We start from the raw sequence: 69,853 nt of genomic DNA on the forward strand, positions 1-69,853 counted from the left end.
AGTCGTCGGAGCTGGTCTCAGAGCCCAGGCTTTCAGTGCAGATCTTGAGGCTTCTCTCGGTCAAAGAGCTAGTCGTTATTCTCTTCATGAGAGGATGAACATAAAGGGGAGGAAGCTTAAAAGAATCCTTAGTGTTTTGAGACACCATAATTGAGCTCCAAGACTCGTATGACCTAATTAATGCTGGTTTTACACCATCATTATGAGGAAGCTGCTTCTGTGCGGCTTGGATTGCTCTCTAAACCTCATCTTGCCTTGGCCTGCTGAGGTCATCTTCTTCATGGCCGGAGAAAAGGGTGGTGATCGTCAACGAAATCACCGGAGTAACCAACCTTCATTATGGCCGCCGGGAAGGTCGAGAAGCTAGTCTGCCATGGAGATGAAGGTACGGAGCTGTTGCCGTCGACCAAGAGGGGGAGAACTCAGGTCCGCCGTTGCTCACCGCCGGAGGAAGGGAATGAAGGCCGCTGCTTGCTGTTGTTGTCCAACTGCCGCCACCCACAGCTCATGCTGGTTCACGGATACGCCGAGGAAGATGGAGGCCGGAGACAAAGACCATCACTGCCCGCCAGATGATGTTTTTCTTTTATTTATTTATTTATTTATTTATTTTAGTTTAGTTTATTTTAATTAATTAATGTTAAAAAATATTTTAAATTTGGATGACCTGTTACTAAGAGGGAAAACCTGCAAATTAGACAAATTGCTTGAAATGAGTTAGTTTAAGGACTCAATTGTAGCTTTGTTGAGTTCAGTGACCTAATTGCATTATCGTGTGTAGTTTAATGACCTATTTGACCCTTATTCTAGAAGATGTGAGGAAAGAGAGGGAAAAAAAAACAAGTTTGACAATAACAAAAAAAAGTATATCTTTCCGGCCCACTCAACGTGCTAGTTGCGTTAAATGTGCGGGTGTTGTATAATTTTTTTCTCTACCCGAACTTTACATTTTCAGACAAATCACTCCTCATGTAAGTATCTCATTTTTTTCTCTCTCTTTATTCGCTGTCCTTCATATCATTATTGTTTTTTAAAAAACTACCTAAAAATCACTATTCGAGATGACATGATGTAGAGAGGTTAAATAAAAAAGAAGTTTTACGGAGGTAGGTAGGTAGCTATAAGTTAGATTTTGACTGCAACAGTTAACAGTGTTGAATCAATATTGCATATGGTACAACTACTTTGGCTAAAGACTAAAATATCTTGCTTTATTTACTTTCTTTCCCTTTTATAATTCTAGTTTGGTTTTCTTCTTATTATTATTATTTTTATTTCCATGTGAAATATTATATCTGAAGGTCCGTACTCTGACAACGACCACTGAAGGATGGTGGCACATGCCTCCTGTCAAATCTGACGCCATTCAACGGCTGTGATCATCCGTACGGCTTCATCGACGCCTCAGGTTCCCCTCTTCCACAACACCTCTGTACTCTCCTCCTTCTCTCTCATCGCTCATCGTATTCTCTCTCTCTACTGCTCTCTGCTCGACCTTGGTCGGGTGGGCTATAAAGAAAAGAGAGACCCCTTTCTTTCTTTCTCTCTCTCTATCTTTCTCTCTCCTCAAACGTCAGTGAGGACAGCGATTGCCCACGAAAAAGCTGTGAGTTTCAGCTGAGTTTAGCTCAGCTGAGCTAAGCGAAGCCTCCGCCATTCAACAAAAGCCAAAGGGCATCGCCAGGATTTTCTCTTTTTTAAACTCTTTTTTTAAATTTTATTTTTAATTTTTTGTTTTTCTTTGTCCATGGAGGTTTTGGAAAAGGAAAAGTGGGCTGAGCTGGGTTGATCTTCGGGTTGGGGTTTAAACGGTGCTGATTGCGAGCTGAGATTGGGGATTTCCGGCCCGGGTTTTTGGATTAATGCATGTCTGTCTAGATTCGGGTTTGAAGTGAGGATGGGGATGAAATGTGGGGCTGGGATGAGGGTGTTGAATTGGGTAGAGGGTTTAGGGTTTGACGAGTTGGACTTGCGAGTGGATAATTATAATTAAGGTTTTAAGTATAATACTTATATATATTTTATAGAGATAAAGGTGGATAAAATATGAAGCTTTCAACATCAGGGATGGGTCAGCAGGCTCATGAAGGTATCTACTATCTACTATCTACTATTACTTCTGTAGTCTTTCAGTCTTTCTGCACTTTTTTTATTTTATATTTTTAAAAAAATTTTCTTTTGAGCTTAATCTTTTTAAATTATAAATTATAGTATTTGTTTACACCATCATATTTGTGCTTTGACTTGATCAAATTGATTGTTAGTAAGAAGATATTGTTTTGAATTTTTTAAATTATATATGGTGCTGATTGGATCTTTCTTGGTCTTCAATGATGAAAGGAGAAAATAATAAGTGCTTGAATTCAGAGCTATGGCATGCTTGTGCTGGTCCTCTGGTGTGCCTTCCAATAGTGGGGAGCCGGGTGGTTTATTTCCCTCAGGGTCATAGTGAGCAGGTCCCATTTTGTCTAACCATTGCTTTCTTGTTCACAATAATGTAGGGAATAGATGATACAAGTTCTTATATTAATTTATATAACTGGATGGTCCTGTGCTGAATTGACTGGCAGGTTGCAGCCACTACTAATAAAGAAGTTGATGCTCACATACCCAATTACCCAAACCTGCCTCCACAGTTAATCTGCCAACTTCATAATGTTACAATGCATGTAGGTTTTATTATATTCCTTCAATGATGCCTCTCTTAGCTCCTTATAAATGAATGTACTTTGCTCGGTTTGCTGTTGATGTTCTATTTAGCCTAATAAAGAGTTGTTAATTTGTGGACTTTCAGGCAGATGTTGAAACAGATGAAGTGTATGCTCAAATGACATTGCAGCCCCTCACTCCAGTACTTTTCATTCATCTTAATTAAAACTCTTTCAATTCTTAGCTACCAGGAGGCTTCTTTCTCTAGAGTGGGTGGCTAAAGTTGGTGTTTTTTATTTCTGTTTTTCAGCAAGAACAAAAAGATGCATATCTTCCTGTTGAGTTGGGAATTCCAAGCAGGCAACCTACTAATTACTTTTGCAAGACACTTACTGCAAGTGATACTAGCACACATGGTGGCTTCTCAGTTCCTCGCCGTGCTGCAGAGAAAGTTTTCCCACCCCTGGTAATAACTGCTTTAGTACCCTATTCTCACAGCATTATTTTTTTTTTCCCAACAGCGCGATGGCATTTTCATTTTTGTATTGCTTCCTTCAGGATTTCACACAGACACCACCTGCACAAGAACTCATTGCAAGGGATCTGCATGATGTTGAATGGAAGTTTAGGCATATTTTCCGAGGTAACTTGTGTTGGGAGGAGGTGTACCTAGAATTTATGTCACTTATAGCATGATTTGTTCACGGAATAGGATGAATATATATATATATATATATATATATATACACACATATATATGGAAACAAGATCCTTAGTGTATATTTGGAAATTTTTTGCTACACCATATATGAGGAAAATAAGATGCAGCCCTAGTTACTATCCTTGCAGCTTAGGAATTCTCAAGATGGTAGTCCAGTTTACTTGTTATGGATTGCCTAGTCTACTATAATTGATTAATTGGAATCTTTGCAACTTCCTTTAAAAAAATATCAGTAATATTCAGAAATCATTTATTTTAATTTTAATTTTTTTATAAGTAAAAATTCAGATTTCACTATGTGCTATTTCTCCCTGGTTCTTCATTTACTTCATAGTGATTGTTTGGTGGTGGCTATTAGCCACCTGTTGGACTGTTGTCTTATTGTTTCTAAAAAATTGTCTTTCTAATATAATTAAATATGATAGGAAAGAGTATTCCTTTTCCTTTACCATCTAGTGCTGTGTCATTTGCAGTTTTGGGTATTACACTTATCTTATAATGTCCATTATGTCAAGCAAATAAAGGAATCACTCCTGCATGTATTTGAAAGAATACATTAATATAAGAAAACTGACAAATTTACTTGTACTTTCTAAACTTTCTTTCTCTCACGCCATGGTCTACTCTTGTTTGTGTAATTATGCAGGGCAGCCAAAGCGGCATCTTCTGACTACTGGCTGGAGTGTGTTTGTAAGTGCCAAAAGGCTTGTTGCTGGAGATTCTGTTCTTTTCATCTGGTATTCATTTCTATTGTCATTGTTTGATTTTAATGTTTTACAATTTTGCATATACTGTGTCTGAACTTTGGGTCTGTTCTGTTTTCTATTGGATACATGGTCTTTCATTGATTTTGTGACAGGAATGAGAAAAATCAGCTGCTTTTGGGGATTCGCCGTGCCATTAGACCACAAACTGTAATGCCATCATCGGTGCTGTCAAGTGACAGTATGCACATTGGACTGCTTGCTGCAGCCGCCCACGCTGCTGCTACTAATAGCTGTTTTACTGTCTTCTATAACCCACGGTAGTGAAATTTACTTTATGTTATTTCTATGCATTTATTTGTTGTTTGTATTCACACAATGATCATGTCAGGGCTAGCCCATCTGAGTTTGTCATACCACTTTCGAAATACATTAAAGCCATATGCCACACTCATGTTTCTGTTGGAATGCGCTTCCGGATGCTATTCGAAACAGAAGAATCAAGCGTTCGTAGGTACTTTACTTGTTTGGTACTTGTTGTTTTCTATCTAAAATATTGGTTGTTTTCTTTCCTCTCTTGATTGTTCACTATTACTATCTGCAATTAAGTATGGGCAGAATTGGTTTATGCTTATTGAGTTCTTATTAGTTGTGCTGTAGGCATTGCTTGATAGTTGGCAATCGTTATATCGTGGACTAGGATCAACAGTGCACTGTGGACCCTGGTCCAATACACAGAATTCATGTTCATAATACACATACACATAAACACAATATAATGAACATGAATTCTGTGCATTATGAACATGAATTCTGTGCATTATATAGCTGAGGACACATAAACACTTAAACATAATACACAAAATTCATGTTCATAATGCACATAATTCATGTTCCTTATATCGTGTTTACGTGTATGTGTATTATGAACATAAATTCTGTGCATTATGAACATGAATTTTGTACCTTATGAAGTCAAATTTTGTGTATTGGACCAGGGTCCACGATATAAATTGCTGATAGTTGGTGGCCTCTGGCCAGTTAGCGGATTTGCATCTTACTACAAAAGCAATAAAAACCATGCATATTATTGGAAATTTGGAATAGATTTAATTTCTTTCAGATGATACATTCCAAAGATTTGGGGGTTGGAATTTTCTGCAGTCTTAAGCCATACATATAAGCTTCTCTGCTTGCATTTTGAGTCCCATATCATGGTTGATGTGCTAGTTGCTTTTGATTGCAAAAACTATAGAATAAAAATACTATTTATATGTTTGGCTACTGTTATAATTGAAGCCATTTCTTTTCAGATTCATATTTCAAGGCTATCATTTAAAAATGCTTCTACAGTGAATATTTTCCAAAAAACTCCATCTTACATGTAGATGCTTACATTGCTCAGATACATGGGTACTATTACTGGCATTGGGGACTTGGATCCAGCTCGCTGGCCAAATTCTCACTGGCGGTCTGTCAAGGTAAAGAAGTTTAATTTGACGTCATTTTCTTTTTATTTGACTATTTAGCTTTCTTTTCGTATTTATGTTTTATGCATAGCAATTTAAGGGTTACACTACTTACTTCAATGTTACATAAAACTATTTTCCAGGACAAGTTTTATTTGCTGTTCATTTTCCCTTTCCCCACGCTCTCCACCCAACTTCAGGAAATTGTGTTAAATTTCTGAACTTCACATGATAAAGAAAGACTTGAAATTTTTACTTTCTTTTTGACTGAATGCTACCATTCCTTATTTTAATCTTTCTCACGCTTCAGAAACTTTATTGATTTCTTATGATCCAAAATCATAAATGTATATGGCCTGATTATACCTGACTTTTGCATTCTTAGGTTGGTTGGGATGAGTCGACTGCAGGTGAAAGGCAACCAAGAGTATCATTATGGGAAATCGAGCCGTTGACTACTTTTCCCATGTACCCGTCCTTATTTTCCCTTAGGCAAAAACGGCCTTGGTATCCAGGAGCCTCATCTTTTCAAGGTACATTATGTTACTAAAGGTTCGCGCACCCCTTTTACCTTCTTGACAAGATGAATCAGCGAATCCTAATTTCTCTTCTTACAGCACAGTGATAAATACACATTATAAAATATTAGATAGTGGAGAAGCTAAATTTAGATCGTCTAAATTTTGCCAACCCTCCAATAAAAGGAGGACTATTTTCTTTTTTCTTTTTTTGGTCAGACCACGAGGTGTCCTGAGCAGGCCCTAACTGTAGGAGGCACCTTTAAGCTCATACCATACTCAGACTAATCCCCGTTTTCACCGGGCCGGCCCAATTAAGGGGCAAAGTGTTGGCCAGATTGATTTTTCCATACGAGAGGGGGTTCGAAAGAGGACTATTTTCTAATTATATGTATATCTGTTAACCGATGAAATCATTGGTCAAACTTTTTGTTTCAAAGTTTTTCTTTAGATATGGTTATCGTTTCAGTATGATGTTATTGCAGACAGCAATAATGAAATGATTAATGGAATGGCATGGCTGAGAGGGGGAGGTGGTGAGCCAGGACCCCGTTCCTTGAACCTTAATTCTTTTGGTATGTTTCCCTGGATGGCACAGAGAGTTGATCCATCGATGCTCCAAAGTGATCTTAATCAGCAGTATCAAGCTATGCTGGCTGCGGGTCTGCAAAATCTCGGAGGTGAAGATTTGTTGAAACAACAACTTATGCAATTTCAGCAGCCGGTCCAATATCTTCAGCCTTCGGGTAGCCATAATCCATTGCTACAGCAGCAGCAGCAGCAGCAGCAAGTAATCCAACAAACTATGTCTTCACATATGCTACCTGCACAGATGCGAATTTTATCGGATGGCCTACAAAGGCAACCACCACAGCAAACCAACAATCAGACCGAGCAACAGGCCCAGCAGCATAATTACCAGGAAGCTTTCCCCATCACAAATGACCACCTTCAACACAGACCACTTTCAAATATTCCTTCCCCGTCATTTGCTAAACCAGATCTTGCAGAGACAAACTCGAAATTTGTCTCACCGGTTTCCCCTTCCAATATGCAAAGTATGATGGGTTCCCTATGCCCTGAAGGGAGTGGTAATCTTATGAATTTCAATAGGACGACTAGTCAGTCTATGCTCAATGAACAGCCACCTCAAAGATCCTGGATGCTTTCTCCGAAAGCTCATGGACAAATGAGTGCTTGTTCCAACTCAACGTCGTCACCAACTTATCCTGGGAAAGATGTGTCTATTCAGCAGGAAAGTAGTGGTTTTGATACCCGAAATCAAGTTATTTTCGGTGCTAATGTAGACTCTCTTGGGCTCCTCCTTCCCACCACTTTGTCAAGTGCTACTAGTGCTTCAGTTGATGCAGATGCAGACATGTCCTCGGTGCAATTAGGGGCTTCTGGGTTTCAGAATTCTCTGTATGATTACATGCAAGACTCTTCCGAGTTGATGCATAGTGCAGGACCAGTTGACCCACTTACCCCAACTAGTGCATTTGTCAAGGTGTCAAGTCTTTACCCTTGAATTCAAAAATCTTTATTACAACGGACTACATTTTTCTCATCATTTTAGTTTGGGGTTGAGTATTGCTGTTTGTTTATTCAGGTTTACAAATCGGGATCTGTTGGGAGGTCACTGGACATCACCCGGTTCAACAGCTATCATGAGCTTCGTCAAGAACTGGGTCAGATGTATGGGATCGAAGGGTTGCTTGAAGACCCTCAAAGATCAGGCTGGCAGCTTGTATTCGTCGACAGGGAGAATGATATTCTTCTTCTTGGAGACGACCCATGGGAGTAAGTAGTTTCTGGACACTTATTTATACAGCTTTATGAGATATCTTCCTTGTTTTCACCTTTTGGTAAATGCCGTTTTAGAACTTGTACTACTACCCATGTCGAGTTCTGACTGAAATATTTTCAGGGCTTTTGTGAATAATGTGTGGTACATCAAAATCCTTTCACCCGAGGATGTGCAAACACTGGGGAAGCAAGAAGCTGAGTCCCTTAGCCGGAATGTGGTGGAAAGGATGAACACTAGCGGTGCTGATGGTCGGGACTTTCTCTCTGGACTTCCATCTCTAGGATCGCTCGAGTACTGAGATTCACCTTTACCTTTGGTATCTTCCAAAGATCTGCCTCATATCATATCCCCACCAGACTTCATTAGCTTTGGTCTGTCTGTCACAGTCTCCCATTTGTATCCTGTAGTTTTCTTTTGCAATGGTGTTGTAGGAGTTAAGTCTCCTTTTACTGAAGAGGTTAAGTCTCCACGATCAGACATCTTTTAGATTGCGAATCTGAACCTCCTGAAATTTCTTGCTGTTTCTTCAAAACCTTAAATATAAATTGCTTATCTTGCATTGTCTCTTTTTCTTTTAGCTTTCAAGAACATATTCATGTTTCTCCTTGCATTAGGGTTTGTTTTGGCACAAGTAATAAATGTCTACATTTCAATTCCCAGTTATTACCCTTCTTATATTGTCTTCAATATCCAATAACCACAATTAATTTTGGTCGTCACGTCACGGGAAAAAGTGACCGGTGTCGCCTCTTTCTCAAAAAGGAAAAAAGGCGATTGGTATTACCTTCTTCTTGAGGAAGGAGTTGTTGGAACCCTAATTACTGGGATATTACTGGTGGATAACTCGGTTATTGGATCTAAATGCACAAAAATGACAAGTTAATACATTTAATTATAATTTTTTAAAATTTAACGACTTAATTGATTTACCGTATAAAATTCAAAAATATCTTTCACCCAATTATAAATGATGCCAAGCATAACATATTTTTAGGGTATGCCTAAAAGTGTATCTTTGGCAAAAGCCCAAGGCAACTTTATAGAATTAGAGATGAGATTCTACTTTTAAGGAATGAGAGTGACTGCAACTACTACTATTGGATCTGTCAAGCCATTTGGAATTCAATTTAAAGTAATCTGATCTGAGCAATAACTATTGAGTGTACACTGCAGAGCTATCCAGAGAACCTGTAAAGGTTGAGGTTTCAGTTATACTAGAATCTAAGCTGGTTGGAGCCATGGAAGGCCACACAAATGAAGGCTTGAAGGGTGGAACATGTGGCACAGGTAAAAATCCTAGTATCATTTGAACTATGGCCGATGTTTGTGGCCTCTGGTTGGCAATAGGATGTGAGCAAACCAGCCCAAGGAGCAGCAGCCTCTCAGCTTCCTCTGACAGAATACTCGTCTCCCAGTGTCCCATCAACTGCATCTACAATCCGTCCATCACGGTGTAAGTGCCAAACCCAATCTACCAAGTATTGAAAACCGCCAATCGAGGCTCCAGCCCGCTTGCCACACACTACTTCCAGCACGACCGCCCCAAACGCGTAGACATCAGATTGTTGAGTGGCCTTTCCGGTGTGGAAACACTCGGGCGCAATGTAGCCTATTGTGCCCGTCACTCCCGCGGTCTCAGAGTAGGAGGATCTCTCGTTCTCTAGCGCCCGTGCCAGGCCAAAGTCGCCGAGGCGGGCGTTGAAGCTGGAGTCGAGCATGATGTTGCTTGGCTTGAGGTCGCGGTGCACCACTTTCTGCTCGTACTCGTTGTGCAGATAGTGCAAGGCCGAGGCGACCCCGGATACAATCTTGTATCTGAGGTTCCAGCTGAGAGGATCTCTCCCTGACTTTGAGAACAGATGCTTATCCAAACTCCCATTAGGCAAGTACTCATACACCAGAAGCAACTTCCCATGCTTATTGTGGCACCATCCTGTCACAAACATACATACATTATATACTCACATGTTTACTTTATTATTGCTTCACAATCCTCCTTGTACACACACACCAAACTATGCAAGCATGGCTAGAAAAGCACACATTTCTTTCACTACAATTGGATTGGATTCTCTCTATTGAATTCTTCTGCTAGTTTTCAGGATTGTTCATTTTGAGATTAACAAGAACAAAAAAGCAACAACAATGACAGAAAGTAAAGAAAACAAGATTTATGTAGTCTGACAAGATTGTGACCCTAAATATGTACTTGTACAAAAATACCCTTGTACTATACTACAGATGCCGATCGGCTCTGCTCTGTTCCGTACATATGAGACATACTCAACAATTCACTATATATATATATATATATATATATATATATATATGTGTGTGTGTGTGTGTGTGTGTGTGTGTGAGAACCAACCTTAACTTGCGAATTGTAAATTTGTGAAGGATTGCACTATAATTACTACATGATTGCATTGCTACGGACTTTCGGGTGCAGTGCAATCATGTTGTAAGTGCGATGCAATCCTACACAAGTTTGAAGTTCACAGGTTAAGATTAGTTCTCATCTGATTATATATATATATATATATATATATATATATATATATATATATATATAGTCACGTGAGAACCAAACCTTAACCTGCGAATTACGAATTTGTGAAGGATTGCATTACTATAGACCTTGGGGTGCAATCGTATCCGGGTGCAGTGCAATCATAGAGTAAGTGCGGTGCAATCTTCACAAGTTTACAGTTTGCAGGTTAAGGTTGTTGTAATTTGATTATGGATACATATATATACACACAACAATGATCACTTTGCACTAGCAAGAAACAGAATCATCAAAACAGGTGTAATTCAAGCTATAATAACAAGGGGATTTGATGATTGTTAAATGAAGATGATGATGAGGAGAGGGAATTTAACATGAGTGAAAGAAAATGTACCAAGAAGCTTGACAAGATGCTTATGGCGGAGGCGATTAATGATGGTAAGCTCAGCCAAGAAATCATCCTCTTGTTTGATGCTATCTCTTGAGAAAAACTTCACTGCAACCTCCAAACTCTCTCCAGCCAAAACCCCTTTATAAACCACCCCAAATCCCCCTTCTCCAAGCTTGTTCTTCTCATCAAAATTATTAGTAGCCTTCTTCAAATCCTTGAACTCAAACCCTCTTGCTGTTCCAGGCAAGGACTGGAGTGCACCCAATATTGCTGATTTAGATCTCAGCCTCCTTTTCTTCCACAAAACCCAGCCTCTCCCTATTAGAATCAGCACAACGACGGCGGCCACCACGGCGGCCGCCGTCGCCGCCGCAATCTTCCACAAAGAGCCCTTCCTGTCCGGGAAATAATCAATTGTGAAGTTCCATCTCAGCACACAGTTTAGCTGGTACTTGGTCCCAGTAGAAGCGGAGAACCCGAAATAGGATTCTTGATTCAGATGCTCCCGGAGGTTTATTTCCGATCTTAGTACCGGCGACGGTGGCCGCGGCGGCGTTGGGTCGTGTCTAGCCTGCTGGGCAAAGTAGACTTCTATAACCTTAGCCACCCCATCATAACACACCCAGATATTATAGTACCTCGCTATTTTACTGATGGGGGCGAGAACTATCCCATGATTCTCCAAAGATTCAACCTTTTCAGATCTAACCCCGTTTATATCAAGCCCTACATGATTCCCGTCCGGGTCGTAATCTTGCTTGAAAGTATCAAATTCAACGGCGACGATACGGTTACCGGATTTCCCATCAGTGGTGGCGTTTGTGAGGCCTAAGTACTCCCCGTAGCTGTTCACCGGCGGCGGGTCCTTGCTCGGAGAAATCAAGAACGTGACCCCCTCGGCGGCGAAGCCATTCTTGGGGAAAATGTTCATGAGAAAAGAAGAGTTGAAAGATGCAACTCTGGTTTTTACGTCGCTGCCATCCCAGAGTCTGAAGGACTGGCTGAGGAAGATTCTACCGGACTGGTTCAGCATATATGATTCCTCTTGGGTAGTGTCCGGGGTGATCTGCAGGGCGTGATTGCTGATTGTTGCGTTTTTGACATCCAAAATGTTGTAGAAACTTTGATTGAAGTCTCGATACTCGACCTGGAAAGTTTCGAGCTTTGCAGCTTGAGATAGGGACTCGAACTGGAAGCAGCAAAGAAAGACGACGGCGGCCACGGCGCCGGAAACCTTTGCTCTCGAATATCCCATTTTAATGGGTTTGTGAGAATTGAGAAAGGAGGATCCCGGAGAAGAATGGGAATTAAGGACTGAGCTACTGAAGAAGAGTGGATAAATATCCTCAATTACTTTATCAGATGTTTTTTGACTGGTAAATCAGTCCGGTCAACCCAGTCAACTTCATCACATTTGGTAGATTTATAAAGTTATAAATTTATACTCTTAATAGACGGTTAATTTATCTCATTTAAATGCATATCGCCATATCAGGTGACTATCAATTTTTTTGGTCACTCGCCCACACAAATTTAATTTAATGGTTAAATAGGCCGTATTTAGAAAAAAAAAAATGATCCTAATATAATATTCGAATCTCAACGACCATAATATAGAGATTATATCTAAAGTAAACAAATCTCTTATATATACCGACATTTGACATGTGTTCTCCTGAGCTGAGATATGAGGACCCTTGAAGTTTTGGAGAATAATTTTTCTGATCACTCAAAAAAATATATACTCCGTATATCTTTTATACGGAGTACTTAATATAATTATATATACTCTAGATAATATAAAGTATAAATCTTTCTTTTCATTCTTTTTTTTTTTCTTGGAAAGTAGAGTATAATTTTTATATTAAAAGATTTCAAATTTTAATTTTACTAATATGATTTTTAGTATGATTGCTACTTTAAAATTTTTAATGTATATTATTCAATTTAATTTTCACAACTAAAACGTATATATTTAAAGTACATTAAGATAATATAAAATAAATGAAAAGAAATATTTAGTATTTAAAAAGTAAACATGACATACATAAAAAACGAGTAAAGGGAACATATATGGTTCACGAATTCAATTATTATCAATACTTTTTTTTTTTTTGTTGAGTTCGTTGTATAAGATCTTTCTAATACAGTTTACTTTTTATGTGTGATTTATAAATTATTACACATAGTAATTTACTAAATACATACTTTAAAGTAGTGACTATGAGTTTCATTCATCACAGTGAAATGCTATTTGCATCCTAAAAAATGCAAAAAAGTTTAATGGAGTACGAAGTGTATCTGTAGGGTTCATATATTTATATACTTGTGAATATTAAGTCCATTTGAATTGATTGTATAGTTTTAGTTTATAATTATTATCATTTTAGTTAAACAAGTATTCTAAAATAACACTCATTTTTATATTTAGTTGCTAAAAAAACAAAAAAAAAAAAAAAAGAAGAAGAAGAAAAACCATGTTAATTAATAAAGTATTGAACGATCTGGATGGGTAGCATTCCTAAGAGTAATATAGACGTGGATAACATCATTAACATGGAACAAACGTGAGGTTAATAGCCAGCTTGCATGTCTTTTTGTCATGTGGTCCTGTTCTCGTGTTGCTTACGTTTTTTTAATGACAAGCAAAATTTGAAGTCATTTAAAAAGACAAAATGTACATTAAATAAATTCAATTATTGTATACTAATTTATAAATTATATAGAAAAAGTAATTCGTATGAAGAAAAAATTATATGAACTCTGTAAAAGTTAATTCTATTGTCATATAATTATATTTATTTATAATTTACTTATTATTTTATCCATATTCCATCAATTTTAAGCCACCTTCAAAATATAATATTGTATAATAATAACAACAATATTTTTTAAGAAAACAATCATTTTCACTTATTATTTTTTCCATGTTCTAGTCCTTTGTGTAAAAGGCAACAATTTTTGGTCACCTTACCTTGAAGAAGGCGATCAATCTGTTTGCCTTCTCCTGAAAAAGGCAACCAATTTTGTTCACCTTTTCATAGAGAAGGTGAACAGTTTTCGTTGCCATCTTTAGGAGAAGGCCGATAAATTCTAGTCGCCTGCTCTAAGAGAATGCAACTTATACTAGTCGAAAGGGGGTTCGTCGTTAGGAAAAAGAAAATGCCGGTCAATGACATGAAATGTTATCGGTAACCTATTGGTTACTGAAAAATTAAGCTTATTTAATAGATTTCAATAAATTTAAAAAATAATTACACTTTTTAAAAGTTTAATCTAATTATTTTATCGTGTAAAGTTCAATAATCTATTTCACATTATTTTTTCAATTTTTACCCCTAAATATTTGGCAATTATTTTTCTTGCAACATGTACAAAAATCGTAACCAACATAGATATTTAAAAAATAATGACATGACACAAGTCATTCTTTCATATGTATGAGAATACTCCAAAAATATTCGCTCCCAAAATGGGTGCAGATTTTATATATATTTAATTCTACGTAGGCTTTTGTCAGTTGCAAACTTGCATGTAATTAATGGTCCTCACCTTGCCACTTGACAAGCTGGGACCTATTTATCATTATTCTTTTAATCACAAGTAAAATCAAAGATAACAAGAAAGTAAAATAGTTTAAATTGCCTATAATTTATTAGTTCATATGAATAAAGTTGATATGTTTCTTTTTAAATAAGAAAATTTATTAATCATAAAAATAAAGCTCGATAGAATGGTAAATCATTTTTTACCGTCAAACATAGAAACAACTTTAATATATTAAAAAAAAACAACTCTAATATATTATTCTCACTGGAATTTAAATTTAAAACTTTATATATGATTACCAAATTAAATTATAAATTTGATTAGAGTTGCTCATAATTATTATTTTGTAGCATTCTTAGAGTAATAGGGGTGGATAACTGGGGGGGACTTGGTTTTCGAAATCTTAGAGACTTCAACATTGCCATGTTATGCAAGCAAGCTTGGAGGCTAATCAAGTATCCTAATTCTCTAGTGGCAAAGATTTACAGTGCTAGATACTACCCCACTTCAACTTTTCTTGACGCAAAAAAATGTTCTAACCAATCCTATATTTGGAGTAGTTTATTAGAAACTCAGGAGGTCCTCAGAAAACACAGCAGGTGGAGAGTGGGTAAAGGAGATCAGATCAAGATTTGGGGTGACAATTGGCTGCCTGATACCGATAATCCACAGATTGTTTCTTTCCCGTACCCTTTTCTGGACAATGCAACTGTGGACGTCCTAAAAACCTCTGATAGTTGCTACTGGGACATGGAAACTATTAGAGAGATCTTTGATACAAGAGATGCAGATCTTATTCAAAAAATTCCGCTGGGAAAACACCAGACAGAGGACAAGCTAATCTGGAATCCGAATGATGATGGGGTTTTTACTGTGAGAAGCTGCTACAAAGTTTTGAATGGTGAATTAAGGGCAGAAGATAGAATGAAGTGGACTCTTATTTGGACTCTCAAAATTCCACCCAAAATTAAAATCTTCATTTGGCAGTTATGCACTAACTGTCTACCAACCAAGGATCTTCTAATATCCAAGAGAGTTAATTGTGGAGAGTGCTGCCTTTTATGTGACCAAGAGACGGAATCTGCATGGCATTTGTTTGTGGATTGTATTCATGCTCGACAATGCTGGAGTATTCTTGGGTGCCAACCGAACTCTGCTCATTTCTCATCTGTCCAGGAATGGTTCATCTTTCTATCATCATCTTTGCCTAGGGATCAATTATGCACAGTGATCGTGTGTTGCTGGGAAATTTGGAGGCAAAGAAACGACAAGATCTGGAACAACAAGAGGATTCAAAGTGCAGAGACCATTGTCTTTAAAGCTTCGAAGTATCTGCAGGATTGGAGAGAAGCAGCCTTACCATCCTTACCAGTTAATGAGGAGTCGACTACTGTGCAACCTAAATGGTCAAAACCACAGGAAGGTTTTCACAAACTAAATGTCGATGCAGCGATAGACTCAATCAACGGCAAGATGGGCTTTGGGTGCGTCATCAGAGACGAACACGGCACTTTTGTAGCAGCTAGAGGAATTCAATGGGATGGTGTTTTCTCACCCAGGGAAGCTGAAGCTACTGCGATCAGGGAAGCACTGAGCTGGATTAAAGAACTAAACTTGAATAAAGTCAGCGTTGAGACGGATTCTCTTCAAGTGGTCAACAGTCTCAAATCGAGTATAGGAGAATCCTCTTTCCATGTAATCCTTAGTGATATTAAAAACGTATTGTGCGACTTTTCGCATGTGTTTTTATCCTTTGTAAAGCGATCAACGAACGGTGTAGCTCATGCTATAGCTAGATATGCCGTTTCTAGTTCTGGTTGCTCCGAGTGGCTTTCTATTCCGCCACCTTTCCTTTGTAATGCTTTGTCTACGGACTTGATGAATTAATGTTATGACTTTCTTTCAAAAAAAAAAAAAAACAGGGAACAAATGTGGGGTTGATGCACGTCCCCACATAATAGCCAGCTTGCATGTCTTTTTTGTCCGGTATCCAGTTCTCGTAATCTCGTGTTGGTTACGTTTTGTTTTGTTTTGTTTTTTGTTTTGTTTTGTTTTGTTTTTTTTTTGTTTTTTTTTTGTTTTTTTTTTTGTAATGACAAGCAAAACTCAAAATCAATTTTCGTGCATTGAAGCCCACCAACTAATTATAGACCTATCGTAGCCGATCACTATTGTTATGTGCAAAATTTTGACAAACTCCAGTAATCTAAAATCAACGATCGTAGTTCCCGCAACCATTTATGGTCGTATTCTTCAGGATCTGGTTGCCTTCTCTGGATAAGGTCAACAGTTTTGATCGCCTTCTCCCAAAAAAAGCGACCAGTCTATATGCCTTCTTCGAGTGTTTGGTCGCCTTCTCCTGGAGAAGGCAATCGATTCTGTTCGCCTTCTTCAGGAAAAGACGAATAGTTCTGGTCATGTTGGTCAATAGCAATCAACGGTAGTCAACAACATACTTTTACCGGAGATTATCAGTAAATTATATTTATTAGACGGGGCTTAATAATTTTGAGGGTTTAATTTCACTTTTTAAAAGTTGAGGGGCCTAATTATTCTATTGTGTAAAGTTTAAGAGATTATTTGACAATTTTTTCAAAACTTACCACTAAAAGTTCGATTATCATTTTTCTTGCAATATGTACAAAAATCACAACCCACATAGATATTTTTAAAATAAGTAATGTCATAATCATTCTTTCATGAAAAATGTTATGTATACTCTTATTTTCTACTCCTACACATAAAACCTTGATGTAAACTACTTGTATTGAGACTCACATAAAAAAAAAAACTAGCTTATCAGAGTCTGTTATACTAAAAAATAAAATTGATGGAGTAAGATTTAAAAGTTTCTTCTCCCATATGAGCATAATCCGAAGATATTCACACCCAGGGGTGCAGATTTTATATACATTTAATTCTACTTAGGCTTTTGTCAGTTGAAACTTGCAAGTCTACTTGCAAAAGTCCATTTCTTTTTTGTCATGCATAATGGTCCTCACCTTGCTACTTGACAAGCTGAGACCTAATTATTTTATTTTTTAAGTCATGAGAAAAATCAAATGACCACATAATTTTTTAAAGAGAAAGTCTTAATTCAATATTATCCGACTTTTTAAAAAAAAATTAATTAAATATTGTCTGAATTTTAAAAATTATAAAAGTCTTTAAAAATTTATAAAAGTATGATTGATCTTTTTAATGTGATAATGAAAAATAAAACAAGTAAATAATTACGGAGTAATAATTTTAAATACAAAGGTCCTGTTTGGTAAAATGGTTGTTAGCTGTTAGCTGATTGTGTTAATTAGAGAGTATAAAATAGTTGATAACATTAGCTGATTGTGGAAAAGTATTTGGTAAATTAGCTATTAGTTGATAGCTGTTTGATATAATTTCTTTTCTCAAAAAGCTAATTGAAAAAGTTGCTTGGTGTAGCTTTTTGAATTTTAGCCTTTTGGAATTGTAAAAAACTAATTAATCAAACATTTATATTGATATTTTAACTAAATTAAACAATTAATAGTGGTCAAATAAGCCAAAATTGACCTATAGGACAATTTTTTACCAAACAAGGCCAGAACCTTTTTTAATATAATTTTTAAAATCCTACTAAATCTGTTATAGTGCGTTCATAATTACTTTCTCAATCTAGTGAAATATAAAGAGTCAATACGGCCACACCAGAATGATTTAGACAAATACCCCAATTACGTGGGTGTTTAATGAGTAATGACAGTCTATGTAGTCGATTTATCTCCACTAGATTTTGCGAGTGAGCCAACATCAGCCATTGGTTCCTTTAGGGCCAAAACTCAAAAGCAATAGCCATGGCGACGCTAGCCACACTATCTCTCTGCTGCCCGACCTCACATTCACCACTCCATTGTTCTTCAACCAAACCCAATTCTCTCCATTTCACCACACCCAAGAAGAGAAGCTCTTCCCACAGTCAAAGGAGGTTTAGAGTTTTGGCCGTCACAGAGGGCTCTGCTAAGAACACAAGCAAAGAAGGAGAAGAAGACCCTTCAGTTCCCTCTTGGGCCAAACCCGGGTCAGAAGAGCCGCCCCCGTGGGCCAGAAATGAGTCCCAGAAAGATTCTTCCAGCTTTGAGGTTCCCTTCTATGTGTATCTTCTGGCCTCAGCTATCACTGCCATTGCTGCTGTAAGCCTTCTTCTTGAATCAATTCTCTGTGTATTTGATGAATTTCGCAAAAAGATTGCGCCTTGATGGATTCTTGAATTGGTTTTTTGTGCAGATCGGTTCGATTTTTGAGTATGTGAATCAAAAACCCGTTTTTGGAGTTGTGAGCCCCGATAGTGCATTTTATGCTCCTCTACTTGGGTTCTTTGTTTTCACAGGCATTCCCACTTCTGTAAGTCTTTCATTTTCTCTAGTTATCCTTGTGACCTTGCTAATGGGTTTCTGCAAAATTTTTGTGTTCCTAGTTTTGCCTTTTAGTTTAGTTGGTTCTGTTAATCTTTCAAATGATCAAATTTTAAAAAGTTGGAATGTATGAATGGTATGATAAATGTCTGGAAAGTTGTATCCCTTTTCCCATGTCAATCCATGAAAAAACAAATGTGACAATCTAGCTTAGGTTTTATTGAAGCTACATGAGCACAAATGCATAGATAATTTGGTTGAAAAGAATGTTAAATCCAGGGATTTCTTTGGTTCAAATCGGTTCAAGCCGCTAACAAGGAGGCAGATGAGCAAGACAAGAGGGATGGGTATCTTTAGATTCTTTGTTACTCACTTGTACAATGTACTTGGTTCGAGTTGTATCTACTTGTAAAGATTTTTGCACAGCGGCTCTGGGATTATTTCGTTGTGCAAGCTAGCTATGCTAATATATCATCATTGTCATCACAATCTGAAACCTCATAATGTAACTCATACATGAATACTGTTTTGCCTCCTTTCTTGTTCTTTTTTCATGTTACTAATAACAAAGGTGAAAACTCAACCCTCTCTTTAGCTTCTCTGGGCATTTGTTGCTGGTGTGCATAATAGCATCTTGTTCCATACTTCGATCTCTACAAGTGTATGATGCCTCTTCGTTCTAATCTTCTAACGTTTTACTTGCCAATGCTTATATGTAGCTGTTCTTTCTTGATGGTGAATTCCCTGGCATTTATATCTAACCATTGATCTTTACCCAGTTTGGTACGTTGCCTTGTTTATAATATATTCTTCCAAAAGGTTGAACCCCAACCTTAAGGGCCTCCCACACCCGGCCCGACAGAGCATCTGGGAGGATGTAAATTATGATAACTCAACTGAACATGAACCACAGAGGCTAGACATTTGCTTACTGCGCACCAGGAGCCCCCTCACTTTGAGAGGTTGCTCCCACACTGCCACTGGTGAAACTTGATCCCTGGTCATTCTTTCAAACTTTCACCTCTATGACCAGTTGAGTTGCCCATGCGGGCACCTTGTTTATAATATATTGAAAGAACAATAGCAGGATGTTGGGTCTGGGCAGCTTGGTCTGTGTTTCTTGGACACCTTCTAGACCGTTGATCTTGAGAGCTTATTCTATTGGCGTGGTTGGGCCATGTTACCTGTAGTTTTGTTGTTCTTTTCCCAAATGTCTAAACATTATATTAAAGAAGAATAGACAGTTTTGAATAATAATGGTGGGTAAGTGAGTTTATAGGATGAGTGAAACTGGGGACTAAAGATCTGCTGAGTGGATTTGATTTAAGGTGGTTGATATGCATGGAGCTTCAAGTGGACAGATTCCTCAGTTTCTTACAAGGTTGTTTTCTGGTAAGAATAAATGGACAGGGCATTTGAGTTGCAGATAATGGTACATTATATTGGAGTGTATTCTTACTTGCAAGCAACCTCAAGATTTGCTAACTGTTCAATGCCGTGTTTGACGCCTTTGGGTTGCAATCACACGTGGTGCAGAACCAAAAAAAGAACAAAGAATCTTTGGATCCTTTCATGGGATTGGATATCTTCCATGAGAAATTTAGTAAATCTTAGAAAATGTGATATTTTTCATTATGCAGAAATGAAATAATGGAAATGAAAAAGAGAAGTCATAGCCACATGCCCACATCACTCTTTTTCGCTGGCAAACTTCTAAAAGAAGAGAGAGTCCAGCCCCTAGACGCAAGCACGGGACTGCATTATTGACCACAATAAACAAGACAAACCATTATTTTTGGTAAATGGCGGATCTGCCAATTTTTTGGCGGATCCTTCATTTTTTACGTGGTCAAAACGTCAAAAGATATGTTTGGTAAAGTAGCGGTTTGCTCCAAACCGCTGCATTGTCTGTTCTTAAGGCTGTGACAAAAAAATATATTTACTAGCCAAGTCGATCAAATTTTTGACATGGTAATCACAAATTTAAAAATTAGACTTCAAATGAGAGCAAGAATAATGTAGGAAAAAAGTGGGAGTTTAATGGTTTGTAGGAATAAAATTATTGGGAATTTCAATTATAATGTTTGGTATACATGAGAATTGAGAGAGAATAAATAGTATAAAGTCCAAAATGCCTATTGTTATTGCAATTATAAAATTGACACCACTCATAATGCAAATTATAGTTGTACATAAAATTATAAACAATGCAAATTTTCATTCACTATTGCATAGATTCAAACACAAGTAAAATTAAAATTAACAAACACACAACTGACGTCATTCACTATTGCATAGATTCATTCGCTATTATAAACAAACACACCACCCACACTATATACACATCAAATTTAAATACTTGAGAGTTCTGAGAAAACATACTTGATTAAGGTTGACCTAGAATGGTTATTCCTCAGGAACAACGTCCTCTCTGTTGATCGAAGAATAATACATGGCTATCATCTAGAAGTGAAGGTCAAACATCAATTTTGAGTAAAAAAATTAGGAAATTTTGTCTCATGATTATCTTTTTTTTTTTTTTTTCTTCCTAAAATTCATTGAATTAAAACTTCAGGAAGCCATGAGATTCTAATTCCATGAAATTGAGGGAATTGCAATTCCTTTCAGCCAAACTAAAAAATTTAGTGATATTTGAAATTATATGGGAATTAAGTAAGAATAAAATTTAAATTTCCTCCATTACTTATCAATTAGACCAATGTATACGTAAATGCGGATTTCTCTAGCCAAGAAAATGAGTTACAAAATCATTTTCAAGATTCTCAATTAAAAAACTAAAATGTTATTTATTATATATATATTTTTTCTTTTGAATACCTTATTATATTTATTTATGATGCTTAACAGTTAACAATAAATGAGTTTTCCAGAATCTTTAGTTAAAGATTATGGTAATTATGACTATAATAATTATTTCGTGGCACGAACGAATTGAAAGGGATTGGATCCAGAGAAATAACAGAAAAGTTAGTTGAACAGTGAAAACAGCTTTTTCGGATCTGACCCTGAATAAAACGGAGCATACACTTTCCATCCGGGTCAGTTTAGATTAAAAAAATAAAAAAATCCTTGCTGAGTTGCTTTGCTTGTTAATTGTTATAGAATCGGTGGCCCGGCCCGGCCCGGAGCCTCCGCTCTCAGAGTTGGACTGCTGGAGGTTGGAGGTTGACAGGCTGTTAGGGAGACGCCGATACGATGTGTTCAAAGCGTAGTTACTAGAAGAAGCAGAGTTCTAGATTTCACTTTCTCACCTATATTTATATACATACAGATATATATATATTTGTATGCATATACAGGTGAACGCATAGAGGACGTGAGAGATTGTTGATTTGTTTGGATTTGTCTTGCAATGGAGGAAAAGAGCGGGATTGATCACCAGGAGTCGCCGCCGCCGCCGCCAACTCCGGCGGAATTTAAGGGGACGGGGGACGGCTCCTTGTTTCACACCATACTGGCGATGTCGCTGTGGCTTGGCTCTATCCACTTCAATATCATCATCGTGTTGCTTTCCTTCTTCTTCCTCCCCTTCTCTAAAGCCATTGCGTATTGCTCTTTACTTCCTCCCTAGCTTTATACATAGGTGCCGCCTTCATTTTGTATGAGAGTTTAATTTTTTTTGTTTGATTTGATCCAGGGTATTAGGAGTGTTGTTGATATTTGCGGTGATTCCGATTGACGAGAAAAATAAATCGGGCCGAAGATTAGCTAGGTTTGATTTCTATTATGTTGCAATTTTATCTATTCAATTGTCTGATTCCGATTGACGAGAAAAATAAATGGGGCTGAATTTTATTTTATTTTTTTTTTTGCAAATATTTCGATTTCACTGTGCTGTGCTATTGAAAATTTGGCCAATTTCAGGTACATATGTAAGCATGCTTGTGGCTACTTTCCAGTGCACCTGCATGTGGAGGATATTAAAGCATTCGATCCCAATCAAGCATACAGTAAGTTCTCTGTTCTCCAACAAAAAAGGGAAAGCAAAGGAGTTTATTTTTAATTCTTTACTATTCTGGCGATCAAGCAATCACTATCTTCTTCTTGAAATTTGTTATGCTTGTTATATTCTCCCTTTCGTGATTTGTTTTTTTTGGTAACATTTTATGTGATTGTTCTGGGAAATTGTAATTGACGTTAAGAACGCAGAATGTTTTCCTTCTGCTGTGGTAAGAACAGAAAAAGTTTTCCATCTTTTTGGTTCCTGAACCATCGACTTACTATGTTATTGTTCTTCTCGCAGTTTTTGGCTATGAACCACATTCGGTTTGGCCAATTGGAGTTATTTCACTCGCTGACCTTACAGGCTTCATGCCTTTGCCAAGAATCAAAGTACTTGCTAGTACTGCTGTAAGACTTGCTGCCTCCTGCTTAGCAAGAAGTCTTGATGTTGGTCGTTTTCTTGTTGAGTTCTATTTGACTGTTCAAACTCTTTACAGGTATTTTTTACACCATTTTTGAGGCATATATGGACTTGGTTGGGACTATCGCCTGCAACAAGGAAAAATTTCCAGTCCCTTCTGTCGTCTGGCTATAGCTGCATCATAGTGCCTGGTGGAGTTCAAGAAGCATTTTATATGGATCATAGTTCTGAGGTTTAATATCAAACATCTAGCTATCTTAGTATATACTTGATAAAAAAGTGATAAAATCACCAGTGACATAGCCTGTTGTCCTGTCCTATTAGTAGTAGATTTAGATATTAAAAGGTGACAAGACTTTATGCCAACATGCATCTTTTGTGAAATGGTGCTCCACAATCTTGTATTGTTCTATGTACATTAAGCACATGGTTGAGGGGGTCTAACCTTTTTATTAACAAGTCCCATTTCAGCATTTGTTATAAAAGTAAAAGGGAACTTGCAAGTTCTAGTTTATTTTGACACTCTTTTAACAACCATGTTCTCAAGAAAGTTAAACTTACTCTATTCTAGATGCTGAAAGATGTATTGATATTCTAATTTTACTATTCTCTTTCCTTGTAATGTTGATTTCTGCTTGGAATTAACTCTTATGGGGACCTGTTATCTATTATGTAGATTGCTTTCCTTAAAGCAAGAAAAGGATTTGTACGAATCGCTATAGAAACGGGCAAGCCTTTGGTTCCTGTATTTTGCTTTGGCCAGGTGATTTTTGGCTTTTTTCATTGTTGCCTTGCATTTCTTGTAACTACTTCCTGTCCACAAATTTGGGAGTTTCTGAGGATTAGTACAGTTTACATTCCTACTGCAATAAGTACGCTGATGTATTGTGTAAGCATAAATTCATTTACTACGAGTCTATTATATGAAATTTCCAGGTACATAATAACCTGTCCAATAGGTCATTGGATATGTTTGCTTGCTTCATAGTAAATTTTATCTGTTCACTGCTCTGCCAATCATTCTGTGTCACACACTTGATATTGATGCTTCTGTGAAAAAGCAAGGCTACTTACCCTACCATTTTTGTGTGAAATTTGCAGTCAGGTGTCTACAAGTGGTGGAAGCCGAACAACAAACTGTTTTTGGAATTTTCCAGAGCTATAAAGTTCACCCCGCTTATTTTCTGGGGAATCCTGGGGTAAGCCATTCACCTTACAAACCATTTCTATTCAAGTTTCTAAATTCTAATCAGTCTCATAGTGTACCCTGGACCTTCTCTTGCAGATCTCCTATACCCTTTAGACAACCCTTGCATGTTGTGGTTGGGAAACCCATTGAAGTCAAGAGAAATCCACAACCCACAATGGAAGAGGTATCTTTCCATACATCTATTTCACTATTCTTAATCTACTATGCACATTCTTTTCTGTCCTAATTGACTATCCTCTTGAATTTATTGAAAAGGTTGTGGCAGTGCATGATCGATTCGTTGAAGCACTGCAAGATCTCTTTGAAAAGCATAAAAAGAAGTCTGGGCATGGTGATCGTGAGCTAAGAATTCTTTAATGTATTAAGCTGCAATTTGTTTTAATGTTGTACTAAATTACAAAGCATAAATAAATAAAAAGAAATTGAGGGTATAGTGAAGGCATTCAAATTGAATGAATCAATCTAAACCAAAGTTGAAAATGAAATATTGAAATCAAATCAAGTAAACAGTTTGCTGAGACCCTAATCAAGAATACAGTTTTGTTGTCCATTAGCCATTGATTCAGTAGGCCCTATATAATCCTAGTCGGTTCAGGGAAATCTTATCCTTTACAGTACTTAATTTCTCCATCACCTTTTTAAGGGATCTTAAATCTTAAATTAAATTATAAATTATATTGCTTTTTAGGAAATTAGAAATATGTAGTATAGTTTCAAAATTTTAATGTGATTTGGGTTTATTGATTTCTTAACATGGATATTCATTACTGTGGTTGACTCAAATTGAAATATAAATATTTAATTGTAAAATCAAAATAAAATATTTAATTTGTTCGATTTAGGGTTAAATCCACTACAAACAGAGAAGATGAAAATATAATAATTTGTAACAAAATTACCTAATTCACAAAGTCAACAAATATTGTCAAATTATTATTTTATTAATGAAAGGTGCACACTCTAATATTATATATTAAGATACATAACCCCATTTTCATTTGTACCCATATGTCTAATTGGAATATTACTGAGCTCAGTTTTGCTTCATGTCTAGTTGAAAAAACAAAAAAATACTTACAAAGAATGCTATCAATTACTTAAGCAGCTAAAAAGTAGTATAAAACCAAACACCATTTTGTAACAACTTACAAAGTCATTCCTATCTTAGTCTTTCAACCCAAACTTGATATTTTGAACTTTAACCACTAATTGTAGCTTCTGCTGCTCAATATCTTTCAAGATTGACAGTAAGCTGGCCCGATATGCTTCACATTTTTGTTCTGCATGCTCAAGCTGCCACGATAGGCTCTGTATCTTTCTGTCCTGTTCATCCTACAAAGGAATTGGATATGTTAGTCAAAAAGTAATGAGACATTAAACATTCTCGTGATGAAATTGATCATATACCATTGTAGAATGAAACAAAAACAGATGGCCTAAATTCATAACATTGATACTATACCAGAAATCTTATAATTTAACATAGCTAAACAAACAGGACTTTTCATGATCCAATAATCTCTGAATTCGATACAATGCTCTGGACAAAGCTCAAAGTACTACAGTAGGTTGCAAGCTACAATCAAACATTAAAAGCGTATCTAATGAGTAATGATGCCTGCAACTTTGGAGGCAAATACCTGATCTTTCCAGCTTATAAGTAAGAAAGAATGGTAAAAACTCTAAACAAAGACTATATTCTTAGTGAAATTGCCAGGCTCTTAAATTATACACAAGTCTACACAGTTAGAAGCCTAGAAAAGGAGCTCACTCCTAATGCTTGTGAAGTTAAATTTAAAAAAAAAAAGAAGGTAAAATCTCAACTTACTAGGGGTAATGGTTTCCCGGGATCCAATTGATGATCCTGACTTCTGGTATTTGCATGGCTTAAAAGAATGGTGCATTCTTGTATGTCCCCAGGTCCATTGACAATAGACAGTTTGTCACTGTTCCTTTTAGCAATGGCAACTTTGTTTGCAGCCTCTCGTAAAGCATCCAATGCCACATTGCAAATTTCCTCATCTCCGGCACTTTCATCTACATATCTTAGGGCTTCATTCTGAAGATTGTTATACCTTTGAGTAAGAGATTCTCGACAGCTATTTAATAAATTGTTGGTTCCTTCATCCAACACGACACTACTTTTTGCATTCTTAGTCCACCTTTTCAGGATATATTGAGAAGGTAGAGTAAGAAGATTTGTGATTCTAAAGACTGTCAATATATGCCTACAGAGAAGACCACAGAATTCAAACATCTGGCAGCTACACGATGCTTTCATATCCCCGACATTATACCTCACCAAGTATGATTTATGACTTTCCCCAAATTTGGAAACCTGATACGTAGTTATTAGCTCCTGATCCTCAACTTTCGTGGCAAAAAATCCTAGTGTTTCAACCAACTCTCCTTGAAACTTTGCAAACAGTTTTCTAGTATAAACCTCACTAGCCTGTTTCTCCATGGGTGATGGAGTCTTAAGAACAGGGGCAGTGTTTATGGAGTCATAATCTGCTTTGACTTCCTTCTCATACCGACTCTCCAGAGCTTTTTCATATTGTTTGACAAATTGCTGAAGAGTTGTTGATGCATTGATGTATCCATCGAAATATGAATTCAAGCTATCACTATGTTGAGTCATAGACATTTCAGCAAAAAACGTGTTCCTCAAGTAGACTGGCACCCATTGCCCACGGTCAGCAAATATTGTTTTAAGCCATTCATTTTCCCGGAGATCATATCGATCAATTAGGGATAACCAACAAGATTCAAACTCTTCAATGGACTCAGTCACGCTCACACATTTGTAAAACTCTGCTTCAAAGTTTGGATGCTTGGAGAGCACATCCGAAAGCTTTTCTTGACATTCTTTAAAGATATGCCACATGCAGAACCTATGACGTGTCTCGGGGAAAACCTGTGTAACAGCCAACCTGATCAGTCTATCATGATCAGTTGTAATTGAAACAGGTGGTTTCCCTTTCCCAGACATTGCTGTGAGCCAAGTCTTAAACAACCAAACGAATGATGCCTCGGACTCATTTGGTAGGAAGGCACAACCGAATAACACTGGCTGTCTGTGATGATTCACCCCTGTGAACATGGCAAAAGGTAAGCGATACCGATTTGACCTGTAAGTAGTGTCAAATGTTACAGTATCACCAAAATAAGTATAGCTGTTCCTGGCATTAAGATCAGCCCAGAAAACATTACTCATGCACTGATCCTCATCTCCCTGAACAGCATAGAAAAATGCTGGATTTTCAGCATGCTTTTGTTTCAAATAATCCAGGAGGATCTTGGGATCACCCCCAAGTGTCCTCTGCTTACTACTCTTCATGTAATTCCTGCAATCGCGTTCTGTAAACCCGATGTTGTTAATCCCGCCATACTCTTTGATCAATGCAGACATGATCCCGCTGGCGCCAATACCAGCTCCCTGTAAGGTATCAATCAAAGCTTTAGCCGCCCCGGAAACATGTCGATGAGAGCGCAGACAATGCACCTTGTCAGGCGGGACGAGCTCGTGGTTATGCTCTCTGATAAACCCAGCAACTACCCATTTCCCTGACTCCTCCTGAATCTTAACCAACAGCATTGCCTTGCAACCAACCCTAGTCTCCACCCTGGGCCGCTTAACTCGTCCTCCGCCATCGTCATGGCAGCTCGTCGGCTTCGCCTTGTCAACTCGGAAGCCCTGTTTAGCACAAACGAACGATCTCTGGATAATCGCTCCATCTCGCCTAGACCTCCTTGACATGCTCACACGCGTACTAAACCCTACCCTTCGCGCATAGCCATTGTAGAAGGCTTTCGCAGCTTCCTCCGACTCAAATTCCATCCCCTCGTAAGGTTCAAGGTTCATATCGCCTCCTGCACCGCGACTACCGCCGCCGCGATTATCGTCGTCATCATCATCATCCATCGGGTGTTCAATGTCAATGGCGCCATCCACAATCCCAATCATATCAAATTCGATCACATCATTCCCCATACTCATTGGTTCGAACTCCATTTTTCTTCAAGCTGAATATATAATCATACACGCATGCATCAAAACGATAATCATACACGCGATCGTGTGTGTGTGTGTATATATAGATGTAAAATTAATATGAAATTGACGAGTATATAAGACTGCGGGCTTATGAACTGACCGCTGATTATGTTTTACGTGATTCAAAACATATCAAAGTTGTAGTAATTTTAATCCGTGAAAGACGTGGATTTATGAGCTGGTGATTTCTGGCGATGCTGAAATTTGTTTTTGAGTCGGTGGAAATTTAGGGTTGGGGGTTTTAGGTTTGCAGTGAAGATTAAGTTAAGTTGACGATTTGCAGTGCGGAATTTCGAGCAGATGGGGATGAATCGGATTCACGGAAATCATCATGCCTTACCATAATTTTAATTTTAATTTTTTTTAAGGAAATAAATTTCATTAATTCAAGTCTAATACGGAGTACATAAAATGAGGTGGAATGATTCAAATTGAAGCATGTGCTCCATCTCAACTAAAAGTCTAAATTAATAGTTGGATTGCACATTAATGGTTACATGCTCAAAGCATAGGATCAGATAAAAAAAAAAATTCCCAATTCTAAGTGTTCCTACATACCGACCCGACAGAGCATCTGATAACCAGTTGAGCTGCTCATGCCGATTTTAGGGCTAATTTTTTAAACTTCAAATGATGATGAACAAATGAGATAATAGTCAAGAAAATGAAGAACTAGTAAATGAAGAACTAGTAAATAGGCTAAGCAGATCTCTTGTATGTACCTGACATTTAGTCTTGTCTGTTGAACTACTGAATTACCGTGATTTATATTCTCATAAATGCTCTGTCCAATTGGAGTTGGGGATTCAACCATTTTGGAGAAATAAATAGGGTGCAGGCAATACACAGAAGAAGAAGAAGAAGAAGAGTCAGGATAGAAACCACATGAAGTATGTTGACCAGAGTGTCAATGCAACTGATGCCACCCCATAATTCCAAAACATTATCACAGAGCATTCAGTCTCCCCAATCTCAAACAGCTGTGTGATCGTTCCTGCCAATTTTCACAAGTTTTTAGGGTACATATATATTGATCATGTAAGACCCCAGATTGAAAAACCATATCCTATTACCTATGGCCATTGCTGGAGGAACAGAATACTGAAGAAGAAGAACGAAGTGATACAACGGGTCTGATCCCACCATTCCTAGATCTCGTGCAGCTTTAATCACAACGATGCCTACAACAGGCAAGGCGATGAAACGGACTATAATGATCCCCACGAGAAGCCATAGACCAACTCCCGATCTTTTGAATCCTGAACCAAAACGACGTTACATGCATAAATGTTAAGAAATTGAAAAGAATGATGATGAAGAGCTGCAGTCGTGGTGCTACTAAAGTTACCTCGTAAAAGATTTGCCCCCATTATCAGTGTCATTGAAGGGATTGCTGCATCCCTGTAAAAGGTCAATCCAGGCAATAAAATGGTCACTTTTGAAAAGTATACAAATACAAGTATAGAACTAAGAACAATATATTCACAATTAGGAGTCATACCCTAGCAAAACAACAGAACTCTCAACGAAACGTAGTGGAGCACTCTCGCCAACCATGATGTTCCTTATTGGAGATATAACGCCAATAATGATTCCAAGAATCTACACAAGAAGTAACACTCGTTAATTAATAGGAAGTACCATCTTGGACCGACTGCTCTGAGATATTGTAAGATTAGCCATCAACCACGTACTGTTGCTATAGTAGGAGGTCTGAATATCATCTTCAGCTCAATATTTCCCATCCACGTTTTCACTTGCTGTTTAATTTTCCCGAGTACTGGCACCTGATACATACCGAAGAAGCGAAGGTTAATATTATCTGTTATGATTCGCAAAAACTTAAGATCAATTAGAAAGCTAGAGTATACATATAGTTTCTCATCTGGATTCATTGAAGCTATGAGATAATTGGACACACATACATTTGTTTTTTGAGTTGAGATAGTGATATTTTAACACAATGTTCTCTCAAATAATAATGCATCTTTTCGAAATAGAGAAGCACGGAATTTACTTGGACTTCTCGTGTTGATCTTTCGAGATCTTCATTTCCTCCCGAGCTCAAGTAATTGTTTGACAATAATAATGCTTCTGTGCAGTTGTTGTCTAAGGTTATTCCTAATGTTTCATCGTGTTGCTTCTCGCTTATTCTGGAGTCCACTTTGGCATCGGTGGGGATATTATTATTCCCACACGCTCTTACGATATTATATACATAAGACCAGACAAAAACAGCTCCTATCTGAACAAAGAAACGAGCAAGAATGAGTATATACTACTGCTGAAAACAAGTTTATTTGTTCGGTCCGGTCCAAGCAGACCAAAGTTAAAGAAGCATTAAATAATCATTACCCCCATAGATAGTGCCACATAACTCATTCCATTCTTTGAACAGGTTGAAGAATCCCCAAATGGATTATTTTTCTCGGCACAGATTGCCGGGATTATAATGACAGGTAAGTTCCCCATATTTCCTGCAAAGGAAAGGAATTGAAATCCCTCAAAAAGCTGTGTTTGACACTTGAAAATAATTTTATCCAATTAAGCTCAGTTAGTTTCTCAGAATATAAGGGTGCCATTCATCTATGTACCTGCTGCACAGCAGCCAATAACGAGGCCATGCAACTCTCGAGGAGCTCTTGTGATCTTAACTAGTATCCACCCAAGTGCTGATCCAATGATAAACGTAATAAGAATGCTCACAGGAATGAACCACCTGGACTTAGAAACTGAATTTTAGCACAAGTAAATTAAGCGGGAATTTGAGGAATCCAAATAAACGATAAGCATTACACCTACAAAGAAACTATGCTGGTTGCCGTCATTGAATCTACCAGGCTGCTAGCCAGAAGTGCCGGAAAGAATATGTAAAACACAAGCTGCTCAAGTTCAAAAAGGTATGCACGCTTTTAGTCCATTATATTCTTCTTTTATTTCGTTTCTTTTATAAGGTATCCCAAAAAACAAAACATGAACTTGAACACCCATCAAGGCTATCATTTATTTTAAAACGAAAATATCACAACGAAAAAGATGTTACTTCAATTCAACAGCTAGATCGATCCTTCTAACAGTTGTAGTTAGGGTATTATCGAAACATATAAATCAATTCTATACTCCAATTAACCTTATTAGCAGTAATGTTTGTCAAAGAACCACTTGAAGAAAACGATAATGTAAAATCTGCCCACTTACATTGTTCAAATGGTGGCGTGCAGGCGCAGACAGGATACTCACGCGATCTAGGGCAAGAAACAAACCAACTATAGCAATAAACAGTGTTTTCAACACAGGCATTAAAGCCACCAAGAACAATTCCCTGATTCCCATTGCCAAACTCCTTCCACAAAATCGGCAACTAACACCTTCATACACAATATAATAATTGAAGGAAATCAAATTGGATAGACTCAATTATCAGCATCAATACTACAAGACCAAATTAGCTGCTCCCTGCCCACACGGACTTAGCTCAATGGGTCAGTAGGCAGTATTTGGGAGAAGAGACCAAGGTTTGAACCTCAGCGGCGGCAGTATGGGAATTATGCCCAAACTGACAGATCCCTTGTGCGCACCGACATTTGGTCATGTCTGCTAAGCCATTGAGTTACATCCTTCCAAATGCTTTGTTCCTTTTGGGAGAAGGAAATTAGCTGCTCCCTTTAATCCTTGCATATTTACTCTCCCAAAAGATTTACTGACTAGTAGCTATTAATTTCAGAAGTATATTGGTGAATATATATAGCATCAGATTCATAAATTTGGCAATCCAGTGTAAAGCAGAAATAAGCTAAACAAGATTATATAATAAATACTAGTAAATAAGATTACCCTTTTTAAAGCAGTTTTGGAAGAATCATAACCCAGAATGAAGAAGTAGTTCACAGTCAAGATTCATATATAATCTTAATCTTCCAGAAAAGGCTTAATTTCAAGATTCCAGAACAACAAGAGAAAGAAGACATACAGAATTTTGTTGAGCTGAGGTTGTTCTAGTAGATACTTGCAACTGGAATAACAGACTTCCTTTCCACTTTCATGCCCTCCACCCTCAACTGTCAATATACTCCCTCACTCCCTCTCCTGGGCCAGTTTTTGGTTAGAAATGATTATTTGCATATTTTGGATTTTTGGTGTGTTGAGTGAATGAATTTTTTTTATTTTTTTTTTAAATTCTTAAATTTTTGTATTTATATTAACTACTAATGGGCTAATGTTAATGATGGAAATGAAATTGATTGTTAAAAGATGAGAGCATGTTGAGTTGTATGGTGTAGCTGAGATACAACCAAACCCCAACATATTATAATACCAGATCAGATTACATCACTGATAACTTAAAAAATAAAATTTGGTGCTCCCAGTCCCAGTCTCACAGACTGAAATATAATATTATTCTATAAATTGGCCTTTGGATTATCAGCGAGCCAAGAAGGGTTTTGGGCCTGTAAATTTAGTAGAGTTTTATTTGGGGCTTTGATCCAATTTTTGAAGTCTAACTGCATTACTTCATTAGGCTTGCTTGGATTTCATGAACTTAATAGTAATTGAGAGTGGAAACTTATAGTTGAAATTTACCAACATAGTGAAAACTATAATCAACACAAATAAACTTGAAAAATATTAGCAAATTTATCACAAATATATAAATCATTATTTACGATATTTTACCTAGACAAGCATAGCACATATAGATAGGATATAATATAAATTATATGACTTGTCTCATTTACTTATTTATTTATTTTTGAATTATTTTAATTTAATCATAATTTTAATATTGGGCATTTATTCTCGCACATCGTGCATATAAAAGGCTAGTACATATATATATAGCCAAGCCAAACATATATTTTAAGTAGTTATATCATGTTCCAAGGTTAAGATAGACCCTAATCCAAAAATCGTACCACTTTAATTTGTTTTTCCTTTACCTTTTAAATGACACCCATATTATTTTTTAAAATTTTTTAAAGATAAATCTATATGTATATAAAGTCATTACTTTAGATACATAAATTTAATTCAAAAAAGTTACTAGTTTAAATTCATAAGTTCAATACTATAGGTATATAAATTCATTATTGTACACACGTGAAATAACTGCAATAGGTACATAAATTTATTACTTTTGATGTCATTTATATGTACCTAAATTTATATTTTGATGTACTTACAATATTATATATATATATATATATATATATATATAGAAGAGCGCTCATATGCGGCGGGGTCTTACGGTGCGGCGGTGCGGTCAAATTCCAGAATACACCAACAGTGTTAACAATATGCACCAACAGTGTAATAAAAACACACCCCAATGAAATGTAATAAAACATCACAAAATACACCACAGACTCAAAAAAACACACCATATAACTCACCACCCCCAATGGTGTATTTCCGAACATTGTATGGTGTTTTTACTCACACCTAGTGGTGTGTGTTTGGTGATGCAGGGCTCTGTTTACTCTGTTTTGTGTGGTGTATTTCCTAACGTTGATGGTGCATATTTGGTGAACTATTGGTGTTGCCGCACCGTAAGACACTGCCGCACCTGAACCCGCCTCTCTCTCTCTCTCTCTCTCTCTATATATATATATATATATATATATATATATATATATATATATATATATATATATATATATATAGTTATTTATTTATTTATTTATTTATGTACCTACAATATTACTTTTATGTACCTGAATTCATCATACAAGATAGATTTTACTCTAATTTGTCATGTTTTGGCCAAGTCCAAACTATTATTTGTTCCTATAAGTCTAATGAAAGTGTTCAAAATATACAAATCTTTTCTCAAATACTGTCTACTTTAACCTAGTCTCTACGAGTATTAAATATAAATAGTGCAAGACTGCAAATTTTGAGTCTAAATATGGATAGTGCAAGACTGCAAAATCATAAACAAATTTTAAAAAATTAAATTTGCCACCCCTAATAATAACAACAATAATAATTCATTATTGTATAATTAAAATTAAAGACTGATCTTGGATTGTTATGGTCTTATTGATAATCTTATCCTTGCCGCCCTGTCTCTAATCACCATAAGAATTCCCTAATACCGACAGTCATAAACTCATTAATAACATCATTATTATTATCGCACAGTAAAAATATATATATATTCTGCTTATGACATCACAAACTGTCCTTCGAATTTTATGAAAATGTGTGGTCGGAAAAAAGACATATAATTAAAATATAGTACAGTCCAAACATTAATGGAACACGAGGTTACTCTTGACGGCTATAAAATAAATAAAATACAAAATAGAATATAATACGGAGTAAATTAAAATGTAGGCCACTAAGGTGGAATTTAAAAAATAGAAAAAAAATGGCAATTGATAAGACAAAATTGTGAGACTTTTGTTTAACAAATCCAAGTTTACACCTTTTATTAATTGAGCTTGTGTCTTGCGTGCCACCACCAGTACTCTCCTCGGCCTATACTTTGTCTTTTCCCAACCTCAATTAAATAAATTGGAAAATGTTAAGTATCTCATTAGATAGTAATAATCTCATCATTCTTCAAAGTAATCACTCATTATTTTGGGCGGAGTTTTGATGTGTCGAGTCCAATATCTTGTTATTAAAACGTAATGTTAAATATTACGTAAATATAAAAAAGTTAAAGTTGCACATGTGTTACTAAGTATATAACTTTTGACATAGTGATAACTGTTTAGTTTTGACAATTGATATCATAGCATGTCGTGGATTTGAATCGCATTGAAAACATGTTATGCAATTAAGACTGGCAAGAGGCATGGAAGGCTGAAACATAATAATCGATTGTACGAATGGAGCTCAGGAATCATAAAGAGGTGGTGACTCATGTTGGATACTGGTTTGATATTTAAAGCAGTGCTGACAAATTTGTCTTGTCCCAAATGGTGTCCGATTTCTATAACTGGTTTTCTGACCTCAGCGATGAAGAAGTGTCCAAATCTAATTGGACGATCCACGGTTATTTATCAGCCGTCTTGTTGTATATATAATCTTATCAAGAAAATAAGAAATTGAGATCTATAATATACATTTCTAAATAAATTTCAAAAAAAAAAAAAGAGAGAGAGAGAGAGAGAGAGAGAGAGAGAAAAAAAAGAAAAGAGACAAGAAATCTTTGTTGTTTGTTAAGCACTTAATTATGCCTATCTAATCTTGCAACCACCCCTAGTCACTTAATTTGTAATTAATATCACTTTATTGAGACAATTTCTCTTTCGTGTGTCCCACCTATTTACATATTTGTCTCAAACTTAGAAAATAAATAGTGCAGATTGTGGGATGAGAAATGACGATTTTTTGTATAGATACAATTAATACAATAATAATAGAAATAAAATTATTGACTAATTAATATATAAATATAATTATAGACCCCTATATATTAAATAATTATTTACTATCCTATGTACACATTATTTAGAAAACATAATCTTTAGGAGATCTTCTTTAGTTATTAGGTTAATAGGTTATCAATAAGATCATATCAACCAGAAGAAATAACTGTATTTGTTTGATTTTAATGAATTTTTATATTATGAGGACTAAGTGACTTTCATGATTGCAATGAACATATTTCAATACTTTGACTAATAAAATACAATTATGATAAACATATATTGTAATTTGCAAAAGCATATCATAGTACTCCATATAAGTGACCAATTAAGTGGCATTATATACCAATTATTAGCTGATGACCACCACTAAAATAAAATAAAATGAAAAGTAACTTTTTTCTTTTTTACTTTATGTATATAAAATAACAATTTTAGTCCTACAATGTTTAACATAAGTACTATAACCCTCAAATTATATTATTTACAAGGTGATAGCTTAGTCCATGCATCTTTTCATGAGATTATAGTATTGACGATTTTGAATCCTCGACATCCTATGAAGACTTTAATAGTTTAGATCAGAGCTTCAAATTACAATATTGTCTCTATATTAATTAACAAGCTCTATACGTGTAATATAAAGGTGATGGACTTAATGTCTTTGTTTTGTAATTAAGACTAAATTAGAACTACCACGCACCTTATAAAAATTGGATGGTTAATAATGCTCGCATCAAGAATTGAAGAGTTGAAATCACTATTTCATGATATGTGCAGTATTATCCCATCAAGAAAGTATATGCTTTGTCAATCATTAATTAAGATCGTACATGATATAAATAGGATTAGTATTATTGTACGTGTTTAGTCTTATTAAAATATTTTAACGAGAAATACGTGGTCGGACCAAAAAATAAAATGATAACAACATAACGTCCAATTCAACAAAAATAAAATAGTCCGCTCTCTACGTCTATTTGTCTCATTAGTCTAATCAAATCATTTGATTAGTACACAATCAAGAAATCCTAAATACTACTTATACCAATATAATGAACCAAGTCTTGAGTCACACAACTCTCGTTGTTCTTGTGTGTTCTAACTTGTGATATATAATAAACCTCCACCAATACTAAAAGATAACTTTCCTTCTTCCAAACCCCTTTCCCCTTTCCCCTTTCCTACTCCCAACGTTAAATATTCATCAGACCTTCAAGAACGTAACCTCTCCTTCATTGTCGTCCCAAAACCTCAGAGGACCCATATATGGCCATGGGCTGCGGCACTCATATTCATCATCGTACGTGTTACACCAGGGTTCAGAAGCCATGCACCGCCGGCGGCGGCGGATACTACAAAGGGTTTAGGTTAAACTCGAGGAGGTTTTCCGTCCACCGGCTCCGGGCAAAGTTCTTCCACTTGTTCAGGCTTCTGAGCAGGCTAAAGTCCCTTTACGCTCGCGCGGTCCGGGCGTTGATGAAGAGAAGCATCGGCGGCAAGGTTGGCGGCCGGAATCTGGGCATTACCAGGGAGATAAACTATGCACTGTACGGCAATAATGGCGGCGGGGAGTTGAGATTGAAGAGTAGTTTCTCGAGGTCCAATTCGTTTTATGCAGAAGCCATAGCTGACTGTCTGGATTTTATCCATAGAAACTCTCTTTCCATGGAGGAAAGGCCAGTTCTCATCAGACAAAACTAAGGTTGATGATGATGATGATGATGGGTGGGAACAGAAGACCAAGTCTTAATTAATTGCTACCTTAATTATATTATTATAGCGTTATTTATGTATATTAATGAATAGATAGCGCAGCTAGCAATTCCCACTTCCCATCACCACTTTCATTAATTAATCTGCAGGTCTCGATCTGTACAATTGTATCTCTATCTAGAGCTTTGATTTGTATGATTTGTGAATGAAAAAAAAATAATAAAAAAAAAATTGAGAGTTTTATTAGAAGTGATGGCATTAATTTTTCTTGCAAAACAAAAGGTATAACGGTAATTAAAGAATTTTATTATATTTTTAAAAGAGTTGATTATTGAAATGATCCGTTGTCATTGATTATTTTTATTTTTTGCCTAATTAAGTCTCTCAACTTTATAAATCTTAACCAATATAGTCTTCCGTTTGTTTAGCCGTTAGACATCAGTTTACTCGGGCTCAAATTAAACTAGTAATTTTGCTATAGTCAAGGGAACATTTCGGTCATCACATGCACCATTTCATCTCTTTTTAAACTGAAGAGTTAATTACCGAAATGGGCATATAGCCGAAATTATCAATTTGGTTCCGAGTAAACGGACATCTGACAACTAAACAAATGGAGGATCAAATTTGTTAAGATTTTTAAAATTGAGAGATTTATTTAGGTAAAAGAAAAAATAGTCAATGACCAAATTAGTAATTTTATTATAGTCAAGAGACCCTTTCGATAATAAACTCTTTTTTAAACAACCTGCACAATACCTTACGTTGTCGTATAGGGTTAAGAAATCTAAAATTTATGAATACCCAAGAGTAATTAAAAAAAAAAAATCTTGATCATTCCAGCTTAGAAATTTGAAAAGTTCTTCAAATAATGTTATTATCATTTAGCTTAGAAAGTTGAAAAGTTCTTCAATAATGTTATTACCGACTATAGGTTGAAAACGGTCAGTAATATCAACCACTAACAAAAAATAGTTAAAAAAGAAATTAAACTTGATTGGTTATGTCAATAAAAAGTTAAAAATTTTGTTAAATCACGATTAACTCAGTGATCCATTAAATATGAGGATCATTGCTAATTGAGTGGTGAAGATTGAAAAGTGATTGGTAATAGTGAATTTCCAGCCACATGGTAGAAAAATTAAGTTTAGTAAGATAATGACAAAAACAAATAAAAACTATACAGTTAATTAAACCGGTTCTTGTATGTGAATGCAACGAACCAGACTGAGAGGAGGAAACGGACAATAATGTGAGGGACAAGGGCATTGTAACATTGGTGTCTTTTATTGGACCTTGAACAGCGTCGTGTCTGTCCTTGTGTTCCTTCCAAGTTGACAACATGGATATCGTCGCAGCAGGAGAAAAACACTCCATCCTCGTATTATCCATCCATCGCGAATAAAACAAAGACCCAATATTGTTAATTGTGCACAAAAATATATTGTCTTTCTGTTAACATGTCTGTGATGGAAATCTGATTGAAATCATTGCAGGTCTTTGAGGGGGAGAAGAGTTGCAGGTGGCGAAGATCTCGGAGAAGGATCAATGAAGATTCAAAAGATTGTAAGGACCACCTACTCCTAACCCATAATTTTGACTAATTAAACAATACATTAATGACCACCCTAGAAATTATTGCTAATATAAGGAACACACAAAAGAAAAAAATAATCATGTGTTAATTATTGCAACTTTTTCGGGTTGAAATTTTAGACTTTAGGGGCCATCAGACTTTGAGAAATTAAAGTTGGCTTTTCTTTTAAGGATTTGTTTTTAATTTGTTACAATTTGTTAAGTATTATAGTAAGAAATTTCTATTGGGTATAGACTCAATTAAATCGACTCAATCTAATAATAGTGGTATACTTGGTGGATTGGTTCAAGTTTGGAAGCCCAACAAGTATACGCATGTCTTTTGACAAGTGAGAATAACTTAAGAGAAGTGCGTGTTTAGAAAATGACTTATTTTTCAGTTGGTTTAATTAAGTTTAGCTTATTAACTTGGTCAATAAGTTAAAATGGATGCTTGGTAAATGGTCGTTTGTCTTAGCTGAGATTTGAAACGCCACTCAAGTAGCATTTTTAATAAGCTTATTGAATTTACAATTTTAAAAGAAAAATATAGGGGATGTTTGGTAAATAATTGTTAGCTGGTTGGGTTAGTGAGTTTGACTAGTTGATAATATTACCTTATTGTAAAAAAAGTGTTTGTAAATTATTTTTTAGTATATATATAGTTGATTACATGCAAAATAACTTTATCAAAAAAGTTGATCAGAAAAAACTGCTTCCAAAAAAACTAATAGGACTGCTACTGGCTCTATTACATTGTAGTATTTGTTCATATACTTTCTCAACCTACTGAAACACCAAGAACCAATAACGCCTCCACTAAGGTTTGAACTCACAACCTTTCAAATAGAAGTCCAACCCGGATACCAATAGACCACATAGTCCTGGTACACAAAAATAAATATATGTAGGTCAATATAAAATGATATTTTTTAAAAAGATTTTGTTTTCTTAATGGTGATACGCTAAATCATTCGATCATCATATTGATCATATTTATCGTAATAGAATATTCAATTGTATATATTTTGTCAACATAACTATATTCATATGATAATACATATTGACATCAAGTTATATACAATACGAATTTGTTTTTTTTGTTTTTTTTGAATATATACAATAATATTTAGTTTATCTATAACTTTTTTTTTTTTTTGATTGCAAACGCCTCCACTGAGGCTCGAAATCACAATCTTCCAAATGGAAGTCCAACCCGGATACCATTAGACCACATAGTCCTGATAGTTTATCTATAACTTATCATTTGAATATATACTATTTTATGGTCTCATAAATATCATTATACTACATCTGTATCATATGAATATTATTAATTAACATTGCACTCTAAGTATAGTCTAATTAAATAAGTCATAATTATAATATAATGTACCTACTAATTATTATTTTTAGTACCTTTATTATATTTTTCGATCTTCATATAAAATATTATATGATAGTAATAAAATTAAAAGAAATAATTGATAATTTTGGTATTGTGGGCAAATAGTAAATTTGATTCCCCAATTATATTCACTATTATATTTAGTTCTCTTGAGTTGTCAAAGTCATGACAGAATTATAACATGTTTGGTTCACGGAATGAATTTTAAGAAAATAAGAATGCTATTTTGTTGAAAATGAAATAAACATAGAATAGAATATGATTTGTATTGTATTTTAAAATTGTTTGGTTCACTCAGGTACGTAATAGACTTTATGAATGTTATTTTAATGTCAAAAAAAAAAAAAACAATTCTGTCAAGAAATGGCAAGAAAAAGCTTCATGAGCCTTTTTCCAATTAGCCAAAAAAATCTCAAAATTAGTATATAAATTGAGAAATGGATAAAGAGATTTAGGACACATTTACATGAATTTTCATTTTTTTTCTTACAGTTTTAAGATTTTTTATTTTTCGTTATAAAAATAGAAACTACACTTACCATGATTTTCATATTATTTTTTAAATAAGAAGATATGAAATTAAGTAGTGAGAATATGTGTGTTGAATAGTGTTTGTAATATAGTATACATTTGATTTGATTTTGAATATTCAAAATTTGGTATGATATGGTTAAGATTTAATATTTACAATATTTTTGGATGAACCCGCCAAAACTGTTTTGAGTATTTTCATTTACATTCTTTCCAGTTTCTATCATCTTCAAAAGTTTAGTATTATGCCCGGCAACTGTTTGTCAAAACTCCTGAATGCTCTGAGGAAAACGCGCAGCCGAATCCCAATTGCCACCTACACCACCGCCTCCAAAATTCCCGCCATGGGTGACGGCCAAACGCTCAACACCCGCCTATGTATCATCGGCAGTGGCCCCGCTGCCCACACTGCTGCCATCTACGCCGCCCGCGCCGAGCTCAAACCCGTCCTGTTTGAGGGCTGGATGGCCAACGACATCGCCCCCGGCGGCCAGCTTACCACCACCTCCGAGGTTGAGAATTTCCCGGGGTTCCCTCAAGGCATCGGCGGCATCGAGCTCATGGACCGTTGCCGCGCGCAGTCTGAGCGGTTCGGGACTGAGATCTTCACTGAGACGGTCTCCAAGGTCGATTTCTCGGCTAGGCCTTTCAAGGTGTTTTCCGATGCTAGAATTGCTCTAGCCGACTCCGTCATCGTGGCTACTGGCGCGGTCGCCAAACGCCTCGAGTTCCCCGGCTCCGGCTCTGGGGAAAACGGCTTCTGGAACCGCGGCATATCAGCCTGCGCCGTCTGCGATGGCGCTGCCCCTATTTTCCGTAACAAGCCCTTGGCCGTGATCGGAGGTGGCGATTCTGCTATGGAGGAAGCTACTTTCTTAACCAAATACGGGTCAAAAGTGTACATAATTCACAGGAGAGATGAATTTAGGGCTTCAAAGATTATGCAGAATAGGGCCTTAAATAATCCTAAGATTGAAGTGCTCTGGAACTCTGTCGTGGTAGAGGCTTTTGGAGAGAAGATTCTGGGTGGACTGAAGGTGAAGAATGTGCTTACTGGGAACGTCTCAGATTTGAAGGTTTCGGGTTTGTTTTTCGCTATAGGGCATGAACCAGCAACAAAGTTCCTGAATGGGCAACTGGAGTTGGATTCAGATGGATACATTTTGACTAATCCCGGGACAACTATAACCAGTGTCAAAGGTGTTTTTGCAGCTGGAGATGTTCAGGATAAGAAGTATAGGCAGGCTGTCACTGCTGCTGGCTCAGGTGAGTGCCCTACAAATTGGTATTTTTGTCATTGAGAGCTCACTGACTGTTTGTCTGATATATTAAATGTGATTTACTATGTGGATTAATTCAGCGTTTTACTACATGATGAATATTGAATGTCACTGTAGAAACATAACATTCCTTGAAGTTGTGAATAATCTTAGATTCAAGTTAGCTTAGTATATGCTTCTCGGCTGCAATCTTTGGCTGTCTCAGTTGTTTGAATGGAGCTAATAGTAATGTGCATTTCCCCTTTATTAGTCGAACCTCAGAAGTCTGCTGATTTCAAAATTGTCATTCCTAGCTCCTTTCTCAATTCTATCATTCGGGTGTGCACTGACAATAAGCCTTTAGCCTAAGCTTTTCTTGAAGAAAGTAGATGCACAAAGGTTATGCTTTTGGAAAGAAAAACAATTCCATCTTGGTTAACCTTAGTATACATTAGTTTAGTATTTGTGATTATAGTTTTTTAAGTTCATGTTACTCTATACTAAGTTATCTGTTGCTTTTGTTTGATTTGGTTGATGATGATGATTTCACTAAGGCAGTGATAGAAGCAAGAGAATATGGAAATGTTCAAAGTTTGGCAGTTGTGTAGTAAACTAGTAATTGCATGATACTATGATCAGATGATTTTAGTCAAACAAAAACTTGTGACAGTAAAAGATATGTGCAGGGAACACCGGAACAGGTAGTCTCTCTTTAATTCCGTGAAAGTTAAAGATGTCAATGCATGTGCATGTGCACATGATACATTAACTATGCTTTCAGATATTTAGAATTTCTCAAACTGTTATGTTTTGTTGGTATTTAATCAGCAATAGACAGGCAGATAAAAATTCTAACATGATCATAGCTGATATAGAACTTAAAACTTGATCAACCACCAAAATCATCAGAGCCTGTCTTTGCCTTGATCTTTTCTGCTGTTCATTTATTTTTTCCTTCTGGTCTGTATGGGCTCCCTTTTCACCTAAGGTGCAAGTGGAGGGTGATATGAGCCCAATGAGACTTGCCGTTCAACCCAATATCAAATGCTCAGACCACCCTAGCGCTCATGAATCTGAAGGGGAAATGGCTTGCTATCTTCCTAGTCGACTGTCGCAAATCTCATGAAGTGCTCCCACCAACTCTTCGGTAGCTTGCAAGTGAGTAATGTTTTTGTATGAGACACCCAAGAGGACCCCTAGCTATACTGAGGGAGAAGAAATCTCTCATACATTCAAATAGCTAAAAGTGTTTACAAGGTCTGAGTCTGGGGGTATTTATAACCCCATTTAGGTACAAGTCCTTAAAACAGAAGAGTACAAACCAACAAAGCATAATAAAAAGGGAATATTCTCTGAATCCTGCAAACGGTTGTCTATAGGATAAAAGCAATGGGTTGGTCTCATGGGTTTAGCAACACTGCCACTGCAATCCACTACAAAAGTGTGCATTCTGCCTCAATTCCATGGGCTACACTCACGGGTCCCTTGAACCCGCCACTCCACCCCGTTGCTTCTTCTCAATTCTGTCTAAAATCCGCAACTGTGCACTAGCAGCAACTCCAAGTATGATTTTGAGCTTGATAAAGTTTGAATCTTGGAAAACTCAAAATATAAGAGTTGTAGAGCATTCCCTTAACTTTCTATAGTATAAAAATGAGTTAGATATCGTCAAAATACCCAAGGTGCGCAAAACTGTCCCAGTGGGACTGCATGGCAGGTTTAATAGTCCTGTCTCCAAACCCATTGCTTGCTGCCAAAAAGTGGCAGGATCTATTCACAGGGCTTCTAAACCCGTTGCTGCTACTGCTCAACTCCAGAATAGCAAAATTAAACATCCTTGAACATTCTTCCTTAGTCTGGAACTTCTCAACCCCCTTAGCAAACTATTTTATCCATTCCCTTTGAATGTAAGCATTGAGAGCTTTTTGTAACCTTCTTTCCTTCAACCTTGTCATCGGGCTGTTGGGGAGTGCAAGTGGGTCTCCAACTTGATGATCTTGCTTTGTGCCATCATCCCCTTCTTCAAAAGGACTTGACCTCAAATCCAGGCCGTCATAAGGAGTAAGATCAGCCACATTGAAGGTCGTAGAAACATCATACTTGCCACCAAGGTCTAGCTTGTAAGCATTGTTATTAATTTTCACAACAACCTCAAATAGTCAAATGGACCAGAGGGGGTGGCCATCTATCCATTTTGAACATATAAATGAAGATTTTTTTCAACTATTACTTATGTGCTGCCCAAAAGTTTTCAGATGGCAGTGTGTTTAGTTTCTATTTATTTGGTTGTTAAGTTTATTTGCAAACAATATATTGAGATTTCTGCTTTCTCTTTTTCTGCAAGAAGTATTGAAGTGTCTGAATGATTGGATTGGTATGACCAAACTTGTAGAGTTAATTGGTGGTGCCGAAAGGTGTATATCATTCAGAAACAAGACTGGCATTAGAAAATATTCACATTTGCCATCCATTGCTAATCATTTTTTCCTGCAAATTCCATTATTATAATTCTTGACAATGTTAGATGTGCTTTTACATATTTGTGGGCTCAACTGTTTGCCTTCCTTAGATGGTGCAATAAGTAACTTAAAAAAACTAAAATTTCAAAATCTAAAGATTTCATACCAATCATACAATCAATGATGTAAAAGAATAAAAATGATACATACAATAGCCAAAAAAGTGAAGAACAATTTCAGCCCTGGCAGTGCCAGGATTGTGACCTTAGTGAACCCATGTTGAGGGAGACTGGTTAGGTTTTATCTTACGAAACACTATGTTTTAGACTTCTAATAGTTGTGATGCAATCTTTTGGATATATGTGTGTGAACACATCCGTGATGTATGAATGTATGTATATATATTGATTGATTGTGGCTGGTTTCTCAACTCGTTTTTTGGGGAATTATGCAGGATGCATGGCAGCATTAGATGCAGAACATTACCTTCAAGAAATTGGAGCACAAGATGGAAAGAGTGATTGATGACCCTGACTATTCTTCCTCACAAGTATTATATGTATAGATAAGAGGTGAAAATGATTTTCATGCTTAATCTCCACTTACTAGTATTGAGAAATCTGAAGTTTTTTATGTTCCTCATTCAATTCAGATGACATTGATCAAATGTGAACCATACATCTGATTGAATGCAATAACTATGGCTCTAGTGTTCAAATAGAGAATAAGATTCACTGTAAATTTCTAGACATCCCAAGCTATATATCCCCTTTGTTGCCTTGGGAGAGTTGATATGCTTGCTAAGAGAGTATTCTGAGGACGAAATCATGGTTTTGCACCTACGTGTTTACATTGAGAACATTAGATTCGTGGGAAGATTCTACTAGTAAATATACAATGAAGTGAACATTTTGGAGAATATTTTTAGTAGAGTTCAATGGCAGTTGGTCTCTGTAATTAAACAATTAATTCAGGTACTTAAATATGTAATCAGATAAACCTAAACAACAGCCGTCTTAGCTCAGTGGTAGAGCGCGTGGCTTTTAACCACGTGGTCGTGGGTTCGATCCCCACAGACGGCGTTATTTGTATTTTTTCAGCCCTGCCATGGTTTATGTCTTGGACACTTCGTTCGCAATTACAGCATGAGTTCTTTCTAATCTACTTTAGTAATTTCATTTTATACAATTTTTAAGGTTAATGAATTCTATCATTAATCAGAACCAGCAATCACCATAGTCTACCAATGTGACTACATTTATAAATGAATCCAAAGAACAAACTCAAAATTTGTTTATTCATATTATAATCTAAAACCTTAATTGAGAAAACATAAAATTTCTACCCATGAATGATTGAAACTCTAGAGTTTCTAATTGAAAATGACATTTTATCCAACTTTGAACATTAAAAAAAAAAAAATCTTATTTTTGACTATCAATCAAAAGTGATCAGTAATTAAAATGAATGTTTAAAGTGATCATTTTGATTTATAATTTTAACTTTTTAAGTGAGGTTCACTTTTGAGGGTTGGGTCAAAGTTGATTTGAGTTCTTATGTTTAATTTGATACGGAGTATATTATAACTTATAAGTTTAAAATGGATAATGAATGAGAAATTAATGTATCAATTGAGTTAAAGAAGTCTGACATTGAAAAGGGATGTGATAGGGTTAATTCATCAAGTGTATACAATGTGTATGTATAATGTGTGAGACATAGAGTGTTGATCCCCCAAAATGGCTCAAAGAATCCTTGTTTTATTCAATCTTAATTTGTAGAGAAGATGGGAGGAAAATAGGAGTGTTGTCTTGAGAGAATGTTGTAGAGGAGAAGCCCCCTTTAAATGAAGGGTTAGACCCCTTATATAGGCCTGCCCTTGACCCGTACCTAAAACTGAATAGGCCTATAAAAAGTGTAAGGTGGTATACCTGGTGTATTTCCTATCAGATGCTAGTTTGCATTAGTATATATAGGATATAACTTTTTTAAAATAAATAAATAAAATTAATGTATATAAACATAATAATAAGAAGTTAAAAAAAGAAGAGAGTGCATCATCCATCTTGGTTGATGATACCAAATGTTGGCATCTTCTTCATGATACAATTAGTCCATAAATGCCAGTAAAAGTGCAAACAGATACAATACGTAGTAAAAGTACAAACAAGTCTTTGAGTTGAACTCCTTTACAAGAAGGAAATTTATTCCTAATATTTTCACATCATTATTTAACCACAAGCACACACATTGGTGATGACCATTGATCATTTGAATGGAACATAGGCCCGGCCAGAGAGAGATGAGAATGGCTATGGCTTGGTGACATCCTTGTTGGATCTGTTGTATTTCATGTGGCTATTCACCAGCTGCCCAGCTGCAATGGCAGACATAAGGGAAAGCTCTCCAGCAAGAACTGCACCCGCCACCACGGTTGCCAACAGCCTTGCATTCGACCCGGGGGCCTCTCTGTTAGCCCCCTTCACTCCCAATAAGTTCAAGCAGGCGGCCTGGGATGCGAGCTGAGTCCCACCACCAACCGTTCCCACCTCGATGGAAGGCATGGTCACGGAGACATGAAGGTCCTTGCCATCGTTCACCGCCTCCATCATGGTGATGCAGTGAGAGCTCTCCACATTCTGAGCCGGGTCCTGGCCCGTGGCTAGGTACACAGCCGACACGATGTTGCTTGCGTGGGCATTGAAGCCACCCAGAGCCCCGGCCATGGCTGAGCCAGTGAGGTTCTTCAGCATGTTCAGCTCCACCAGGGATGCCACATTAGTCTTCAAGATTTTCTTCACCACCTCTTCCTTGATAGTTGCTTCACACACAACTGACTTGCCTCTCCCCTCGATCCAGTTCACTGCTGCTGGCTTCTTGTCCGAGCAAAAGTTCCCTGGTCATTTCATAAATGTACAATCCAACTATCAGCTTAGACTTTTAGTTAAGATGGAACACATGCTTCAATTATGAGAGGAAGTGAGCGGGGCGTACCAGATATGCCAAGGACATCCATGTCGGGGTATTTATCCTGGAGTAAATCAAGAACGTTTTGCACACCCTTGGAGACCATGTTCATACCCATAGCGTCACCAGTACTGCAGCTAAACCTCATGTACAGATTTTTCCCAGCTATGGCACATTGGATGCTTTGCAATCTCCCAAATCTGCTTGATCTGCAGGTATCAAACAAAACCATTTAATGCTTAGAATATATATGCTAAACTATATATACCATAGAAATGTTACTATCCAATGTTATTCTCCCAAGTTTTCTACATGAAACATAAAAAAAGGGCAGGTGGAATAGCAAAACCATATGTAAATATGACTGGGGAGGAGTCAAATAGGCCTTCTAAATTTGATCAAAATAGCAATTAAGCTATACAATTCAAAAAAATTCCAATTAAATCCTTAAACTTATATATAAAAAAAAAAAACAATTATGTCTATAAAAAAAATATTAAAAAAAAAAAGCAATTATGTCTATTTGACCTCTTATTGCTGGTTGAGAACAAGTAAACATCCCCTCATTTTTTCTTTTAAATTTATTATTATTATTATTATTATTATTGTTGTTGTTGTTGTTGTTGTTGTAACAAAGAGCTCTTTGTCATATGTAGAGTTGTCGAAATGGGCCCAACTCGACAAGCTAGGTCCGTTTAACCCAGTTTTAGGTGAGTTAGGTTAAAACTTTTTAGCCCGTGAGTTAGCTGATCAACCCCGTATAACTTACCCCCATCCCAACCTCAAAGTGTATCCAAATATATTTTGTACTTTGTTTGTATATATATTTTTAAAGATAATTGGTTTGTGTGTGTGTGTGTGTATATATATATTTGAAAATAATAGCAAACATTATTGAAGACTATGAACTAAGTGTTTAATACAGTCACGAAAAGAAGAAAACCAAGTAGATGGACCCGCCTAGGAATTGGTTTGTATATTTAAAAATACTATTAATGAAAAGAATTGAACTCTTAATCTATCAATTAATCTAGCTGGAATAAGACTAATTATGCTAAAGATACTTGATAGATTTTTTTAGTTATATATTTATTACCTAAATTATATAAAGTTATACATTATAAATTTTATGAACTTTATAACCTAATAATATTATAATAACAAAATACAAATATTACACATAAATTATATATATTACTATATTAGTGATATATATACCTCTAATCAATTACACTTATACTACAAATTACAAATTAAAATCTGGTTAATCTAAACCAACATTATGTTTATATGTATACAAGCATACCCATGATATTTTTAAAAAAAAAGTCTAAGTTGTTAACATAAAAGTTAAAGGTTGAAATTTTGAATTATACAAAAATTAGCATAATATATAGTCCACTTACTTGTTGAAGGTAGCAGAGATGGTGTCAAAATTGATGGGATCCTCAACGAAGAACTTCAACTCAGCAGCCCTTTTGGCAGTGCCAAATCTCACAACTGGAGCTCTCGTCATCCCATCTCTGAGCAGCATACTGGTGGCGCCGCCGGAAGCGGCGATAGCCTTGCAACCCCTATTGGTGCTGGCCACAAGGCACCCTTCCGTCGTCCCCATCGGAACCGAGTACTCTCTCCCGTCAAGCAACAGCGGCCCAGCAATTCCCACCGGGATTTGCACGTACCCAACCGGCATCTCACAGCACTGCCCAAGAATGGAGTCGTAATTGAACCCTTCTAGCGGGAGCCCTTCCAGTGATTTCCCGGTGATCCTCTGCAACGCCTCGCGGCGGATGGAGGCGGCGCGTTTACAGTCTCCGAGCTTTGATTCCAGTGAATATGAAGGCGTTTTACCGTCCACGACTGAGTTGATGATCTCCTCGTCGTCCTCGGATGCCGCTGGGGTGATAATGGGAGCTGGTTTCTCGGCGGCGGTTGACTTTGCGGGCTGCTCGGGAACCACTGCAGCAATTTGTCGAGCAGGTGGTGGGGGAGGAACAGAGCAGCCAAGAGTAGTGGCTGCCGGCCACGGCCCACGACGGCTGTCCTCTTCCAAGATGTATTTCTCATTGCTCTCATCGTCGTCCACTTCCCAAAGATCCTGGTTCCCCTTGAAGGTGGACTGAACAAATCCGACCCCAAAGAACCCGAGAAGGTAAATCGCCGAGACGAACAGCCCCGCCATAGCCGCGAGCTCCGACAGAGTCACCACGTGCAGGGGAGTGGAGTTCCGGATCTTCTCCCGCCACCGCTGGAGGAGGAAGTACATGACGGAGAAGAACATGGTGAAGAACACCCCATTGGTGAGGTACAAGGGGAGTGGAAGGGCGTCAGAAGCATTGGGAGGGGGAACTTGGGTTTGGGTAAATCTCTGTTTCTGTTTGTGCGGTTTCAGGGGCTCGTCGGCGGTAGGGTAAAGAGTCTTGTTTGATCTCCGGCGAACGTCCATTCTTGAAAATCCGACAAAATCCCTTCGCTGCGAATACCGATCACTGCGGAATTCGCCGATGGGTTGTTGTCGGATTTGGGTGAGGAAGAAGCGGAGATATTGGAAGAATACTTATAGTAAAAAATGGCGGTTGGCGCGCTACAGTAGCGGCCCATGTGCAGTCAAACATTTTTATTTATTTATTTTAAATTTTTTAGTTATAATGGCTATACGGCTATACCCTTCTTACGTCGTTTTTGGAGAATTTTAATTTGGTTGGAAATTTAGTTAGTCAAGATTGACTGTTGAAGTATACAAAATTGAAGCAGACAGAAAATTGAATTCCAAAACCAGGTGCCCATATTCCCTTCTTTAAATAATTAACCTTTCAAATTTTGTGTGATTAATTTTGATGAAAAATATAATAAGGGGAAATGTAATACTTTTGAATAAAAATGTAATACTTTTACATCAAAATGTAAATGTATTATATTTTTTTTTTTATCAAAAGTATTACATTACTTATAACTTATAAGGAAAAATTTAATGTTTTTTATGAAAATAATAATAATTTTACATAAAAATATAAAAATATTACATTTGTCCTCAAAACTATTAGATTTTCTTTATAAGTAACAAATATTTTATTTCTAATTTAATATTACATTTGATAGTATAAGTATTATATTTACATATTGATCCAACAGACCTATCTCGCGAATAAAAATTAGTGAGATAGTCTCACATATGTGTAAGGGTGTAAATGAGCCGAGCCCCTCGCAAGTCACTTGTGAGCGGCTCGGTCAAAGCTCGGCTCAAGCTCAAGTAACTCGTTTGATAATCGAGCTCGAACTGAGCTTAGATATTCTAGGCTCGTGGCTCGTTGAGCCGCTCGCGAACCGTATAATATATAATATTTATAATATATAATGTAAGATAGTATAATTACAATATATAAAAATAACAATTAAAAAGTTCAAGATCAAGCTCAAACTCAAATTCAAGATCGAGTTCGAGCTCAAACATCAATTCTTGAGCTCATTCAAATTCGAGCTCGAACTTGAGCCGAGCTTCCATTAACGAGCTTGAGCTCATCTCAATTCGTTTACACCCTTACATACGTGTGACTCTTAATTTTCATGCTTAGACAACGTCCGCTTAATTTCATCCTTGCAGCAAACGCCCCGTGAAGGTCAATTGAAGTCAGTATACAAATATGTGAAGACTCCACGTCATCATGTATTGTAAATATCACCATACAAATATAATATTCTCATTTTCCTTTAGTTCTTAATTATTATTTTTGGAGTCTTACACCCTCACACACTCAAAATGTGAAAATTTGAAGGCAATATTGCTCAAAAAAGTATATACTTAATTATTGAGTACTTTTTTTTTTTAATCAGGCCATGAGGTATTCTGAACAAACTCTAATTATAGGAAATATTTTTACACTCGTAGTATACTCAAACTGATCTTTATTTGCACTGCTGGGTCGACCCAATTAAGAGACAAAGTGCTGATTATATTGATTTTTCATACGGGAGGATTGTCATTTTATGATATGAGACTTTGTCATCTCATTATTGCCAATTTATTCATCCAACAACACAATCATATAATCTACCGTAATATCATGTCATGCCAACCTGTCAATATTAATGCCACATTATCGTATAACTTTGCACAAAAAGAAAATTTTAAAATGTTGTAATTGAAATTTTAACCTTTCTTACTTGAATAATTAATAAAAACTTCGGCCATTAAACGGTCTCACGTAATTGTTATCTTTATTTTAATTGATATTAAAATGTATTTAGTAAAATATTTTATTATTTAATATTTATTTTTAAATTGGGAAGAAATTTGTTTATTTATGGCTAACAACAACAACAACAATATCAACTTTGGAGAAGAAACTTGTTTAGAATTAAAATATATTTTAAGATAATATTTTTCAAACTAGTGTTAATATTTTTTTTTATATAAACAAAACAGCAAGTATTTTAATTTTTAACATTCAGTAGATATGTTATTGGTTCTTTGTGTTTAGAGCCAGTAGCATTCAAAAAAAAATGAAAGTTTAATTATTATTAATTACATTTTAAAATCTTCAATTTATTATGATGTAATAACGGGACAAGTGAGTGAGAATACACCACGAAGACAAAAATTATTCATAGGAAATTAAGTTTAACATTACATGACTATTTAAAAAAAAAAGTTTAAATTTATTATTATTTGAAAATAAGTTTTAAAATTACCTTTGTTTTAAAAAAAAAAAAAATGTGTATATCCGATTATCCGTTACTTCGCACAGTAATGAAATGATTGAAGCAAAAAGTCAAATAAATGTTGCTACATAAATATAATTCTGTTTTCTTTTGTAACAAAAAGATGAAATCGTTCACCCCAGACACTCGCACACCTCGGTCTCACAATTTATGGATGGGTAAATTATGGTGACTCAATTAGTCAACAGAGACTAGACTTTTACTCATTACACATAAGGAGTTCCCCTCATTTTGATAGGATAATTGTGTTTTCTTTTAACAACAAAGCACATAGGTACGGTTGCGGATGTTATCCAAATATGTTTTTTTGGGTGAAGTCATCTTTGTGATTATAGTTGACAAATAAGTACAATAAAGTAAATCATCATAGGTTATCCATAACTAACCGGCTTAAACCAAGAAAGCCAATAAAAATATTTTACAGTAAGTCAAATTTGAAATCTTATAATTATTATGTCAATGTCAATTATTCGAACTCTGTAACCTTGTGAACAATATAATTTTGTTTTCTATTTATACTTGAACATAGACAATAGTCTTTTCTACTCAACACTCATCATCCTTTACTCAAATTGAATATATTCCTAATTTGCACATTTTCTTCATAATTTAATTCTTTATTCGATCTGAACTAAAATATATATATAATTTCAAAGATCTTAATTTTATAATAATATATTAAAGCCAGCCAAAAAGAAAAGATAACAATAATATATAGTTGGACTGACCTTGCCTGACTATGAATGCTTGTTGTACAAATTTGAAAAAAATGGCACTGTACTTTTCTTTATACTATTGTCTTGAAACCATATGATTAATTTATTATGGGTTAGTGGGTTACATAATCAGATTACCTTTTTTCCGAATAATCAGAAGTATACGATAAATATTATAATTACTTTGCGTATGCTGCCACTGTTGGACACTTGGACCATTAATCCATTATTGCTGAACAATCTTGACAAAAGGACCTTCAATCAGATACATAACAACTGAAAAAAAAAAAAACAAAAAACAAATTTATAGTATAATGAAATTATTCAACACAAGGCGGCTGGAAAATAAATTAATTTGTATATAACGTTGGGTGGTACGAAATTTAATAATTCAAAAATATTCTTAAAAATTCAATCACGATATACAATAAAAGTAATCCAATGATAGATTACCAACGTATATATTTGAACGCTAAAATATCAATGTTAGCAAATGGAATTCATTGCCAATGTTCGGATGAGCATTTGGTATGCCCAGGTCTCGAGTGTATACGAGTTCAAACTTTTCTAAGTTCATTTTGAGATTTTATTTGAACTTTCATCTCCCTCATTATGTGAGAGAGGATATCTATGTTATATAATTCAAACTCTGATCTTTAAAAAGTTGAATTATATTTATACTAGTGCAAATTCGTATCCCATTGAGTTGGGATTTGGGAATACTTTTAAATACGGAGAGACATTTATCCCAAATTGTGTGAGAGAGAGGTGACATCTATGCTACATAATTCAAACTCTTTAAAATGTTGAATTATATTTATACTAATGCAAACTCACATATGGTCTCTTTCCAATGTTTGATAAATGTTACTTAAAATTAGTGTAACACTTTTATCATGAAACTAGTAAATAATACGGAGTAATTAATAAATATGCATATTTTAGATAATAAAATTTATTTATAAATATGCCCTTATATTTTGATATTTACACTTCTTTCCATGTTTTATTTCTCGTTTTCCGTTTTCTATTTTTTATTTTTCGTTTCTGTGCGACATATGTTTATACTTTCGGTCGACCAAATCAAGAATGCCATTTCTATCCTCGCACGAAATTTTATTGAAAATTAAATGTGGATGAATTGTTAATTTAGCTGCCTAAATTAAAATAACATACCAAGACCTTGTGGTCCCGCAAATTATGCCGTGGAATCGTGTTCACCGAGAATGGTGAACACAAGTCAAAACGACGTCGTTTTTAGGCAAAAAAAAAAAATTCACGGATGTGGAGTTAACGGCGCGTTACTGATCAAATTATGAATTTTCTGTTATGAGATTATGAATTTTCATAAAATTCATAATCTCATAACAGAAAATTCATAATCGCATAACAGAAAATTCATAATCTCATGGTTCCAAAGTGAATGTGTAGGCATGGTTCCAAAGTGAATGTGCAGGCATAGATTCATAATTTATGAATGTCCGTGATTTCGGACGGGAATATGTAGGCATAGTTCCAAAGTGAACGTGCATGCATGAATTCATAATTTATGAATGTCCGAAATTATGAATGTAATGAAAATTCATAATCTCATAACAGAAAATTCATAATCGCATAACAGAAAATTCATAATCTCATAACTGAAAATTCATAATCTCATAACTGAAAATTCATAATCTTATAACAGAAAATTCATAATCCCATGGTTCCAAAGTGAATGTGTAGGCATGGTTCCAAAGTGAATGTGTAGGCAGTCACGTAATTAAAAAAAAAAAAAAAAAAAAAAAAAAAGATAACGGTGTACTAACACCGTTGGAACCGTGTTCACCATTCATGGTGAACACGGTTCCATGGCATAACGTCTGTTGTGGTCCAATGATATTCGGTTGTTCCCACTTAGGTGATAGGTTCGAGCCTCAATGGAGGCAAGTAGTAATTTGGGTGTCCCCATTTCCTTGTAAAAAAAAAAAATTTAAAATAACATAGTATGTACAGTGTTCTATGCATGAAGTGCATGCACCTGATACCTCAGCAGTATATATTTTACTTCTGTGCTGCGTTTAATGATATTGTTGACGACTTTGGTAAAGAATAGGATGGTTGTGCATGGTAATCTTACCAGACGATAATAAAAGATATAATAATAATAATAATAATTGTTTTATAGCATAATGATAATTCCACCCGTAGATACCAATATACCATATAATTATACCAAAGGAGTCATATTGCACCCAAGATTTCAACATATTTTTGTCATGCCAGCACGCCATGAAAGACCACGGGGGACGACGACGAGACGAGACAAATCTTAAACTTTTGTTTCTGATGATTTTTATTGTTTTTTTTTTTTTTTTCTTTTTAGAGAACAACTATTTAGTTTGTAGTGTGATAACATCACGGTTACTAATCCAAATGAGTAGTCATAAGTTCAAATCTGGTGGTAGATTTAAAATCGTTGGCCTCAAAATGTTTGAGAAAGTATAAAACATTATAATTTTAATGTAACTACATTATAATGATAGATCTCAAATAGATTCATTAATGAAACATTACAAGTTCATTTTTACAATATTAATAGTTTATATTTTACAATAATAATGCAACTACAATATAATATAAATGAACCTAGAATATGTTCATTAAGAGAATGGAATATGTTCATTTTCACAATACAATATTGTTATAATTAACTTACACTATTATAATATTGAATCATGGTTAATAATATTTTATAATGAACTCATAGTATTATAATAATGAATCATGGTCCATGATATAATTTGCCTAATTAATGAGGTAGTCCATATGATGTGTAATTATTCATTAGTTGAAAATTATTATTAACAGTTAATTCCACTAAAGGTCCTTGTTTTTTGTGACAATTTCGAATTTAGTCCCAAACAATAATTTTTTTTCTATTTAGCATCTCAAACTAATATTTTTTGACACTTTTAGTTCTTTTCATGACTTTTCTTATTTTTAGTAAGGACATTTTTGTCTTTTCATATTTTTCTTTTGTTATTTTTCCGTTTTCAATTGGTTTAATTGGTATAGAACTTTACTAAAAATCGGTTGAAAATATGGTTATTAAAAATCAGAGGTTACCTAAAGTTCTAAACCAATTAAACCGGTTGAAACCGAAAAAATAACAAAAGAAAAATATGAAAAAAAAAACAAATAAAAATGCACTTACTAAAAATAGAAAAAGTCATGAAAATGACTAAAAATGTGCAAAAATAATAGTATGAGATATTAAATAGCAAAAACGATAGTCTGGACTAAATTTAAAATTGTCACCAAAGACAAGGGTCCTCTGGTGGAATTAACTCTATTATTAGTTATGGAGTATTTTGGAAACCATTTGCTTAGGTTGCTAATTGTATTTAATTTATTTCATATTATAACTGTGTATTTTTTAAATAGGGTCAATAAATAAAGCTAAAAGCAGGCCAACCAAATCGAATTCAACTGGTTTAATTGTAACAAATCATTTGAATTGTTTTGGAAAAAATTAAGGTTCACTGTTTCAGTGTTTTGTATTGTCAATACTTAGTTATATGCAATTATTAAGTTGTTATCACCCATTAATGCACAAATGTCACATCATGTATGCAGTGTTGCAAATATCACCATAACCGGTGCCCGCTGGTCTAAGCGGCTGATCGGTTAGATGCTCGACTATGCCGCCTAGGCCTTCTAGGTGCCGACTAAGCCACCTAGACATCGACTAAGCCGTCTAGGCACCGACCTAGTCGGCCGATTAGTTATTGTTCCCATCTTTTTTAAATAAGCTATTTCATTCAAAACGACATCGTTTGAGTCAAAGAACCCAAAATTGTTCAAACTCTTATGTTTTTTAGGCTAATATTTAATGTTTTAGTATTAACTGTTAAAGTATTAAATAGTTTATAATTAACAAGTCTTAAAAAATAAAAATAAAAAATTAAACAAATTTTTTTTAAAATAGTAAATAAATAAATAATACACGGGTGCCTAGGTAGCAATTAATCGGCGCCTAAGCGACCTAGGCGCTAGGTGTTTGACGTCGTTTTGTATGTGTTTTCTTTTCTTTTTTTTTAATAGAAATTTCATTTTCCGTTTCTACCGTTAACTTCTAAAAAAAAAAAAAAATCTTGGTTTCAAATGTATAGAATTGTATAGTAAAATATACATAAACTCCTAACATAATACACATAATCTAACATAATGCATAATACACATAAACTCTTAACATAATACACATAAACTCTTAACATAATATACATAAACTCTTAATAGAATATACATAAACTCTTAACATAATACACATAAACACAAGTGTTAATTTTTTTTTTTTTAAAAAGAAAAAAATAAAAGAAACTGTAACGGAGTCCGTCACGTCAACTCCCCGCACAACTTATAAAAACGTCGTCGTTTTGCGCCAGGGCGCATAATGCATTGTGCGCCCTGGTGCACGATATAACCATTGCACTTATCATGGGCCGGCCTTCTTAGGAAACTAGGCTTTCAACCTTGGCCCAGGTCCAGTACACCTCCTTGGGCCGATCCACACATTAAAATGTAGTCTACATTCCCAGTTTGGATCTAGCCTCAATAACGAAAACATAACGAACCTTAAATTTGTCAGAAGAATGTTGAATTTTATCTTCATGAAGTTGAAGTCATTCATAGAAAGGGATTTGATGGTTTTGCTTCAATTGGATATCCAAACAATACTATACTGAAGTAGTTATCGGGCATCTTTAATCTCATGAAATATTACTTAGGTTCATGACGCCCATATATTCTGAAAATTTTAATTTCTTCCAATGCATTTTATCCCACAAATGGGTGTTAGAATGTACAGTGATTTGATAAATACAAGAATTTAATTCTTTTTTTTTTCAACTAAAATTTACGATCACTACTCGAGGGTGTGCACTAAATAAACTTTGTTTCTGTGAAATAGCTTGCGAACTATACGAAAAAGGTAAATCGCACTGTGAAATCTCTTGTGAGACAGATTCAACCAACAACCTAAGTATAAAAATCATGTTCCACCCCACTTATTCATCACTTCTAAGGCAATTAAATCATTTTTTGGTTATATGAGTATAGTAACACTTTCTTAGCTTATTGCATTTGTGAATTTTAAATTAATTAGACAAATGTGATCATGAGCATTTTAGAAGTGTCCCGTTTTTGTTCCTTTGTTGTGAAGTTAGTTGTTACTTTCTTGTTTATCTACAAATTATACATGTTGGGAATAAGACATTCAAGAGTGAGGTTTTGCATACAAGTTTGTCCCACATTGGTTTCCCAAGAATAGTTTTTCCACTATTTCACTACCAACCCAAATGGATCCTTTGAAGTCTTTTCTAGAGAGCGGAAAGGAGGAGCCTCGCGCGCGCCGCCGCCGCTCGCTCGGCTCGCACGCGCGGTGTGGTGGGGTCAACGTTTTATTCTTTGTCCTATTTTTTTGCTCTTGAATCAGTCTTCTTGTCCGATTTTTGCGCTCCTGAAACCTTCTTGTGGACAGGAGTAATCCGAGCCACATAGTGGATGGTTTGTGCGCAACCTATCCATCTTTTGCGCTCTTTATTGTGGTGGTAGTGGGAAGGCAGTTGGTATACACCCAGTATAAATACCCAGCCTTCCCATACTGCAAAGTCATTCAGCAACTACGCTTTAAATATACGTATACTCTGTGCAATTTATACGCGAGTATCCTCTGTGTTTGCTGGTCGAAAGCCCCGGTTATAAAAGACTCGCACAGTCTCCGGAATTAGCTTTTAAGGCAGTGTGTCTATACACACGTCACAAAAAGTAAACAAATAACTCCTTTTAAATATCGCATTCCAAAACACCCCCAAACAACAACAGTTAAAAGCTAATCCCTCCGTACCAAAAAACCAATATGTCTTCCTTTGTCGCCAAAGCTGCTGCTGATCTCACGAAGATCGAACCACTCAACGGCCTCAACTATCGCAGGTGGGCGGTGAAACTGATGATCCATTTCGAAGCCCTCGAAATTGATTACGTCGTCATCAACGGTCCACCAGCGAACCTGCTAGATGCGGTCCTGCCTGCACAACCAGCCACAACTGACGATGAACAATCTGAGAATGCGGTCACTGAACAGAATGCAGCAGCAGCAGATCCGAAGACACCTCCTTCGTCCAAGACAGACGATCGAGTCCAAGACACTCGTACCAAATACGAGCGCGATAATAAAACGGTAAGGGGTATTCTGCTTCATTATATGTCCGATGCACTACTGGACATTTATGCCAGCCAGAAGTGCGCAAAAACCATATGGGATTTATTGCGAAAGAAGTACGGCTCAGACGACGCAGGGCGGAAGAAATATGCCGTTGCCCGTTGGTTGAACTACAAAATGATGGATGGTAAGCCAGTCATTGATCAAGTGCATGAATATGAAAATTTGGTTGGAGATTTAATCACCGAAGGTATACCAGTAAGTGACGCTCTTCAAACTTATTCACTTCTTGAAAAACTACCTGAACCATGGTCAGAGTTCCAAAATAAAATGAAACACGAGTCTAAGGAATGTACATGGGAAGAAATGGTAAACCATATCAATATTGAGGAGGCATTTCGCCTCAGGAAAAGCACAATTTCATTTTCTGAAAAAATGAAGGCTAATGTAATAGTAACAAGTGACAGGTCAAAAAATGGAAATGCTGGCCAAAATAAAAACTGGAAGAAGAATGTGAAAGCCAATAACACCAACAACTTCAAGGCGAATAAAAGTCACAAAACAGGTAAAAGGGGAGCATGCTACGTCTGCGGGAAGCATGGTCACCAAGCAGCACAGTGCTACTTCAAGAAAGGAGGAGATGACTCGCAGGGAAATCAAGGCGGATCCAAGAAACAAGCCAATGTGGTGGAAGAAAGTGAAGTGATAGCAGCAGTAATAACGCTTGAAGCCTGCATAGTAGAAGATTCCAAGGAATGGGTAATGGACACCGGAGCTTCACGTCATTTCTGCTCCAATAAAGGCCTCTTCAAAAACTTCCAGGCGATTGCTCGAGGACAAGGTGATCAAGTCTACATGGGCAATGATAGCATGGCTGAGGTAAGAGGTAGTGGTAGTGTAGAAATAAAGCTGTGCTCGGGAAAAAATTTACTATTGAGCAATGTAATGTATGTACCCACTCTGCGTAGAAACTTGGTCTCGGGGCCGCTGTTGGTCAGAGCCGGGATCAAGTTGGTGTTTGAATATGAAAAAATGATTATGAGTCGCAGGGGGGAATACTTGGGAAAAGGGTATTTGCGTGGGGGGCTGTTTGTGTTGCCTCTCATTGCACTTACCAACGAGAACATTACAAATAATGCCAATAAAGTAAATAATGTGGCCAGTGGTACTGGCAATTCTGCTTACATTGTTATCTCTTATGATATGTGGCATGCTAGGTTAGGACACATAGGCTCTAAATGCATGACTAGACTAAAAAGTATGAATCTATTACATAATGTGTCAAGTGAAAATGGAACTAAATGCGAAACTTGCGTTGAGGCAAAGTTTACGAAAAAACCTTTCTCCTTAGCGCAGCATAATTCAAAATGTGCATTAGACTTAATTCATTCGGATATAGCAGATTTTAGAAATACTGAAACTAAAGGTGGAAAAAGGTATTACATATCTTTCATAGATGACTTTACTCGTTTTTCTAAAATTTATCTGCTTAGAACGAAAGATGAAGCCGAAGAAAAATTTGTGATTTTCAAAAATGAAGTAGAAAATCAATTAAGTCTAAAAATTAAGAGATTACGTTCAGATAGGGGAGGTGAATATGAGTCCTTGTCTTTTAAATCTCTTTGTGAAAAACATGGAATTATCCATGAAGTAACTGCACCATACACCCCTCAACAGAATGGTGTAGCCGAAAGGAAAAATCGGACTTTAAAAGAAATGATAAACGCTTTCTTAATAAGCTCAGGTGCCCCCAATGCGCTGTGGGGGGAAGCTGCACTTACAGCTAATCACATCCTAAATAGGATACCTCATAAAGGGTACGAAAAAACGCCCTATGAGATGTGGAAAGGATACACCCCAAATCTGAAATATTTCAAAGTGTGGGGGTGTTTGGCAAAGGTTGGGCTGCCTTCCTTTAAAAGACCTAATCTTGGGCCAAAGACGGCAGATGCAGTCTTTGTTGGGTATGCAGAAAATAGTGCTGCATACCGGTTTATGTACTTAGACAGTCGGTCTATGTGTGAAGCAAGGGAAGCCGAGTTTTTTGAAAACATCTTTCCCTTGAAGTCTCCTAATAGCTCTCAAAGGGATGAACCAACTGAGTTGCGTTTCCCGCAGAGTGAGAATGAGCCTGATCAGCTCAGAAGGAGCAAGAGACAACGAACTGAAACCAGCTTTGGTTCAGACTTTATCACATACATAACTGAGTTAGAAGATATAAATGTGCTATCTGAACAGTTTGTATGTCAATTAATCCTCGATGAGGAGCCAAAAACATTCGAGGCAGCTATGCGCTCGATTGATGCTGTGTTCTGGAAAGAGGCTGTCCAGAGTGAACTAGACTCAATAAAGTCTAATCACACGTGGGAACTCGTAGAGCTTCCACAAGGAGCAAAACCTATTGGTTGCAAGTGGATTTTCAAAAGAAAATTAAGACCAGATGGGTCGATAGAGAGATTCAAGGCAAGACTTGTAGCGAAAGGTTATAAACAGAAGTTTGGAGAAGACTACTTCTGTACCTACTCGCCAATGACAGAAATAGCAACAATACGAGTACTATTTGCGCTGGCAGCAGCACACAAATGGACAGTCCACCAAATGGACGTCAAGACAGCCTTCCTAAATGGAGATCTGGAGGAAGAGATCTACATGGAACAACCACCTGGGTGCGTTGACCCAGGACAAGAAGGAAAGGTGTGTAGACTCATAAAGTCCCTTTATGGACTAAAACAAGCTCCTAAACAGTGGAATGAAAAATTTCATAGAACACTAATGGAGTTGGGGTACACGGTCAATAGATCAGATGCATGTCTATACTCAAGAGAGTTTGAGTCCAGTATGGTACTCATCTGCATCTATGTAGATGACATGCTAATATTCAGCCCTAACGTCAGTGCAATAATAGAGACAAAAAGGTCTCTATGTGAGAAATTTGACATGAAGGACTTAGGGGAGGCCGATGTGATACTTGGGGTAAAAGTTATCCAAAGTGGGAGTAACTACAAGCTATCACAGAGTCACTATACAGAAAAACTGTTAAGAAAATTCAACAGCTATGAAGTGACTCCAGCTCCAACTCCTTATGACTCCAGTGTCAAACTGACGAAACACACTGGAATAGGGGTAGCACAAGAAGACTATGCAAAGATCATAGGGAGTCTGATGTTCTTGATGAACTACACCAGACCTGATATTGCACTAGCAGTGAACCGACTCAGTCGTTACACACACAACCCAAGTGAAGCACATTGGCATGCACTAAAACGTGTATTGCGCTACCTGAGAGGTACAGTCGAGTGGGGGCTCAACTTCACTGGGTTTCCAAATGTCCTAGAGGGATACTGTGACGCAAACTGGGTCAATGACAGTGATGATGTCAGCTCCACTAGTGGGTATGTCTTTACCATGGGTGGAGCAGCTGTGTCCTGGAAATCAACCAAACAGTCCTGCATAGCCAGGTCAACAATGGAAGCTGAGTTCATAGCTCTGGATCTGGCTGGCCAAGAGTCTGAATGGTTAAGAAACCTACTGGCAGACATGCCGTTGTGGGGGAATTCCACCCCGTCGATCCATATACACTGTGACTCACAAACTGCTATCTGTGTAGCAAAGAACAGCGTGTATAACGGAAAGAGAAGACACATAAGAGTCTGGCATGAATCTGTACGACAGTTAATAGTGAATGGGGTAATCACACTAAAATATGTGAAATCCGAGAAAAACATTGCAGACCCTCTAACAAAGGGGTTGAACAGGAAAGCCATCCTCGAAACATCGAGGGAAATGGGGCTAAAATGATCGAGAAACCTTAGAGTATCCAGCTAAGGAAACAAATCAATGGGCGATAAAGCTGATGTGTGCACCGGAGTTCAAAACCACCCACTTCTCAGTGAGTTCAAGACTCAGTTCACTCCTGAGAAGTAAGTTACTCAGGTCACTACGTGCCAGTTCAAGTTCTACACTGATATTAAGGTCAGCAAGCATCGAAAAAAAAAAACCACACTCCTTGTATGTGTGGGGGATTGTTGGGAATAAGACATTCAAGAGTGAGGTTTTGCATACAAGTTTGTCCCACATTGGTTTCCCAAGAATAGTTTTTCCACTATTTCACTACCAACCCAAATGGGTCCTTTGAAGTCTTTTCTAGAGAGAGGAAAGGGGGAGCCTCGCACGCGCCGCCGCCGCCGCCCGCTCGACTCGATTCGCGCGTCGCGGTGTGGTGTGGTGAAAGTTTTATTCTTTGTCCTATTTTTTTGCTCTTGAATCAGTCTTCTTGTCCGATTTTTGCGCTCCTGAAACCTTCTTGTAGACAGGAGTAATCCGAGCCACATAGTGGATGGTTTGTGCGCAACCTATCCATCTTTTGCGCTCTTTATTGTGGTGGTAGTGGGAAGGCAGTTGGTATACACCCAGTATAAATACCCAGCCTTCCCATACTGCAAAGTCATTCAGCAACTACGCTTTAAATATACGTATACTCTGTGCAATTTATACGTGAGTATCCTCTGTGTTTGCTGGTCGAAAGCCCCGGTTATAAAAGACTCGCACGGTCTCCGGAATTAGCTTTTAAGGCAGTGTGTCTATACACACGTCACAGAAATTAAACAAATAATTCCTTTTAAATATCGCATTCCAAAACACCCCCAAACAACAACAATACATAGACTGAGAGTCATCATTATGCACATTGTGAATCTTGTTCTAAGTTATGTATAATTGTACATACAATTATTTATATTATTTTGGACCACATAGGCACGCTTATATTATTTTGGACCACAGGGCTTTAATCAAATCATTTTCACAAAAAAATTGGTAGTTTTTTTTTTTTTTTTTTTTTTTTTTTTTTTTTTTTTTTTGTCTACTTGTATAAATCCACGCTAAGTTGGATGTCATGCATTTTTCATGTGAAAATACAATAATAGTATGATGCATGATATAATTTATATATACTTCCTAGTGATTATATTACAAAAATATCTAAAATATCACATGAGTATTACTTTGTCATTAATTAATGGAGGGGAGGGCAAGTATATTCAGATTTAATTATTTTATCACATAAATAATCAATCTAAATATCACATAATATATAAATATATATATATATATATATATATTGTTGAATTTATACTATTTAAAATTAAATAATATAATTTCTTTGAAAAAAATCTAATTCAAACTGTAACATTCCTAAAAAATTCTAGTTTGCCATTTTTTTAGAATTGTGAATTATCAATTTGAAACCGAAACCGAATGTGATCACGTCTTCTTTCAACATCTAGAAATTGCACCTTAATACTAGAGAGTACAAAGCCCTTCGATTATTAGACAGTGTTTTTTTGCAAAACAAAATGATGATGATGATGATATGATAAATGAGTAGCAATAGCCTTAATATTTGTTCATTTTATTTTTGGGGTGTGTTTAGAAACCGAAAAATAATTTCTGAAAATTATTTTCTGGATTTTCAGTGTTTGGCAACGCTTGAAAAATTAAAGTCATATGAAAAATCAAATCCGGTTGTAGTGAAAAATCACTTGTTTTTTTTTTGGAAAACAACTTTCTCTTTTTTTGAAGAAAAGTCATTTTTCAGGCCTCTTCTCTTTGCATTCTGGACATTATTTCTCAACCATCTTCCCTGACTTATCTCCTCGGCGACCAACTAGTCACCTTCCATCGGAGAAGGCGAACAGTTGGTCTCCTTCTCCGATAGAAGGCGACCAGTTGGTTGAAGGCAACCACGGTCACCTTCCATCTCTAGTAGAAGGTGACAGGACACTGTTTAATTTGTCCGTCGCCGATCGCTGATTTTGCCTTCAAGTTGACCGAGTAAAATTTAAGGTATTTGACCTTTTTATTTTCTGTTCATTTTATGGAAAATGAACTAAACACACTAAGATAGTTTTGTGTAATGCAACCAAACACTAAAAATGAAAATGTTTTTCGAAAAATAACTCATTTTTCAGAAATCATTTTTATGGTTTCTAAAAACACCCCTGGTTTGATGGTCTCAACCTTAAGCTATGGGCTACACTCATTCTATAGACGCAGACGTGCATATTTGATTGTTGGAGTGTATAATTGTGACATGACAAAAGCAATCGGAGGGAAAGCATAAAGAGGAGGGCAGGAAACTTAGCATCCAACTGCCGACAAGAGAGAAGGAAAGGTCTTTAGTTAGTTTAGTTCAACCGAACAACAACTGCCGACCAACAGCAACTAACGCAGCTTCATTTGTGTGTCCTTTAGCCAGCGGTCGTTTTACATATGCACCAACGCAATGCACATGCAACTTCCGCCCTCCAGCCTCCTCATCATCCTTATCCCTTCCCCCCACTTCACCAGCATGTCTCCACTAACTTAAATTCATCATAATAACAATATAATACTACTCCATAAACCTAATCAATGCTAGTTTTTCTTGTTTTGGTTTTCATCGTCAAAGACTTTTAAGCATTGCCTTTTTTTTATTATTATTATTTTTTTATTTTTTTTTAATATAGGTCAGTAAATCACAGTAAAAATATCTATGCAACATGTTGGATCAAAACGCGTGGCCTCTTGATCAGCTTGATTGGATTAACTAGATTGGATTATTGCCCTTAACATGTTTTTTTTTTTTTTTTTCTAAGGACATAATCAATATTTCTCGCCATTTTATGGACTAATTTCCCCCAATCATCATATAATCTTCTCTCCAATCTCTCTCTCTCTCTCTCTCTCGAACACATCTTACACATTATCTATTATTTTATTCACTTCTCTATAATTATTCATTTCAAATTTTAACTTTAAATAAAAACAAATTTAAATATTATGTATACCAACAAATAAAAAATAAAAAATAGAAATCAAGCCGTTGAAAACTGCTTGATTTGGTTAAATAAACAAATTTTAATATATAAAACCGAGGGTGGGGAACCCTATATATGTGAGTGAATATGGTGTGTGGCGAACATGCGCCATATAATTTGCGTGTGTTGGTCACACGCCACAAGTTTGACAATTATTTTTTCATAGATACAGTTCTCTCCAGAGAAAGTAATATCTCCCTTCCTCCTCTCTCTGGCACTTTTCCATTTTTCTCCATTTCCCTCAAAGTGGTGCATTGGATGTTTAATTTGGATATGTCCTAATAAATTATACGGAGTAGTATATTATCATTTCAATATATAAGAAAATAAAAAGTCGAATAAATACAATACTTTCTTGTCATAGAAAGATAGTAAAATATTTTGAGCAATAGGAAGTGATTGCGATTAGGGTGATAATAGGAATTGGTCTTTCACTTTTATAATTTAATATTCACCCTTTCCGTCTATGTTAAGAAAAACAATAGTAGCTGTAATAAATTTTTAACTTCTATTAAATTTTGCTATATTTAATATAATTTTATTTAATTAAGTCGTCTTAATCTATTTATGAATATTTAATAAATATATTTTCTGATGAATAATTGGACTGGTCCCAGCCTTACAATCACTCAAATTCTTTTGATTTTTTTTAGGGGGTGGGGGTTATAATTAAGACTCTGTTGGAAATAATGACGCAATTGTGACTATCATCAACTTGAGATTAGATTACCACAAATTATCCTCATAATGAAATAAACACAGACCCAAAAATAATATAATAATGTCAAAATTAATACTCTTAAGAAATATGCTTAACATCGTTTAAAAATCACAAAAAAAAAAAATGGTGTGTTATTTTTTTTTTTAATATGTGATATTTTTAAGTAAAAATGTAATATTTATTTTTATAAGTTAACAAATATTATATTTTTATTAAAAAATATTACTTGTGTCTTGAAAAACATTATTAAAAATATAATATTTGTTTTTAGTAAAAATATAATATTTTATTCATCTAAATGTATTACGTTTTTATTAAAAAGTACTACAAGGTTATATTGTGAAGTGATCTCACATGCATAAAATTAATTTTTATAAAACTAAATATGTTTAAATGGTAACAAGTTTGACTCTTCAACTAATTACATTAAAGCTCGCAGCAATACTAATCTGCACAACTTTAAACTCTTTATCAAATTTTAAAACTTTTCTATCCTCCCCATTCCATTTTTTGCTACATTTAAACCCCTTCCTCCATATATACCACCTCTCTATATCAATTTAAAACAAGAAAACCCCAAAATTCTCAAACAATCAATTCAACAACGTTAACTTGTGGTAGTAGACCGGGTTGGAGATGCTGACTAAAGAAACACATACAAAACCTTAGCTTTTTGTCCAAAACAGTTACTTCTCAGATATATTTTGGTTGTTTCTATGAATGCAATTAAGCACTGAAAAGTACATTCTAATTATTTTTGTTTCTTCTTATATGGAGAAAGTTATATAGTCCTGTCAACCCCTCCCTTGTAGGTGTACGTTGTCTTGTTATCCTCCAATAATGCAATTCACTTTCACAGTTGAAAATGTAGAGGGAAAAAATATATGCAACCAAAAAAAAAAAAGTTTGTGGTTCACTTCATGTCACAAACATTATTGTAGGTTTGGATTTGGGTTGAGCTCTTTGTACGTAGAAGACAAAAGTATACAATTTGGTGTTATAAATGTATAATATATATTCGTTAGTGATTTTTATTACATGATAAAGATACTAAGTGATACTGCTTGTGTTTTTTTTTTTACTCTTATGTACTCCATTTTTTTTACCCCTTGTATGTTGAGTGTTGACATAGCATGTTCTCATTAACTAAGAAAAATTAAATAGGCCATCATTTGTATTCATTTTCTTTGATTTTCCAATAAAATTTGAATACGTGAACATGATAACACTACAATTTTACTCTTTTAAAATATATTTATCGTTTTTTTAATATTTTATACATTTTTATTCTTAACAACTGTTTGGGAATGGGGAGTACTTTGGAATTGTTTTTTAAAAAATTGATAGTGGAGGCGGAGCCTGGGATGAAGAGGAGTGTAGAAAAGAAGGTGAGGGGCATGGGTTAAGACTTAAGGGGTCGTTTGGTTCACGGAATGTTAGATTACCTTAGAGAATGTTAAATTGTTGAAAATATTAGATTAATAGGAATGTTAAATTCTTGTGTTTGGTTAAAATTGAGATATGTAATATAATCATGTTTGGTTTAAGGTAATCTTTTATACACCCATTATAATATTCTTAACATATTTTCATATATTTTAATAAATTTAAAAATTAAAATAAATAAATAACGGTATCATATATAATTACATGATTTTAGAATATTAACTAAAATCTTGAATTTGAAAAACAAAATTATTTTATAAACTAACATAACTAAGGTTATCTTATATAACCTAATAAATTGAAGGGAAGCACATTCCCTTCAAAATCTATGTGGAGGGAATGTGACATTCCTTGGGAATTTTATATTCCCTAAAATAATATAAACCAAACATAGGAATGTGAGCTTTGAAATGTTACATTCCCTTGGTTATGTTGGGTGAAAAGGGCCGGGTGATTTTTTTAAATAGTATTTTCATTCGTCTCATTTTATGTGTTTAATTCAATTCAATCTACAATTAAAAGTACTATTAATTACTAAAAATAAATTAAAAAATAGTTTTAAAAACAATAAAAAATCATAGAAAAAAAAACACTTTAGTTTGAGCAACATAACTATAGATCGAATAGAACAAATAGAGTATTAAATTATTAATGAGTTTAGATGATTTGTACGTCTTTTAGTTGTAGTATGAAATTTCTCGGAAAGTTTAGACAAAACGTCAGTCTATAAATTTATATTAAGTTTGTATCATTTTGAGCGTATCCAAAGCAAATGAATGAAGAAAAGGTCGAGAGTTCGATTCTTGGCTTTGAAAATGGAGCAACTTTAAATTTTCAGGTCAATTGTGCCACTCAAAAGAGATGCCTATAATTCAAAAGAGATGTCTATAATTCAGTGAGGGAATTAATTACTGTGTCCGACTGTGAAAACTTTGGATAGATCTAAAAAAAAAAAAAAGAAGCAAATGGATGAATGCTGAATAAATGTCACAGATTGACTTAGAACCATAAAGTTTTAAATTTGACTTCTTGTAAGAGTTGTTCATTGATATTTTTAATTTGAGTATGTCAATTATAATAATTTAAGTTAATTTATCTTTTTTTAATCTTTTGCCGATTAAGGTCAGTTACAAAACATATTTCACATAAAATATATATTTTCAAATAGAAACTACAGACTTTTATGTAAATCAAAATGATTTTATATGATTTGTGATATTATTAGGGTTAGATATGTATAATGCTGAGTAAGCTGCACAGCCCCACAGGCTACAAGTTGCAAAGCAGACAATATCCAAATGATGTGTATTACAGTATGCATCTAATTATTATAGAACGGACCCATAATAGGAATTATGAAAGCAGCCCAGCAATTTACACTAATGTTTTTTCTTAATTATTATTTAATTAACTAAATTAAATCTGTGGTAGATTCTCATTTCTGAAGACAACCCAGCAGTACAACTTTGTCAGCATCTCTGTCTTTCTCTCTCTCTCTCTCTCTCTCTCTCTTCACCAAGAATACGTTCGTGGCTTTGCTGG

At 35.8% G+C, this 69,853-nt stretch overlaps 8 protein-coding genes, 1 long non-coding RNA gene, 1 other non-coding gene and 1 pseudogene across 13 annotated transcripts in view; 6 read left to right on the forward strand and 5 right to left on the reverse strand.

Annotated features, from left to right (window-relative positions):
* The first annotated feature begins 1,446 nt into the window (after positions 1 to 1,446).
* On the forward strand, positions 1,447 to 8,435 carry LOC109172641 (auxin response factor 8-like). Its single transcript, XM_019321841.1, has 14 exons — positions 1,447 to 2,089; positions 2,341 to 2,456; positions 2,571 to 2,669; positions 2,795 to 2,851; positions 2,960 to 3,115; positions 3,208 to 3,292; positions 4,017 to 4,107; positions 4,230 to 4,394; positions 4,466 to 4,588; positions 5,480 to 5,555; positions 5,929 to 6,076; positions 6,547 to 7,568; positions 7,671 to 7,861; positions 7,989 to 8,435. The coding sequence occupies exons 1-14, from the start codon at positions 2,047 to 2,049 to the stop codon at positions 8,164 to 8,166; spliced, it is 2,550 nt and encodes an 849-aa protein (XP_019177386.1). The 5' UTR covers positions 1,447 to 2,046; the 3' UTR covers positions 8,167 to 8,435.
* Positions 8,436 to 8,965: 530 nt separating this feature from the next.
* Positions 8,966 to 12,223, reverse strand: LOC109172643 (annotated as a pseudogene).
* A 5,834-nt stretch (positions 12,224 to 18,057) lies between these two features.
* LOC109172650 lies at positions 18,058 to 19,303 on the forward strand. Its single transcript, XM_019321852.1, has 3 exons — positions 18,058 to 18,483; positions 18,578 to 18,694; positions 18,985 to 19,303. The coding sequence occupies exons 1-3, from the start codon at positions 18,148 to 18,150 to the stop codon at positions 19,060 to 19,062; spliced, it is 531 nt and encodes a 176-aa protein (XP_019177397.1). The 5' UTR covers positions 18,058 to 18,147; the 3' UTR covers positions 19,063 to 19,303.
* A 2,501-nt stretch (positions 19,304 to 21,804) lies between these two features.
* LOC109172647 (diacylglycerol O-acyltransferase 2) lies at positions 21,805 to 24,797 on the forward strand. The gene is made up of 10 exons (XM_019321849.1): positions 21,805 to 21,955; positions 22,026 to 22,272; positions 22,364 to 22,438; positions 22,591 to 22,676; positions 22,970 to 23,076; positions 23,166 to 23,321; positions 23,766 to 23,852; positions 24,191 to 24,288; positions 24,375 to 24,462; positions 24,555 to 24,797. Exons 2-10 carry the CDS (start codon positions 22,079 to 22,081, stop codon positions 24,654 to 24,656), a joined length of 993 nt encoding a protein of 330 aa, XP_019177394.1. The 5' UTR covers positions 21,805 to 21,955; positions 22,026 to 22,078; the 3' UTR covers positions 24,657 to 24,797.
* Positions 24,798 to 25,221: 424 nt separating this feature from the next.
* On the reverse strand, positions 25,222 to 28,678 carry LOC109172642 (protein FAR1-RELATED SEQUENCE 5-like). 2 transcript variants are annotated; one of them, XM_019321844.1, is made up of 3 exons: positions 28,457 to 28,678; positions 26,128 to 28,325; positions 25,222 to 25,631 (listed from the first exon to the last, which is right to left on the reverse strand). In XM_019321844.1, exons 2-3 carry the CDS (start codon positions 28,312 to 28,314, stop codon positions 25,464 to 25,466), a joined length of 2,355 nt encoding a protein of 784 aa, XP_019177389.1. In that variant the 5' UTR covers positions 28,315 to 28,325; positions 28,457 to 28,678; the 3' UTR covers positions 25,222 to 25,463. The 2 variants fall into 2 exon arrangements, with proteins under 2 accessions (XP_019177389.1, XP_019177388.1); XM_019321843.1 differs by having other exon boundaries at positions 26,128 to 28,678.
* Positions 28,679 to 28,888: 210 nt separating this feature from the next.
* LOC109172645 (protein PIN-LIKES 3-like) lies at positions 28,889 to 32,494 on the reverse strand. 2 transcript variants are annotated; one of them, XM_019321846.1, is made up of 12 exons: positions 32,327 to 32,494; positions 31,555 to 31,724; positions 31,159 to 31,238; positions 30,951 to 31,075; positions 30,712 to 30,833; positions 30,374 to 30,601; positions 30,051 to 30,143; positions 29,858 to 29,958; positions 29,705 to 29,757; positions 29,430 to 29,615; positions 29,184 to 29,350; positions 28,889 to 29,035 (listed from the first exon to the last, which is right to left on the reverse strand). In XM_019321846.1, exons 2-11 carry the CDS (start codon positions 31,687 to 31,689, stop codon positions 29,226 to 29,228), a joined length of 1,248 nt encoding a protein of 415 aa, XP_019177391.1. In that variant the 5' UTR covers positions 31,690 to 31,724; positions 32,327 to 32,494; the 3' UTR covers positions 28,889 to 29,035; positions 29,184 to 29,225. The 2 variants fall into 2 exon arrangements, with proteins under 2 accessions (XP_019177391.1, XP_019177392.1); XM_019321847.1 differs by lacking the exon at positions 28,889 to 29,035 and having other exon boundaries at positions 29,099 to 29,350.
* Positions 32,495 to 41,016: 8,522 nt separating this feature from the next.
* LOC109172646 (thioredoxin reductase NTRB-like) lies at positions 41,017 to 45,468 on the forward strand. The gene is made up of 2 exons (XM_019321848.1): positions 41,017 to 42,231; positions 45,138 to 45,468. The coding sequence occupies exons 1-2, from the start codon at positions 41,211 to 41,213 to the stop codon at positions 45,206 to 45,208; spliced, it is 1,092 nt and encodes a 363-aa protein (XP_019177393.1). The 5' UTR covers positions 41,017 to 41,210; the 3' UTR covers positions 45,209 to 45,468.
* A 225-nt stretch (positions 45,469 to 45,693) lies between these two features.
* Positions 45,694 to 45,765, forward strand: TRNAK-UUU. The gene has a single exon. It is a non-coding gene; the product is annotated as a tRNA-Lys (tRNA).
* A 947-nt stretch (positions 45,766 to 46,712) lies between these two features.
* LOC109172644 (3-hydroxy-3-methylglutaryl-coenzyme A reductase 1-like) lies at positions 46,713 to 50,190 on the reverse strand. The gene is made up of 3 exons (XM_019321845.1): positions 49,057 to 50,190; positions 47,678 to 47,859; positions 46,713 to 47,579 (listed from the first exon to the last, which is right to left on the reverse strand). Exons 1-3 carry the CDS (start codon positions 50,094 to 50,096, stop codon positions 46,996 to 46,998), a joined length of 1,806 nt encoding a protein of 601 aa, XP_019177390.1. The 5' UTR covers positions 50,097 to 50,190; the 3' UTR covers positions 46,713 to 46,995.
* Positions 50,191 to 69,623: 19,433 nt separating this feature from the next.
* The window catches only part of LOC109172651, a 293-nt gene continuing 63 nt past the window's right edge, over positions 69,624 to 69,853 (reverse strand). The window contains exons 1-2 of the long non-coding RNA XR_002052773.1: positions 69,837 to 69,853; positions 69,624 to 69,801 (exon numbers count right to left, since the gene is read on the reverse strand). The exon at positions 69,837 to 69,853 is cut by the window's right edge and continues 63 nt beyond it. This is a non-coding gene — a long non-coding RNA (uncharacterized LOC109172651). The remainder of the gene's footprint in view (positions 69,802 to 69,836) is intronic.
* The window catches only part of LOC109172649 (RNA-binding protein 38-like), a 3,201-nt gene continuing 3,148 nt past the window's right edge, over positions 69,801 to 69,853 (forward strand). For both annotated transcript variants that reach the window (XM_019321850.1, XM_019321851.1), the window contains exon 1: positions 69,801 to 69,853. This exon is cut by the window's right edge and continues 407 nt beyond it. The gene's annotated coding sequence lies outside the window, so the exon portion shown is untranslated.

Source organism: Ipomoea nil, unplaced genomic scaffold (genome assembly GCF_001879475.1).
Source record: "Ipomoea nil cultivar Tokyo-kokei standard unplaced genomic scaffold, Asagao_1.1 scaffold0418, whole genome shotgun sequence".
Taxonomy (NCBI): Eukaryota; Viridiplantae; Streptophyta; class Magnoliopsida; order Solanales; family Convolvulaceae; genus Ipomoea; species Ipomoea nil.

Bases quoted from the DNA above. Each gene is read 5' to 3' on its own strand.
- LOC109172641 (XM_019321841.1), top strand. From the start codon at position 2,047: ATGAAGCTTTCAACATCAGGGATGGGTCAGCAGGCTCATGAAG. The intron at 5,556-5,928 runs GTAAAGAAGTTT...TTGCATTCTTAG, and splicing joins CTCACTGGCGGTCTGTCAAG to GTTGGTTGGGATGAGTCGAC. The intron at 6,077-6,546 runs GTACATTATGTT...ATGTTATTGCAG, and splicing joins AGGAGCCTCATCTTTTCAAG to ACAGCAATAATGAAATGATT.
- LOC109172650 (XM_019321852.1), top strand. From the start codon at position 18,148: ATGGCGACGCTAGCCACACTATCTCTCTGCTGCCCGACCTCACATTCA. The intron at 18,484-18,577 runs GTAAGCCTTCTT...TTTTTTGTGCAG, and splicing joins CTATCACTGCCATTGCTGCT to ATCGGTTCGATTTTTGAGTA. The intron at 18,695-18,984 runs GTAAGTCTTTCA...TGTTAAATCCAG, and splicing joins TCACAGGCATTCCCACTTCT to GGATTTCTTTGGTTCAAATC.
- LOC109172647 (XM_019321849.1), top strand. From the start codon at position 22,079: ATGGAGGAAAAGAGCGGGATTGATCACCAGGAGTCGCCGCCGCCGCCG. The intron at 22,273-22,363 runs GTATTGCTCTTT...GATTTGATCCAG, and splicing joins CCCTTCTCTAAAGCCATTGC to GGTATTAGGAGTGTTGTTGA. The intron at 23,322-23,765 runs GTTTAATATCAA...TCTATTATGTAG, and splicing joins ATATGGATCATAGTTCTGAG to ATTGCTTTCCTTAAAGCAAG.
- LOC109172642 (XM_019321844.1), bottom strand. From the start codon at position 28,314: ATGGAGTTCGAACCAATGAGTATGGGGAATGATGTGATCGAATTTGAT. The intron at 25,632-26,127 runs GTAAGTTGAGAT...ATTCCTTTGTAG, and splicing joins CCGGGAAACCATTACCCCTA to GATGAACAGGACAGAAAGAT.
- LOC109172645 (XM_019321846.1), bottom strand. From the start codon at position 31,689: ATGGGAATCAGGGAATTGTTCTTGGTGGCTTTAATGCCTGTGTTGAAA. The intron at 31,239-31,554 runs GTAAGTGGGCAG...GAACTTGAGCAG, and splicing joins CACGCCACCATTTGAACAAT to CTTGTGTTTTACATATTCTT. The intron at 29,616-29,704 runs GTAACTTTAGTA...GTTTTGGTTCAG, and splicing joins GGGGGCAAATCTTTTACGAG to GATTCAAAAGATCGGGAGTT.
- LOC109172646 (XM_019321848.1), top strand. From the start codon at position 41,211: ATGCCCGGCAACTGTTTGTCAAAACTCCTGAATGCTCTGAGGAAAACG. The intron at 42,232-45,137 runs GTGAGTGCCCTA...GGAATTATGCAG, and splicing joins TGTCACTGCTGCTGGCTCAG to GATGCATGGCAGCATTAGAT.
- LOC109172644 (XM_019321845.1), bottom strand. From the start codon at position 50,096: ATGGACGTTCGCCGGAGATCAAACAAGACTCTTTACCCTACCGCCGAC. The intron at 47,860-49,056 runs GTAAGTGGACTA...TGATACCTGCAG, and splicing joins ATCTCTGCTACCTTCAACAA to ATCAAGCAGATTTGGGAGAT. The intron at 47,580-47,677 runs GTACGCCCCGCT...TGAAATGACCAG, and splicing joins GGATGTCCTTGGCATATCTG to GGAACTTTTGCTCGGACAAG.